General features: G+C 36.1%; 3 protein-coding genes and 1 long non-coding RNA gene across 5 annotated transcripts; 2 read left to right on the plus strand and 2 right to left on the minus strand.

The window, feature by feature from the left end:
- Positions 1 to 6,613: 6,613 nt before the first annotated feature.
- On the minus strand, positions 6,614 to 8,239 carry LOC111887494 (membrin-11). The gene is made up of 4 exons (XM_023883665.2): positions 7,665 to 8,239; positions 7,193 to 7,313; positions 6,969 to 7,118; positions 6,614 to 6,861 (listed from the first exon to the last, which is right to left on the minus strand). The coding sequence occupies exons 1-4, from the start codon at positions 7,910 to 7,912 to the stop codon at positions 6,700 to 6,702; spliced, it is 681 nt and encodes a 226-aa protein (XP_023739433.1). The 5' UTR covers positions 7,913 to 8,239; the 3' UTR covers positions 6,614 to 6,699.
- Positions 8,240 to 22,206: 13,967 nt separating this feature from the next.
- On the minus strand, positions 22,207 to 25,624 carry LOC111887479 (protein RRP6-like 2). The gene is made up of 12 exons (XM_023883653.3): positions 24,938 to 25,624; positions 24,593 to 24,748; positions 24,328 to 24,486; positions 24,153 to 24,236; positions 23,981 to 24,060; positions 23,823 to 23,873; positions 23,631 to 23,739; positions 23,465 to 23,547; positions 23,300 to 23,345; positions 23,116 to 23,203; positions 22,831 to 23,004; positions 22,207 to 22,726 (listed from the first exon to the last, which is right to left on the minus strand). Exons 1-12 carry the CDS (start codon positions 25,622 to 25,624, stop codon positions 22,311 to 22,313), a joined length of 2,133 nt encoding a protein of 710 aa, XP_023739421.1. The 3' UTR covers positions 22,207 to 22,310.
- A 4,521-nt stretch (positions 25,625 to 30,145) lies between these two features.
- Positions 30,146 to 31,868, plus strand: LOC111887457 (uncharacterized). The gene is made up of 3 exons (XR_002848767.3): positions 30,146 to 30,502; positions 31,263 to 31,318; positions 31,393 to 31,868. It is a non-coding gene; the product is annotated as an uncharacterized LOC111887457 (long non-coding RNA).
- Positions 31,869 to 34,223: 2,355 nt separating this feature from the next.
- LOC111887438 (uncharacterized) lies at positions 34,224 to 40,576 on the plus strand. 2 transcript variants are annotated; one of them, XM_023883606.1, is made up of 10 exons: positions 34,224 to 34,399; positions 34,490 to 34,718; positions 35,244 to 35,375; positions 35,509 to 35,678; positions 36,595 to 36,728; positions 36,848 to 37,025; positions 38,135 to 38,693; positions 39,456 to 39,568; positions 39,642 to 39,882; positions 40,153 to 40,576. In XM_023883606.1, the coding sequence occupies exons 1-10, from the start codon at positions 34,323 to 34,325 to the stop codon at positions 40,405 to 40,407; spliced, it is 2,088 nt and encodes a 695-aa protein (XP_023739374.1). In that variant the 5' UTR covers positions 34,224 to 34,322; the 3' UTR covers positions 40,408 to 40,576. The 2 variants fall into 2 exon arrangements, with proteins under 2 accessions (XP_023739374.1, XP_023739375.1); XM_023883607.1 differs by having other exon boundaries at positions 35,259 to 35,375.
- Positions 40,577 to 72,089: the final 31,513 nt, after the last annotated feature.

Below are 72,089 nucleotides of genomic sequence, written 5' to 3' on the forward strand. Positions count from 1 at the left end.
TGGAAACGAATACAAATTTGGATATTACCCTACAGATGGAATACATCATTCGTATTCCATATTCGTGAAGGATCCGACACCCAGTTGAAGAAAGAGATGAATTATTCAAGAAAAAGCAATAAGGAACACGTAAAGATGTGGAACGTGTTTTTGGAGTGCTAAAGGCGAAGTGACACATAGTTGAACATGCGACACGACCATTGAACTTAGAAACTCTATGATATATCATGTATGCATGTATCATAATGCATAACATGGTAGTAGAAGATAAATGACAATATTGCATACTATATCCCAACGGAGCCCAGACACATTCAATTTCAACCAGGAACAACTAGAATATGTACATAGAGTCGTTGACATTCAGGATGCATATAAACACAGACAACTTCGTGAGGACTTAGCGGATTATATCTTCGATGGTAACGATAATGAATAGCGTTGTTTAGGAAAAATAAAATATGTTTTTTGTATTGTAATGTGTTTTATTTTTTTATTTTTTTTTAATTTGGATGTTATGTGTAATTTAAATGCTATGTTATTTTTATTTTTTAAAAAATATATTTTATTTAGATATTATGTGTTATTTAAAATATATTTGTTTTAATAAAAAAATCGGCAAAAAATAAAAAAAATTTATAAAATGGAAAAAAGTTAGTGTTATAATATGCTCTAAAATGGTGATCATTTCACACTTGGTGTTACAACACCATTAGTGATGTGACATATGAGGTGACATCAAAATGATATTATAATTACTTGTCCATATCCAATCCTTTCAGGTTTTCAGGTTTTCAACGATATTCATTTGGTAAGTCATTTAACTTGTAATTATTTTGATTAAAACAATTAACATTTATTTTTCAAAGTTCATGAGTATTTACAATTTTAAACTAAATGAAATCGAACTTCAAATCAAAGAGTTTATGAAAATTCTGTAAAAATGTATTAAGTTTTATAGCCATTAATATTTTCCGGTATGACTTTAAAAGGTGGAACTTGCGGAGCAAATATGAAATATATGAGTGGTAATAATGCAAGTATCCATATAGTTTATTTTCTCAAACGTTAGTCCAACAAAAGAAAGCCACGTGGAGAGCTCAAAATAGCTCCATGAGTTTCTTAAAATCGAGTGAAGAGTTAAATACTTAAACAATGTGCTCTTTTGTTGTTTTATAGGAAAAATCTACTTTGAAAACTGATATTCAGTCAAAATATGATAAAACTTATTTTCGTGTGTTTTCAGCATGGTCATTACAACTTCAATAGTAAAATTTAGATAATTAATTGACTAATATTATAAATAATTCTATAGTTTATGTTTACCTTCAAACATCATTTTTCTTAAAATCCTTAATATATACATGATCAAGAATCATGATGCTCGTATTTGTTTCGGACCGAGTTGGGCCAATCTAAGTGTCAACAATAATTACCATACGAGAGTTTTAGGTTGAAGATTTTTTTCATTAAAAAAAAGTTTTTTTTTGAACCTTTAATCTCCATTAAAAGCAGAGTTTTTTCAATTTGTTTTTACGTGAGACCGTTGAATATATCTGGTTATTGAGATTTTTTTTTCATCCACATTGACCCATGTAACTTGTTAAACTGTACACATTCGGTCATAAAGTCATTATGACCGAGTATTCCAGATAAACCGAAAAAATGACTTAATAGGGAAGTGTATTTCTCATTTTGTACACATTTAATTCTTAATATTTTATTATTATTATTATTATTATTATTATTATTATTATTATTATTATTATTATTATTATTATTATTGCACATTTAGTCTTTAATATTTTTTGTTGCAAAATAAGTATTTGTTGTTTTTTTTACACATTCACTATTTATGACCGGTTTATTTATGTTTTTTCTCACGACATACTATGGGGACAATTATTAATAAGGTGTTCAAATTTCTTGATGCTTATGGTCACTATGGTGTTGGCTACTTGGTTGATTAAGTTTTGTGGTTTGACTTAAGTCTTGTGTTCTAAACGTCGTAAGTTCTTCATATAATCTTGCATTTAAATGATATTTATATTCACACGTTCGTATTTGAGTTTACTACAATTCTCGTTTAGATTACTCCCGTAAAAAAGTAATATATTTTTACTTACGATCTTTATATTCATGTGTTCTTTATGAATATATGTATAAACATTTTTTTTAATCGTAAGAAAGTTATATTACTATTTAACGGGAGTAATATAAATGAACAATGTAGTAAACTTAAATATGAACACGTGGATATAAAGATTGTTGAAATCCGAGATCGTATGAAGAAGTTACGACGTTCAAAACACAATAATCCAAATCATAAGACCTAACCAACCAAACCATTGAGGTTGTAGTGGTCATAAGCATCAACAACCTTAAGCACCTTATTAATGATTGTCATACGTAGGGCGTCGTGAAGAAAACCTAAAGAAACCGGCTATAAGTATTAAATGTGTACAAAAACAAAAATGACTTATTTTGCAACAAAAAAATATTAAGAAGTAAATATACAAAAAAATATTAAGGACTAAATGTGTATTAAATAAAAAATATATTATCATATTAATTCATTTTTCCGGGCTTATCTAGAGTTGTCGATCATAATGACTAAGGTGTACATTTTAACAAGTTGAAGGGGTAAAATAGATGAAGAGAAACTTGATGACCAGATATGTACAAATCAATATATATATATATATATATATATATATATATATATATATATATATATATATATATATATATATATATATATATATATTCCGTTTTTAAGTCATTATTATCCCTATATAATGATGATGATGTTGGTATTTGCTTTGGACCGAGTTGGGCCAATCTAACGTGTCGACAATAATTACCAGAGGAGAGTTTTGGGTTAAAGATTTTTTTTATTGAACAAAAAAACTTATTTTTTAAATTTTTTTAATCTCCATTAAGAGGAGAGTTTTTCGATTTGTTTTGTTGTGAGAACTTTCAATAAGTTTAATATCTATAATTGGTTGAAAACCTATGAAACCTATCAAATCATTGAAAATTTTATAATTAAAACTTATTAATTCTTTTTAACAAGCTTCATAGTAATTTTTCCAATAATAATGAACTTTTTGGTATAAAAAAACTCTCAAAAAACTCTTATTATAACGACCATAGCACATTTTCTATAACAAAAATATTTAGGGACTATTTATTTAGTTTAATCCATTAAGTTGACAAAGTGTCTAAATAAGTATGAATAAGAAGTGATGTATGTCTATAAAAATATAGTATACACAAATTTTGTTTTCGGGTCATGTTACTGTCCTCCCACAAACTATTGGTTTTAACTTTAAAATGTCACTTGTGTTTTTTTTAGAATTGCGTGTCCTTTATGCTTCAAAATACGTGTGTTAAACAGGGGATTATACCCAAACTGAAGGGGTTAGCACGTTGAAAATCATATGTGGCATGTGATTGGGCAGTTTTTATTCCATGTGTGCATTTCCAAGTGTTATTTGTAAATTATAGAGTCCGAAGCAAATATGTGGGCATAAAGATCTTTCAATAAAGTATACCCGGCCCCAATCCAATCCCCGGTTTACCCTAATGGGGATTCCCGACCCTATACCCGGTACCCGTTTCTGCGGGGAATACATATCCCTGATTGGGGAAGTCAACTGGTTCCCTAACGGATGGGGTGAACTTTTCATGCCTAAAGTTGAACAAAAATGTTGATGGAGCAGGGAGCACACATTACAAATTTACGTACATCATCTCTTTTGGAAAAAACTCTGACACGTTTCAAGTATTGTAATGGATGTATGTGGCACGGGACCACTATTAAACTATCTTCCTTTAGACATGTCTTGTTTCTCTAAACACTTTAGAATCAATTTAACATTGAATATTGCAACAACCGTTAAAAAGTAAAATTGAAGACAATCAACTATTGAAGTACTAAAATTAAACACAACTAATAGGGTATAGGATTGACTACCATTCATATTCCCTCAGAATGACTGAATTGCCAAACCTTGCATAACCCCCGAACTATATGAAAACCTCGAGCCACATTCGATACCTGAGCTTAAAGCATCGAACTTAGGCGAAGGGGATGGCAGCATCCACAAGACAATGTCTCTATAGTACACAAAGTATATGGGAGCTCAAAGAAACAAGAATAACTATATAAGAATGATTGATTGAACCTTGTACAATTGTATAACGGTTTTCGAGTATTTCTATTCGTACCTTCAAGTGTACAGCCATAAATGCGACAAGACCTTAGACCAGTTCGGTAGAAAAGAAGGTCGGGATGTTTCCTACTCCAGTTATAAATAGGGTGCATAATGCACCCCTGCGAGCTACGCTAGGAACTATTATCTTACTTCGATTTAAGATATATTCTAATAACCTTATCAAGGTCTCAAACTAACTTAATCATCGGAGCGTTGTTCTGGGATCCCTTCCCGGGCAACCAATTCATGAGTTTGTGATTCTTTATAGGTAATCCATCATTAGAAGAAGTTACATAACGCTGCTAATATAGAGGACGGACTCGGAGACACATCAACAACCAACCAATGCTTTAATAATAGGGAAAGTATGGAATCTTGTTGTTAATAATCGAACCCATGTGATATTAAATAAAAAAGCCCAATCTTTATTACCTTGCCCATCCATGTTCATCTGTCATATGCAACAGATTGTTCAAAAGAACCACTATATAATCTTCGTCTACCCATATTGTATCGCCCATCCAAAGAACCCAAACCCATCGAAAACTATACAAATACAAACCCTCCAAAACTGTACAAACAGACCTCCTTCAAACTATCATAATTTAGACTATTTACTATCATCATGAACCCACGTCCACATACATACTCAAAAAGGATCCCCAGTTTCAGCTTCATACACAATGTCCTCTTGATTCTTCATCATGAAGACATGGTTAACAAACAATTCTCGCTCCTCCATCATACTTATTTGCAACTCCTTTATTTTTAGCTTTATTGTTTGAGAACAACAATGTATATTTAGGTTGTTTTACATTTCAAGAAGCATCGTCTTATAGTGTAATCTTCAAGCTTAGGGTCAATCTATTTAGAGAAGTTACATTTCTTTCTTGTCTATAACAAACAAAAAATAATCTTGGTTATATAATTGAAGAATTAGTTAACATAAAGCTTAGGTACAATGACCGGTCAACGAAAAGGGACACTTGAAAAATCTTCGAGCTGGATTAGTATCCATCCATGACATTCTTTTCTTTGTAGGGTAAGGATAATCACATCGGGAATTATGGGTTGTTGGATGCCTCCAAATAGTAACCATTTCAGGTGAAATAAGGCGAAGATGTAGATCGAAAGAATGAAGCTACCATTTCCACTTTAGGGTTTCTTGAAAAATGTTTGGACGAAATATGGGAACAATGTTGAAGACGTTGATCTTACAAACCTTTGTGTCGAAAGCTTAATAGTGACCATTTCAAAAGAACCACTATATAATCTTCGACTACCCATATTGTATCATCCATCCAAAGAACCCAAACCCATCCAAAACTATACAAATAAAAACCCTCTAAAACTGTACAAACAGACCCCCTTCAAACTATCATAATTCAGGCTATTTATTATCATCATGAACCCACGTCCACATACATACTAAAAAAGGATCCCCACTTTCAGCTTCATGCGCAGTATCCTCTTGATTCTTCATCATGAAGACATGGTTAACAAACAATTCTCGTTTCTCCATCATACTTATTTGCAACTCCTTTATTTTTAGCTTTATTGTTTGATAACAACAATGTATATTTAGTTTGTTTTACATTTCAAGAAGTATCGTCTTGTAGTGTAATCTTCAAGCTTAGGGTCAATTTATTTAGAGAAGTTGCATTTCTTTCTTGTCTATAACAAACAGAAAATAATCTTGGTTATATGGTTGAAGAATTAGTAAACATAAAGCTTAGGTGCAATGACCGGTCAATGAAAAGGGACACTTGAAAAATCTTCGAGCTGGATTAGTATCCATCCACGACATTCTTTTCTTTGTAGGTAAGGATAATCACATCGGGAATTAGGGGTTGTTGGATGCCTCCAAATAATGACCATTTCAGGTGAAATAAGGCGAAGATGTAGATCGAAAGAATGAAGCTACCATTTCCACTTTAGGGTTTCTTGAAAAATGTTTGGAAGAAATATGGGAACAATGTTTAAGATGTTGATCATACAAACCTTTGTGTCGAAAGCTTAATAAGAGAATATGGTATGGGCAACGAGAAATGCTATTATTGCTGATCTGACACCTCATAACCTAGTCATAACAAGAAGACAACCTTTTGATCAATTAACGGGGCTGGAAAATGACTTAATGGCCGGAAAATCGGTTTTGGGACAGAACACCGACACCAAACCGGTTTAGTCTACGACTATCCGATTCACAGTCTTCTTTTCTCATTCGGTCGGTTCCTAGTGTAGTTCGGGGCGGTTTTGGAACCGTGCTAATTCCTAATACATTTAGCCAAATTTTTTAGCTTAACCAATTAAGTCGGTCCAAAGTAAAGTAAAAAAGAAACATCTATGAGTAGATTAAGTGGTAAACCCATTAAGCACATTAAAAGGAAAAATAAAAAACATCAACCCTTCTATTGAAATACTCAACAAAAGTGTTACAAACTAGTGGGACATTTTTATGGAAAATGGAACAAAAAAATCACCTAGTCCATCTCAAGAATGCAATTACTATAATAAAAGTAAGTATCATTCCTGCATACTTGATCCTTTGATCAACTCGATTCCGCCTCTCAATTACCCTCAATACTGTATTCGATAGCCCCAGTGTATTCAGCACATCCAATGCTTTCCGTTGAGCTCTCTGCATAGTGCATACAATGTAATGACTCATTCCATTCCATTACTTTATTGGTGATTCCATTCCATTATAACAAACAGACCCTATTAATGGAAACGAAGTACAAGTACCTTTAATCGATCCCTTTGTTCAGAGTATTTAGCAAGAATGGCTGTTCCAGTTGCAGTTGCTTCTTCCAACATTCGAGATGAGTTACGTGCAGACTGCATTGCTTGTGCTTCCTCATCAAAAATTCTCAAAACATGAGATGATTCACCGTTCTAAACATAAGGTAAAAGCGAGTTGTAATAAAAAATTCATTGAAGATCTTAAAGAAGAAAGGTAATTAACATACAGCTCTTCCAAGCAATTCTGCTCTCTCTTGAGCTTCTTGAATCCTTTTCTGTTGACGTTGAAAATACCTATCTAAACTTTCCTTGAAAGAATCAGCCTCTTCAGCTATTTGCTCCACTTTTCTGCAACATTAGAAGTCGTTGAAACTTTCTGCCTATGATCAAATCCATAATCATGCGAATTCTTCAATATCGGTGTCTGAAATCTCTTCATTCCCGTGTCAAATTTGATTTTGGGGATATTAATATAACCTTAGTTGATTAGCGAGGAATCACGATTTTATACAATCAGTTGTGATTCCTAACCTTTAAAAAGTTCATGATGGTACCGAATTCTAAGCTAATTCTACATTCAATTTAAGAGAATGTAAGATAGACGAACATTCGGATCACGGATTCGTACAGCTGCGGAGGATAAATTTGAAAACTAATTGAGATATGTGTTGCGATAAACCCTAGGGCTAGAATACGAACCTTTTCCAGAGATCACGCTGAGGCTTGGAACCAACGGATCGCCAGAGTCCATCCATATCAGAACAAAGGGTTTGAATTTGAGAGATATCTCTCCGGACGGCAACTGCAAGCTCCGAAGAATCGACGGAACCTGCTGAAGACGAGAATTCGAGACGTTCAAGGCGTTCCAAACCATCTCTAGTTTTCAACAGCAATCGCCTTGAGCTCTGATACAGCTCCGATAGCGTTCCTCCTCCTTCCACGGCCATAGAAGGCGAGAAAAAGAGAACGTGTAGAGAGTGCACAGAGGAGAGATTAGAAAACTAGTTTCAGCAAAATTTGTCACAAGTTAGTATGAAATGCCAATAGCGAATTTGGGATGCATAGGCCAATTTCTAGGATCCCGAATCTGGATAGTAATTGAATCGAATTTGAATCAGAAAAAGAAAGAAATTATAAAAGGTTATTTGCAAAACTTTTTGGATGTATCTAATAAGCATTTCATCGGGTAGAATCGGAGCGGGCCAAGAAAAAACTAGAATAGAACCGAACAAGGTATTCGATCAGGTTTTTTTGTTCTCCATTTCCCATTAAATTGGTTCTAGGCCTAAGCCAGCCGCACACATCCTAAAAATCATAGTTACTTGTAGAACCAAACTAAACCAGAATTAGGGTATTTGGTCTACTTTCGAGTTCTCGGTCCAGGTCCAAATCAATGCTCAACTTTTCATCCCTAATCTAACTATCTACAAATTTTGCATTTCCAAAGTCTGTAAAGGTAATAATAGATTTGTTTAAATTATGTCGTTAGGCACATCTCTCTCTCTCTCTCTCTCTCTCTCTCTCTCTCTCTCTCTCTCTCTCTCTCTCGTCAGTGCTAAAAAGACATGAATGCCGTGAATTTAAAAAAAAGTACCATATTGACCTCTACGCCTGACATCTTAACATTATTGTCTACTAAAGTGGAGCTATTCTCTTTGAGTTTTAAACCAACCTTCCTACCTTCCTCGTCTCTTAACATCTAGAAAATTGAATCTAAAAATCTAAATGAGAAACAAAAACACAAATCCTTCTTTCACATCGGGGACTCATACACTTCCACTATCTCTAACTTCTTATTATATATGACACTAGGTCGCCTAATTCTTACTGGGATTCCATACACGACCTTAGACTCTTATCATGAGTCTACTAACTTCTTACTATTCTATGCAACTTCACAATCCTTCTTTAACTCCCCCTTATTACACATAAGGTTCAATCTACTTCTTTTTCTAACAGTTCCTCACAAATGAACTGTTACATAACATGCACATATCTACATCATCTCACGGGTCATCTTCAACACATCTCTTTATCATGGTAACCATGCATCATTCTCTTTACATACATAACATCTCTTCACTTAGAGAGCAACTTCTTATGTCATTTCATAAAAATGACCATTCATTCTCTATTCTTAACATACTTGAACCAAACCCTCTTGGTTAGTCCATCTACTAACTCAAACTCTTAGGATCTTTATCGACACATAATTGTAACCGTGTAGCTAAATCTCATAACATAGTTTATTAAGAAACCAATTCATACTCTATCTCTTATCAATACACCATAACACTGACAATAAACATACATGACCTAAGTGATTATCACTAATAGTGGTCCTAAACACTCTGACTCTTTTCATCTCCCATAGCTTAAGTCTAGTTGGCATACCAAACCTAATTCGCCCAAACTATAGATTTGATACCAATTGTAACGACCCGACTTTTTCCATCTAAATATATTGTAACATCCTGAATCTTGCAGGTATATCTTGAAAGCCCTTCTTCTTTTTAGTAGTCATCATTGCTGGTCCCTGGAGTTGGTTGTGATGGGTCACGAGAAGTATAAGGATTAAAGTTGCATCTTTGGGACTGGAAGTAGTACGTTGAGCGTACATAAGGGTACGCTAAGCGTACTAGGCATGCCCTAGTACACTCGGCGTACACTCATGTACGCTGGGTGTACTTATGTCCAATGAAAATCCTAATATTTGGGGTTGAGGACTATATAATCACCTTTATGGCTCATTCCTTTGCTCATCCTTAGCCTCCACACCTCAGAAAACATCCCAAACCCTAGAGTGTGTGAAAAAGTGTGAGCTAGTGTGCATTTTGGACCTTGGAAGTGAAGACATTACTTTAAGGAGCTAAAAGAGGAGACCAAGGTTGTAGATCTGAAGTTGTGTTGTGCCATTAAAGCTCCAGAAGGTAAAAAGATTGAAACTTTGTGCTTGCTTGTTTATAGATCTAGACATTTAACTTTATGGAGGTCTTATGGTCCCAAGAGTCCCAAGAAGATGCATGTGATGTTTAGGCGAAATAAGCTGTCATTTCAGACCTTAGGAGAGGTCCTAAATGATAAAAATTAGTTCCCAAAGGCTAGACTTGTCCCATGCATGAAGTAAGAAGGTCTTAATGGGTTAAGACCATGATTTAAGGACTTTTTGGACGTCCAAAGTGATAAAGTCTTGAACTTTATGGTCCCAAGGCATATTTGGTCGATGGATCTCGGATATGGGCTTAAGTGCTTAAGCCATTAAGCACTTATTAGGATTTTGATAAAATACCGCGTACGCCTGGCGTAAGTTCTGTACGCCCAGCATACGGGGTTACCTATCCCGAGGGCAGTCAGCGTAGAACGGCATTACGCCCAGCATAACCAGAGAGGTACGCCTCGCGTACGCTCTCTGATTGGGCTCTTGTCATATGGGCTTAGGATTTGTGGGCTAAATAGATTTACGCCTTGTTGGAATCTGCAAGTAGCATATTTTGGGCCAAGTTATGTTAGTGGATCATGGAGATAGGCCCAATAAGGAGGTTGGGCCCAATTTGGTAAGTTAGGCCAATAATGGACTTTAGTGTATGGACCTTTAAGATAAGGACTTGGTGTTGGGCCTTGGCCCAACAAAAAGGAATAGACTTTATGAATTATATGGATACTTAGTCAAGGGAGTAATGTCGGGTAATAACCTAGTATTTATTATGTGTGTCAGTTCGGGATTTCTCGTGAAGCAGCAGTTAGATGTTCAGCATTTCGGCACTGTTAGTCAGGTGAGTTTTCCTCACTATACTCAAGGGTCTAAGGCACCTAGGCTGGCCCTTCGAATTGTTATTGGTTATGTTATGCTAGTATGACCTGTTAGCTAGATATCCTAGAGGGTAGGATAATATTATATGTTATGTGGTATGATCTGATAGATCAGTTTGTTGTCTATAGACTGTTATGTGACTATCTGTTATATGTGCACATGTTTGTTTATTGGTTGAGGCTTATTTGCTTTGTGCGAAAGCCAATAGACCTGGGCATTCCAACCTGTTGGTTGTGGGCCTGGAGTATTCCATCCCGAGGATGACCGGACTCATAGTATATTGACATTCCAACTGAAAGGTTGAGGGCATGGGGTATTCCATCCCGAGGATGATTGGACCCATAGTATATTGACATTCCAACTGGAAGGTTGAGGGCCTGGGGTATTCCAACCCGATGGTTGATTAGACCCATAGTATGTTGTTTATGGTTATATTTGTATTGTGTAAGTATGGGTATTTTGGGGGAACTCACTAAGCTTTCAGGCTTACAATTTCAGTTTATTGCTTTTGGTACATCAGGGGATCGCGGAAAGGCAAAGGCGTAATCGTACAGCTCCTCACATTTTGTTTAGATTTCTTGGGAACTCTGATAAAGACTATTCTGAAAACAAAGATTTGTAATAACTCTTGGATTTTGAATGTTTTGAAAGTTAAAAATTTGTTTAAATTTTATGGGTGTTACAAGTTGGTATCAGAGCCTTGGTTTGAGTGAATTAGATGAACATTCATGTGAATCCAGTCTCAAATCAAGGAAAGATTTTCAAAATGGTTTTCAAAATAAGTAAAGGAGGAGAAGAGTGTACGATCAGCCGGAGCCAGCAAGTAGACCCCAAAATACTATACATATATTGATTGTGTAATATGTAATAACAGCATGCTAATGTTAGGCTAGGGATCTTCAGGAATTGCATGATAGAATTGTTTGATTACATGATGCCTGCTAGCCTAGGGCTCCCTTTATATGATATTGACATCCTTATTGTAGTTGTTTAGTGTATGCATCACAATTATACATAATTAAGATCTTATAGCCTGAGAATGTTTGATTTGGCCTTATGTTCTGTTCTTGTTTGATTGGGAGCTTAGGGTAGGGTTGGATATTTGAAAGTTTATGGGTTTCAGTGTTATGTATGGCTAGCATACACTAGTGCTGCAAGGTTGGTGGAAGTTTAATGGGTGGGTTTTGTGAGGCCGGTAGGTCAGTTGTGAGATAGTTATCCTTCCTCCGGGAGTGAGGTTGAGCGGTCACCATGTGTATGTATAGTGTTAGGACATTGTGATGATACTTGAGGCAAATATGGGTAGGTGTGGAAGGTAGTATTGGGCCTGTACTACTGAAAGCACAGGACCCATACGCATAGCAAGGAAGTCGCAACCCCTAGGGCTTTGTAGGGAGTTGGTTCCTGGGGTACTTTTGCAGATTGTCTGATATCTTCCTGTTTATATTTCAATATGGTGGTTACGAGGCGTTTCGTGACTGGATCCGGATCGGGATCAGACAGGGTGACCAGGAGGCCCCAGCGGCGCCTGAGATTATCAGCCAGGAGGAGCCAGTGATGACAGAGGATCAGGTTAGGGAGATCATCCGCGAGGAGGTGGTTGAGATTGTCCGGGGTCAAATTTCGGAGTTATTTGGGACTATTAAGTCCGTTATGAGGGAGTACTTTGATGAAAAATATGCACCCCTTGCTGAGACGGCTGCCACTGCAACTACCACGGCTGTAACAGCGGCAGGAGGGGGAGGAGCCAGTCGGGGCTTCCAGTACCAAGACTTTGATAACACGAAGCCCCCGACATTTGATGGTGTTTAGGATCATATCTTAGTTATGAGGTGGCTGTCTGATGTGGAGGGATGTTTCTTCACATGCTCGTGTCCTACTGACCAGAAGGTCAGGTGTGCCCTGAACCTGTTACGGGTCGGGGCAAAGGATTGGTGGACGTTGGTGACTGGGTCATACACGGATGATCATATAGCTGTAATTACTTGGGAGCAGTTCCGGGATATGTTCCGCACTCGCTACATTCCGTGGGTCGAGCGCGAGCGGTTTTCACAGGAGTTCTTAGATCTGAAGCAGGGTACTAAGTCGGTAACGGAGATCACCCACATATTTACGGAGAGGGCGATGTTTTACCCGTAGTTTGCCTCAGAGTAGGCTCAGATGACGCGTTATCTGGGCATGCTCAAGACTGACACTCGTCAGTTTGTCGCCACTCAGAGATGTGATTCACTCCTGGACCTACAAGAGGCCGCTAGGCAACGTGAGTTGGAGATTGAGCTGTAGCTGAGGGAGCAGCAGCGAGCCTCGGTATAGGCGCAGCCGGCGCCGAAGCAGCCTAAGACCGTTGATACCAGGATTAGGGGATAACTAGGCCGAACTTATGGGAAGTGTGGGAAGGCTCATTCAGGGACATGTTGAGCAGGGAATGGGTGCCACCGTTGTGGAAAGCAGGGCCATCTGGCCAGGGATTACAGGCAACAGGCTCTGAATTCTGGGGTCAGACTTTGTTATCATTGTGAGCAAGTGGGCCATATTAAGGCCCAATGTCCTTTGTTAGCTGCCAAATCGGCGCAGGCTCCAGCGCCGGCTACCTTGAGGATCACGGATGGGAGGCCAGTTAGGGCGGAGCCTCCGAAGGCTCAAGGGCGTGCTTTCCAGCTTACAGCCGAGGAGGCCAAGGCAACACCAGATGTGGTTGCTGGTATGTTTCTATCCTTTACCTCATTTATTACATATGTCTTATGCTTATTTGTAGTATCTATGAATAGGTACATTCTTGGTAAACTCCTTGCCTGCGTTGGTTTTATTCGACTCGGGGGCGAGTCGGTCTTTCGTATCTCAAAAATTCAGTAGGGAGTTCAGAGTGCCTATAAGGGAGCTAGAGTGTCCGTTGCGAGTCTCTATCGCTAACGAGCATGGGATTTCTGCTACTTCAGTTTACCGAGGATGTGAGATGGAGATCTTCAGGATATCCTTCCCGATAGACTTGATTCCGATTCCCATGAGGGATGTATGCTTGATTGTGGGGATGGAATGGCTCAGTTGGTTCAGTGCCATGATTGATTGTAAGAGCCAGCAGGTACTGGTTCAAACCCCAAGTAAGGGAGAACTGTTTATTTATGGCAAGGGCACCAGAGTGGGATCAGTATTTTGTTTAGCCGCCAGGGCTCGACAGTACATTCAGCACGAGTGTACGGGTTATCTAGCGTACGTGGTGGATACGCGGGTCAGGGATCAGACTTCAATATCAGAGGTTCCAGTGGTTCGAGAGTTTGCTGATATGTTTCCGGAGGAGTTGCCAGGGATACCTTCGGAGCGGCAGGTCAAGTTCCGGATCGAACTGGTGTCAGTTGCGGCTCCTATTGCCAAGGCGCCATATCATTTAGTGCCACCTGAGATGCAGGAGCCGTCATCTCAGTTGCAAGAACTGATAGACAAGCAGTTCATTCGTCCAAACAGTTCTCCATGGGGAGCATTGATCCTCTTCGTCAAGATGAAGGATGGTACGCACCGTATGTGCATTGATTATAGGGAGTTGAACAAGTTAATGGTGTAGAACCATTATCCACTCCCGGGGATAGACGATCTCTTTGATCAGTTGCAGGGAGCATCTTGGTTTTCCAAGATTGATTTGAGATCAAGGTATCATCAGGCCCGGGTCAGAGAGGAGGACGTGGAGAAGACCGTGTTTCGAAATCGTTATGGTCATCACGAGTTCGTGGTGATTAACCTTAATAATCAGGGTAAAAACCCATAAAAAGGTCCAAATTATTATCTAACATGCTAAAGGTAAAAGACCATTTTACCCTTCTCTCTTTTGATCCATCTAACCATGGCCCAAAATCATGAAGACCTAGGACCCAACAATGGCCTAAACCCATTAAGACTTAAGACCTAAAATTTACCCAAAGGCCTTTTGGTGAGTACGCCCTACGTACCACCATTACGTCCCATGTATAAACCTTAACAACGAGAAAAACAGGGACAAATGCATTATGTTCAGCGTACACATACGTATGCTCAACGTACTCCCCTGATGGCAAAATTTCACGTTAAGAACTTAATAGCTTGAGTCCAAATGTCCAAAACATAGATCTTGCTCAAGGGCAATGTTTTAAATGATAAAGTCATCAACTTAATGCTTTTGCATGGCGCAACAAAGCCCAATACCCATTTCTAACACTCTAACTTCACATAATGACCATCAACTCATGCATGGTTGATCTAAATCCATCAAGATGCCATTTTTATGAACAAAGGACCTTAAAACGTCAAGATCTACTATTTTAAGCTTCTGTAGTAACTTATACTCACATGAATCAACTTGAGGTACCAAAATATGCAAAAAAACCCTAACTAGCCTATATCTAAACAAGGAATCACCAAGGTTGGTTGAGACTTTATACCTTCTAGAAAATGACGAAGGTGAAAATATTCTGTATCCACAAGCTTCAAGTCAAAAAAATGTTTCTTTAAAGGGTTCTTCTTTCTTTAAGATGCACCAAAACACAGAAAATGCTAAAAGCTCTCTAAAAAGGGATTAAAGTTTTGTAGGAACTGCTTTGGGATGAAGGAGGCTGATGATAGAAGATGCCTTGAGGTTATAAAGTGCTTAAATAGGGTCTAAACCCTAAATTTTAGGGTTTACCCCTGGCTCGATTACGCCTAGCGTACCAGGGGGAAAATCTCGTGTCCAAGATTCATCAAGGTACGCCTAACGTAATGGCCACCATTGAAAAATAAATAAACATTTAAAATTTTAAGAAATTTACCTGTAAATCGGGTGTTACATGTGACGTCCGACTCGATCATATACTTGAGGCCAGTACGATCCTTGTGATAACTACTTGTATTCCAGAATGATAATGTACACCAACATTTTTGTAAATTTTTAAATGAGAAAGGAAATATTTAGGTGTACTTGGTATGCAATCCCAAGCGTTACAACCTGAACCCGCAACAAATGAAAGGATCTACAACATCATACCCCAAGTTTAGTGAGTTATATCATACTTTGTTTTCATGCAATCATACTCTATTTATCTTCTTTATTTCTTTCCATACTAACCATTCTTTTCAAAATTCTTCTACTTTATTCTCACCTTTTCTCAACTAATACTTTCTCCCCCTCTATCTTTACCATGCTCATGCTCTCTCTCTATCTTCATCTCATTTCATGCTTCTCTCTCTATTACTTTATCTTCACCTCATCTCACCTTATTATTTTCTCAACCTTTCTTTTTACCCCTCTCATACTCTGCTCAATCTCATTTTTAACCTTTCTCACACTTTACCTCTCTATTCTCATATTCTCACCCTTTTCCATTCTATTCTCATATAGACCCAATGGTCTAGTCACAAATGATAGCTTCACCTATCACATAGGCGGACAACATACATATACCTTACTAAAGTACAATCATTCATACTTAGTCCCCTCACTTTTATCAAGTTTCTCTAAGGAGACTTCTTACCTTGTTCCACTTATGGAACCCTTTCTCACTCTTTCTAACAACATATAATATTATTCCCGCATAAATCATGTATTTACATTCCTGAAGAAATCATCTATCTCCATTCCCGAAGGAATCATCATCTTATTCCCGAAGAAAACACAATCTTATTCCTGTAGGAATCATAGCCTCATTCCCGAAGGAATCATAACGTCATTCTCGAAGGAGTCATATTTCTACATTCTCATAATCTTTCATTTTATTGTTATGGTCTCTATATAATCTTACATATCACATGTCACATAGCATTCTATCTCATCATCTCATTAAGAGATCTTCTACTACCAATCTAGTACTTAATTTATTAAATAATTAATCTAAATCTTCATCTACTAATATATAAGTCTTTAACACAATACCATTAGCTTCTAGCCGTGCATCTATACTCTATCTTCATCTATTGGCTTGTAGGTATTTAACATAATACCATTATTATCTAAAGATAGATACATACTTATTTACTTGATTATAAACATATAATCATAATCTATCTTCATTTAATATCTGTGGGTATTAAACATAATACCATCTACCTCTAATCACACTTTCATACTCCATCTGTCATCTAATATATTACATGTATTTAACTAAATACCACGAACATCTACAATCATCTACATGGTTATAATTCATATAATCAAGCACTATCTTCATCTAATGAGTTATAGGTATTTAACAAAATATCACTAGCATTTCGACATGGATACATAATAACATAAACACATATAAACATGAATACATAATCTAATGAGATAGAGTTATAACTCACCTTGTTAGTTAGTGAAGACTAACTACCATTGGCTTCCATTCTTCAATTGATGCATCTTGATCCATCTTCTTTGCTCAAGGCCCATTCATACAAAATATCAAGCTCCTTAGAACTTTTTTTGGCCTATTAACAACTTAATCACTCTCTATACCAAAACGATCACTTAAATGATCATAATTCTCACATCTAATTGTCTACTTATAATCTATTTTACCCAATGAATTAAGCATCCCATACTACCTAATTCATTACAATCTAACCTCCATTACATCATTTCATCACTCTCATTAGTTAAGGTTTGAAACCCTAACTCTCTATAGATGGATTTTACTATAGGATTGACTTCTAAAACTTGATTAAAGCTTCTAAACACTCTTAATAACATCATAATAAAGACATAGTTTGATTAATTCAACCATTCTAGTTAATCTAACATTTTCACCATTAAATCTTAAAGCTTCATACAAAGGAAAAATCATTACCTTAAGGGGAAGAGGATGTTAATTCTTGCAATCCTTCATCTCTAGCTCATCTTAGCACCTCTTAGCTTCAAAATCATCATTCCTCGGCTTTCTATCAATTTTAGGAAGGAATAGATGGAGAATGAGCCCTTCACATATTTAAATCTATTTCCTCATACATGAACTATGAAACCGTGTCGCAGTAATATTGCTACCGCATCGTGGTAAGCGTATTAGGCTGCAGTCCCCCTCTGACTAAGCATCGATGTTGTAACGCCCGTAGATTCGAGCTAGTCAATTTAGAGACAATAAACGTCAAAAATGACTTTTTGATGGAATATAATTTAGAATAAATAATCTTAACCAAATTATAGTATATCTCACAAGGATTCCGTACATATAAAGAACGCCGAAATCCGAGTTATTATGATGAAGTTATGATACGTCGAAGTTTTACGGTAAAACCGGCACGACACCGCGTAAAGTAAAAAGTGATTTTTTTTGATAAAGTACTTTTTATCGTTAGTGATATAAACTAAGTCGTAGTATACATAAAACCGGGAACGTGCATAAAAAGAACGTCCAAATCTGACTTCGTATGAGGAAGTTATGATTTTTCTAAGATTTAGCATAACAATGCACAACTCGGAATTCGGATTTTAGACCGATTGATTTTTAGCCGACACAACCCAAATGAGAATTGAAGATCTCATTAATAGGAGCTCAACGATAAAAAGACAGTAAAAAACAGAGTCTGTATGTAGAAGTTATGAATTTTACACGATCGTTAACAATGTACTCTTCTCATACTGTTAAATTTAAAATCGGTAGAGAATTAGCTGATGGAGTCAAAATGAGAGTTGTAGATCATGCCAATACCTATGCATGGATATAGAGAACGTCAAAAACGGAGCTCGTATGCGAAAGTTACAAAATTTAGAACGCGGAAGAGTGCTGCTGCGAAAGGGGTGACGTGACTCAATATGGACCATTGCTTTCTCCCCACGCCTTGCCACCAGATGGTAACATGTGGCACCAACTCGACGAGTTGGAGGCTAAAAATCGACGAGTTTGGCCATTTTCCAGCCTATAAATAGGATGCGATAGCACCTAATTTTCCTCACACCTTAACCCTTCTCTCTCTCTCTCTAACTTCTCTCTAAATCTCTCCCAAAGCCATAGTAACTCCAAAGGGCTAGAGGAAATACCTGGAGCGCTAGAAGGATCCGAGAAGAAGAGATTTTTGCTCAGAAGTTCTTCCCTCGCAGAGCCCGGTTCCTCGATAAACCCCCTGTAAGTTGAGTTATACTTACTGTACTTTAAGTATAACTTATGTTTAACTTCATTATCGTTATTATGAACCTATAAACAAGATTTATCAGTGATTCTGAGTCGTTATACTGATTGATCTACTTACGGGTATGATGTCTAGGCAGTGATTTAGTAAGGTGTTTAAAGTAGGATTTCCAAACAGTATACTTCGTATACCAAACAGACTCTACCTCCGATATAATCCTACCTGGTTATTCCTTACTTGATAGATTATGAAAGTAGACTTTGAGTTAATGATGAATCTAGACCAATAATTAGTCGCAATAAAGATTAGACTAAAACTTATCGATAATAATGCTAGGTTTCATCGAAGGAAATAGAATCGTTAGAAGCAAAGCCCTGCCCGAGTTTGGAATCATCACTTTAACAAGTGAGTGCATAGTTACTTTCATCTTACACATAGATATGAAGTATTTAATATAAATTACGTGCTATGTGTGCATATTATCTGTGTTCTTGATATCTATGTTGGATGAACAAAATAAAATGTTTTATTGGATTTAAACTGTATACGTATTTTATACCTATAATTATGATGGGTAAAGATGGGTAGATTAGAGATGAAAGATGAAAGATGAAAGATGATATAGATGATGAGAGCTGAAAGATGATGAGAAGCGATGGCCCAGTCATCTAGCAGACTATAGATGACAACCACAGAGTATTCTAGACAGTCGAGTGGAACACTAGCAGGCTCGCAACCTATAGGTGCTGTGAACGATGTGTTCACCATATGTACTCTAAAAATCCATTGACATGTATTGTGGGTGGACTCCCTAAAATAATACTATCGATAAAAGAAATAAACCCTAGCAGCTATGGATTTAGTGCCCTATAGATGAACATTGGCAGCTACGCCACAACCTATAGATGTTTTTGAACTACATGTTCACCAGATCCTGGCTGCTGCACCTAAAGGATAATGTTGGCAGCTGTGCCTAATAGATAACATTAACAACTATGGAATTAGTGCATGTTAGATAAACCCTGGCAGCGATGGACTTCGTGCCTATTCCTTAGGATAATCCTTAGGAATGAATAAATGAAGAATAGATGATTCTTAGGTTAGATCCTTAAGAATAAAGAAGATAATGGGGATGGGTAATTGGACTAATTGTTTGATGATGAAACATAATAACTTTATTATTGTGGGTTGAAAACCTTATATACTCACCAGGTTTCCCAACCTAACCCACTCAGTTTACTTGTATCACAGGTATCGATACGAAACTACATTACACTGAGAGATTAAAGGAGATGTAAATCACTAGTGTAAATGAATGAAATGTCTGTTTATGCTTATGTTTCTATATTGACGATGACATCCGAAAGTTTTAATATAAACAAAAATACATTTCTTTGAAAATGTTTTGATAATATATTTATCATGTTTTCTATGAACAAATTCCGCAATATTAATCTTTAAAATGAATACTCTGATTTTTAAATAAGAATAAATAAAAAATTTTAAATGACTGTGAATTTGGGGACTTCACAAATGTCTTTCTCATGTAGCATCTTACTTTCGTCACCATGTCGCGGTACTAATATACCATGATGCGGTGCAAAGTACATTGACCTCGAATTACGATGAAACTTTCATCCACTTTACTGTTCTATAAACCATGTCGCATCAAGACACTTACCGCGCCACTGTGGCTGCACATCAACATCTCCTTAACTAATTCCATTCTAGCTTTGAGGACAATTTTCTTCTAATCTTTAAATGCTCATAACTTCTTCGTTTTAAACCCGTTTCTATGATCCTTATATCTATGCGAAGGCGGGTATGAGTTTTATAACTCCATTAAGTCACTTCGTACTAAATACTTACAGGTCTTAATCTGTTAAGTCACAAAATTGACCTAAAAAGCATAAAATTCATATTTTACCCTTTATGGCCTAAATGCACCATCTCTTGCATTTATTCTTTTGAACTCACTTATCTCATCTTATAAATGTTACTTAGACTTATCGCAACTCGTTTCATGAAATTACATCTTCTCAATTCATGAAATTCCTCTAAATAACCAAATTTACTCTTTTGGTCATTTATCCACCCAAAGTTAGTTCTCTCTAATGTATGGGGTTCTTACACAACATATATAGTCACTTATATGACCGTATCGCACCGATATGTATTATATATTTTTGGATTATTTATTTGTTCACATCGACAACAACCACTTATCTTGTTTAGTGATTTCCAATTGATGTCTTTGGTTCGTGTTCCTTTGAATCAGGTTATTCAAATTTTTTTTCATACACTATTAATAAGCTTTGCAGCTTATCGACAACACTCTGTTGATATCTTTCTATTATTTTATTACATAAACAACAAAATAGTCTTTCTATTACTAAGATTTGATGTTAAAGATCAAATAATTTTCTCAATCGCTGTAACATCTTTCTCTTATCTTCATGAATTTGAATTTTGTTGACAACGAACATCTCTCAATGACAATAATTCGAAACATATGCTTTCAATGAAGTCTCTTTTTTTCTTTATAAGGACTTTTTTTGGAGAGTTAATATGAAAATTTATATATATCTTACATGGTATCAGATGATGTCCTGCACTTCTGTGGCTTAAAATATCCACATCTACCTCATGTGCTCATCGAACCTCCATCTCTGTGAGTGTTAGTATATCTTATATCGTTGCGGCATGGTCTTATAAGTGTCTATATATCTTGGAGTCTATGCTCTTTTCATACGAGAGCTCTTTTGAAAAGTTAATATGAGACAACGTATATATCTCATACAAATATCCTTGGAGGTACCTTTGTTGAGAACTGTTTCGAGAAATGATCGATCGATGGCTTGAAAAGGATAATTTTTGGCTTTCAGATCCTTGTAACTCTAATTTCTCTTGTTGAGCCTCAATACGATTGACTACAAGTGGTTTAGCAACACAAAATTCAATAACCAACCACTACTCATTCCACTTCAATGAAATTCTCCAACATACTCCAATGTTTATATTGTCGATAGAAGGAATGAATAGTAGGTTGAGTAAAGTTACTTTCACTCTTTCAAAAGCCACCATTACAGTAGGATGTGTAGACTATTTTATTTTCATGGCAGTTTGTTGTTTCTTCAGTTGGAGAATAAAGCTTCAGTTTAGTCCTCTGTTTCTCTTTATCTATCTTAATTATACCAAATATTGAGGATATTAGGAGTTAGAGGTAATCCACTCATTATACATTAATCAAATAGCCTTTAAATAGGTGTACATCAAACAAAAAGATAAAGTAGGAAAATAGCAATTATCCAAAACAAATTACTAGAAGATCTGAAACTATCTAAACCTTCTCAACTTGGCAAACTTTAAACCGCTGTCCAAATAGTCCTCTCTAACATTTTATTCCAACACTTCTTAAAATAAACCATAGGCTCTCTTTCCTAAACAGGCCTAGATCTGGGCCTTTGCCATGCCCAGATCTTCAAAGCCAAGCTCTAAACCCGGTTAACAATGTCGGTAACAAGCCCAGATCGAGGCCTTGGCCTTCCTCCGCCACTATCCTTGCAACCTCCGGCAGACTTGTTCACTATCCACTTTTCCGGTATCACCTTCTTACCATCATCTTTGTCTTCTTCCTTCTGCTTCATCATTATCCTTCCATTAGAGGTCTGTAAGCACTTCGGGAAGCTCGATGATAGCTTTGAATCAAGATCCAATTTCCTATTTCCGGCTGCATTTCCAACGCAAATATTTTCTACCATGTTCTGCAGCGTTACTTTGGTGTTTATGAACCCTGATCCGTTCATCGGAATATTCCAGTTGACTCCGGCGACAACACTTCCAGCTTTCTTCCCTGATTGATTTCCAGCGATGTTGCTCAAACTATTTGCTCCTATTGCACCACTCGAAGCTGAAACTTCTTCAAACCATTTCTGTGCATTCGAAAAAGTAATTTTCATGCATCGAACCATGCATTTACGTATAAGAAGAATTAAAAATGCAAAAACTGATGACTTACCATTTCCATGTGTTCTTCCTTGAGTCTCCTAGCAACACCTTCAAACTCAGCTGCGTTATACATAGAATTCTGAATAATGCTAACAATGGAAGTGAGGTTACGCTCGATGTGAGGGTGATTAGACGTCAACAAACCACGTAGATCTTCATTTGTTATCGGCATCTTCTTGGCTACACATTAAGTTACCAAATTCGATAAGATTTTTATAGTAAAGGTAAAAGAAAAGAGTTGAGTTCGATCAAAAACATGGGAAAAACTAAAAGTATCTGTTTTTGAGTTACCAATTTCGATAAGAATTTTGTTTGGCAATACATATCCAGTACTCTCATCTTCTGCACGTGCAACAATGTCTCTCCATTCACAAAGCGCCTGTGTGCCATTTACAAACAAAACCTTAAATTATTCAAATATGTACGAGAGAAAGTTTATTTCTTTGCAAAATGCAATGGAAATACGATGTCTTACTGCAACAACGGAAAGTTGTTGACCATTGAGATCAGCTTCATGCAACCTATATCAACAAAAAGCGAGTGTTGTGAATATATAAGTGGATTTTCTAAATAAAATAATGTAAAAAAAACAAAAACAAAAGGTGTTCTTGGTAATTTTGGTATTATAATTAAAACCCACCCGTATATGTTGAGATATGAAGATTCGGTGAGAATGTCTTTCTCATATAATTGCATGCATACATCGTAACTGCGTTGATACACCTGAAATAAAAAATAATGAGAAAAATATTACAAAATACAAAATCTCATACACAAAAAACAGATCGAAAAATATTGGTGCTTACTTCTACAAGAAGTGCATCAGGATTATTCGGATCTGTTGATGATGAAAGCAACCTTTTTTTCATAAGATCGTATACATACAAAAGGTAATGTGTGTCGTCTCTTGCATATCTGTCAAAATAAAAACCAAACATTACATAAAAGAACGAATTAATGGATCAATATGAGTCAAACTTAACATATATGATATATACCTCAGCATTTCATCTGTCAATGGGCGAAGTCGCCAGTCTGCAGTTTGGTATCTGCAAAAATAAGTAACACATTTTAATTATATCTTTTTTATGTTTTCCAGCGAAAAAGGATTGAACTTTGAATTAAAAAAAGGATTTTAACGAGGGAAGATACACACTCTTTATTTGCAGCAACCCCACAAAAGTATATCAACAAATAGTCCAAACGATTTCTCTCCATTTTCAACACCCTTGAAGCCTAAGATTTAAAGATTTAAAATTCATCAAGTCAACATGAAAATAATTTTATAAAATAAATTTGGATTTGAAAGTTATACGAAGAAAGATAACCTGTCCGGTGTCAAACATATTGCAAACATATATGCCAAAGTCTCGTTGCAGCCACAAAATATCTTTATCTGCTCCATGCATAACCTGATGAGGTATATATATTGTTATAACTGGTGGAATTTGATAAATAATATGAGTCACAGATTGTAATCATTGTATACAGAAGATTATATACCTTTCTTTTAGTTGGATCTTTGAAAATCTCTCGCAAATACGGACCAATATGAACACGGAGTTTGAGTGTATCAACAATGAAATCTTCTGTTCGTGTAGATATTTGCATTAAGCAAGTTAAACCTTGGAAAGATCGATATTGGTTGTGTTCCAAATCAACCTAAAGAAAAAACATAGAGTGATACAATTAATGTCTAATTTCAAAAGAAAAGTAGCTTGTTACTCTCAAACTCAAAACATGGTCAATGGAAGAAAGTGCAAATTACCGCAAATTCATTAGTGTCATGCAACTTTGCAACAAGTTCTTTCAAGTCTTTGACATCTTGTACAAACTTTAATGGTGTTGTTTCAACCGGAGGTGGCTTTAATGGCTCGGTATTGGTCATACTTTTATTAACAAAGTCGAAAACCGAATGTTTTTCCTGTGTGTGTAGAAGAGAAGTAAACCACATGTATGAAGAATTTTGCTATTAAATAACACAAAACCATAAGAAGTTAAAGATCGACTAATATAATATTGTCTTGCTTTGAATCTATCATGGAATTGATAATTGAAAAATCAAAGAAAAAGCATCGTCATATTGGATATAAAAGAAAGAAAAGAAACTAACCAATGGGTGTATGAGCCTAGACCCATCCTCACTAGTCTTCAACCAAACATGCTGAAAAGGTTGATTTACATTGTTCACCACTATGTTATACACATCTTGCGGCTTTGGAATCCAATTCATGTGAAAAGACACTTTTGGCCTTTGTGTCCCCATTGCATTAATATCTTCCAAAGAAACTACCTTCACAGATGAAGAATGATTAGCTTCCATGTTAGGGCAATTACTATTAAGTAACAAATCTTTCTCAATGACTTTCTCTTTCTTTAGATTAACTAATTGAAATTTAGTATCGTTAGTTAGATTTATGAGCTTCTGTTCTTTATATCTTGATTTCTTAATCTCATCAACAGACACATCAAACCTCTCAAACATCTCATGATTAATGTTGATTAACCAGTTATAAACTTCATCATATTTAAGATCATTTTTAGGAAAACGCTTCTGAGTTTTGCCCCATAGTTTCTCAGAAGGAATATATTCAAGAATCAACTGGGACGACTTTTTAGAGGTTTCTTGAATTGGGTTTTTGAATTCTTCAAAGTTGACATAGAAATTAATATTTTTATTGCTTGAGATTTCTCCTGAACACCCGGAAATCTTTGACATTGAGGAAAAGGAATTGCGCTTTACAGAAGAAGCAACCAATGATTTCTGGGTTCGGGATTCTTGAGTGAATGATGGATCCATTGGGAGATTTTAAGTATGAAATTGGAAGAGAAAGAGGGGTTTTGGTGGAAGAAACGTTTGGGGTTTATGGGTTTTATAGTTTAAAAAAAAAAAAACGAAGAATGTGTGTTTCCCAGCAAGATTCACGTTTACTGGTGTTCTTCCATAGAAACTGTGTGTGATTGTGAGTAAAAGATTGTACAATGAACATGATAATTTTGTTTTTTTAATACGTACAAGAAAGCTTACAACAATTTCCAAATAACTTACAATATTCTCCAATTTTCTAGTTTCAGATTATTGTGTTTGAAAGAAGTTAATCCCTTGCCTTATTATTTTTCGTATGCGATGCTTATAGCATTATATACACACGGAGTCCTATCTATATGGCAAGTCTTGAGCCACAAGGAAACTACAAGATATAACTATTACTGATTACAAAGATAAGTACACTGTACGCTAATAGTTTTATATTTTTATTGATAACTGAATATAATTCCATAATTCTTTACATATTCTAATTAGGGGTGTGAACAAATATCCTAATTCGAAGATCCGATCAAAATCCAAATATCTAATACAAAATTATCCGAACTTTTGGATATGTGATTTTTGGATTTGGATTCGGATAGCTATTTTCAAGAACTTCGGATATTTCGGATATCCAAAATCTAAAATATTATAATTTTAATGTATATTTTTTAATTCAAAATGAAATACATGGCGATAGTTTGAGACGGAGGGCTTAGTTCGCTAACTTTATACTTTATACGTAAGGCATTTCACTTTCACTGTCAAATGTTTTTTTTTTTGTAGTTTTTGTGTTGTTTGTCTTTGCATACCAAGCTTTTATCCATGCCATGTTTTAAACATAATGAAAATTAAATTGTAATATTAAATGATACTTAAAAAGATATTGTTTAACTATTATATATTCAGTGTGTTGTAAATTCTAGTTTTTAAGTCATTATGCGTTCTGTCTTTGGGTAATTACGTAGTTTAATCTTAACTGATGACCTTAATCTTCAACTAAATTTGCAAACATACATGGGCACGTGGCTAATTTTGGATAATAATTGAGATAGAGAAATTAAATATCCTCATATATTTTTTCTACATGAAATTATGACAAGTATTTTATTTAATAAAATTAATTATATTTTAAAACACTTGTTATCATTTCAAATGAATAAAAAAATAATTAGAAGGACATTTAATCCAATAAACAGAAAAATCGATGGGCAGCTCAAGAAGTATGGTTTCTGGTCACTTTAAAGCATTATGTTAATGCATTTTATTTTATTTGTTAACTAGGTGTGAGACCTATGTATTACATGAATTTATTAAAAATTAAAAATGAAATTTTAACAATTTGAAAAGTTTGAATTTATAAAAAAATGAGAAAAAATTTAAATTATTAAAATTAATAAGGCTTTAATACATTGAATCATTACATATATAAATCATTTCTAATAAATACCTTACATATTAAATGTAGAATTTTAATTTAATAAAATAAAAAATACAATAAAATAAAAAGTAGAAAATAAGAAATTCAAAAATTCTAGAAAATGTAATGTATTCAAATGAAAGAGAAAATGACATATGACAAAAAAAACCCTTTATTTATTAAGGGGATTTGTTAATTAGTTAAATGTAAAGAGTTTATGGTCGGTAACGCATTAAGTTAATGCATTTCATTTGATTTTGTAATTAGTTAAATGTAAAGAAAATTTATACTCGTATAGGACAAATATTTTTTTGTAAAAGATACTATAATCTTTATCAAAGATACAACATTTTGGGATATCCGAATTTGTATTTGAAATTTCGGATATCCGAAATTTCAGATACGGATACGGATATTAATATCCACCATACGAAATTTTCAAAAATTCAGTTTTGAACACCCCTAATTCTAATTTCTAACATACATTAATAGACCGACACCTTATATATTGTAAAATTAAAAAAATATCAAAATAACAATAACAACAACAACAACAATAAAACAAAATGATTATCTTTTCAAAATTTAAACATTATGTAGTAGACTCGTTATATAAAAAAGGAACTATAAAAAGTTGTCACCATCTATTTAAGATATTTTTTTCTAAATATTTTCTTATTTTCACATAAAAATATATCTCCACTACAAGAATAATAAGCTTTAGTGGCACCATTAATAGTGGTGACGAGTGTATTAGGGTTTAGCGGTGACACTGAGCAAACACGCTTAGTACCGCTGTTAATACTCTCGTCCCCGTTAACAGTAGCATCATTAAAACTATAACTAGGGATCCATTTGCTTCGTCCCCCATAAATCCAAGCCGTTAATAGTATATAGTGATCCAGAGTCTAGGGTGTACCGACATTTACCGTCACTGCTAAAGGTCGAAAAGAGGATGGCGAGATTTTTTGCCTTAAGTAAAATGTGGTGTCGTTGCTAATGTTTTAAAGTAAAAACACCTTTTGCACTGTCCCTTTTCATTCATCGGCGAAACTTATCCTTCCAATAGAGACCAAAGTCACAGGCGACGAAGGCCATCGAATTTCGGCAATGGTTTGCGTGCTTCCCTCATTTCTCTTTCTCTTTGTCTTCTCCCCGAGGACCAACTTTCATACTTTGGTCATTTCAGGCACCACCGCCGCACCTTTTCCACTGTTGTCAAAGTTCCACCACCACAACACCGCCTTTATGTAGAAATTAAACGCCCTAACTAGCCCCTTCTTCTCGAACCTCCTATCCATTTCTTCTCCATTTTTTATTTTTTTTGTCAGGTTAGCTCCACCGTGACAAATAACCGACGATCCTCTAGTCCGCGACCACCATTCTACATACTTGTCGATGTTGGTGTTAGTGACCACCAAATAATACAATTTTTTTCTTGGTATTTATAAAGAAATATATTAATTTGTGGATGGATATAGCTATGCTTTGGTATAGAAATTTATGGATGTAAATTCATTCTTGTTTTTGTTTCTAAAACAGGATTGATTTTTGTTTCCTAGCTTTGTCGATGGTATTGTGCCAGTCTCGTGTAGGGCTATAAATGAACCGAACGAGAGTTGTTCATATTCGTTCGTTTAAGTTTGTAGCATCCATAAAATTCATGAAAAATTTAATCTTTTAGCTCAAAATACAATCTTATGGGGTTAGGGTTTGCCAAAAATGAGTCAAGGGCTTGGAGGCTGGAAAGGTGGGGGTAAAATGAGCCATAATGATGCTTATATACCACCCAAACCCTAAAAATTAGGGTTTTCTCCTGACAAGAGTATGTCTCGCGTACATAAGTGTACGCCTAGCGTATTAGGGCGTGCCCTAGTACACTCAGCATACCCTCATGTATGCTTAGCATACTCATCTTGCTCAAATTACCAAAATGTCAGAAGGCTTCAAGGCTCATTCTCATTAGGGACGGAGCTAGGATTTAAGAATAAAGGGGGCTGAAAGCCTCATATTGCAATCCTTCTTAATAAATGAAAGTTTTTTTTTTTTTTTGCCACATATCAATCTCTCATGAGTTTTGACACTTGTCATTTTGTGGTATTTTTGAAATAAATATTATCCACTTGTCAATTTTTGGTTTATTTTAATTTTAAAATTAAAGTCATATAATTATATATGTAAAGTATTAAATATCATATATATGATATTAAATTGCAATAAATATGTTTATTATTTTCTTATTTTAAAGTTGTACATTAAAAAATATTTTCTTTTTACACTTTAATATTTAATCTTTTTTATAAACTCATATAATACACTTGTCTCACACTTAGTAATATATTAAAATATATGTTATACCCAAATAAAGTAATAAGTCTAAAACTTTCACTACAAGAAAAGTCCTTATTAGTGACCAATTTTTTAGTGACAACCAAAAATTTGGTCACTAAAAACATCATTTAGTCACCAAATATTAAGTCGTCACTGAATTTTGATATTCCTACAAATTTAATGACAAATTCTATGTGGTGGTCACAAATTCGGTCACTAAACTGTGAATAAAATTAAAATTCTTTTTCTTTCGTATCATAACAATTATTAGTGACTAAAAGTAGTGGTCACTGTGTTAGAGGTCTAGTGACCACTCAATAGTCGTCACTGACTACTATTTGTTATGTAAAACTACTTAAACGCTATACGGATAAACTGTGACCACTCAATAGTGGTCACTGAATTACAAAATGAAAGACAATTAGTGACCATAAAATAGTGGTCACTAACTATAGTTGTATAATTTTCAATAAGTATAAAATAAAATATTTTTAATTAATATTATTATTTTTAAAAATGACAAGAGCTTTGTTTTCTTTCGGAGTCTCTATGCACTCATCCACAACTAAACAAAACCCTTGTATCAAACATATTTACTGTTGTGCCACTTTCAAATCAAACATATTTACTGTTCTGCCATTTTCAAATATGGGTGGCGTAAAATAAATGTTTGGACTCTTTTGTCTTTTTATATATGTTGTATCTCATAAATAAGAAATCAATCTTGCTTTTTCTATTTTATATTATTATTATACAAAGGAAAAAGCAGAGACAATTGTTTCATCGAAATGTTCAAAGTATCCGGCCTCTCATCAACACATTTCTCTCATAGTTTGCCCTAAATCAACACACCAACCATCGACACTTCAGCACTAGCATAGCTCCACCCACCGACAGTTTAGCACCTCCTCTTGCCGGCTCATTGACGTCGCTCCATCCCCCTCCGTCGACGCACCTCCTTACGTCGGCATGGGAGTTTAGACCTAATCGCATCGCATCGCCATTTGGACCTAATCGAATATGTACAATTCACACCGATGCATAGATCGTAGTCATATCTCTATTCGTCTCTCCTTCTCCGTTCATCGCGTCTACCATTTCTTGTCATTGCGTTTCTGGTATCTCTCTCTCTCTCTCTCTCTCCGAATTTTATGTATTTCTATGATTTCGATTTTATTAGGTTTAATTGCGATTTTTTTCTTTCTAAGTGGCTATGATTTTATATGATTTGTCTTTAACAATGAGTTTATTTGTTATGTGTTAGCTCCTCTTGTAGTTTATTCTTCAATCAGATAAGAAAATCCACTACAAACGCTTCCTAGTTCATTCTCTTAATAACCTATTGGATATGTCGATAATCATTTTTCTCAAGTAATAACTATCACATGATCACATCTTCACAGCTCCACTTACAATCTAGACAATGGTCCTTTTGGTGTCGCTTCACAAGACTTCTTCAAGGTAAAAATTGCAATCTGTACTCTTATTTGTTTAAATCTTTTTCCTAGGTGTGAATTACATCTCTGTTTATCATGTATTTTGAATTCATCATTTTAATTTTTGAGTGTTTAGGGTCTGTTTTCGTATTAGTTAGGGATATAGTGCATGCATTTCAAGCTTTTGAGGGTATAATAGTGAATGCTGATTTGCATTCTGATTGTCATTAATCCATATTCCCTACCACATTTTAATCACTGAAGTGGTCAAGTGGCTATATTGGTAAGGACATGACTCTATGATTAGCTACAAGACTATAATCTTTATTATTTTTCCATAATTTACACAATTTGTCCTTTGACTTCGTTAAAAGCCACAAAACCTACAAATCGTTTTCCTTGGTATTAAGTATTAACCATCCACCAATTCATGACTAAGTAGGGATGGTGAAAGCCTTTGCAGTAAAGAATGGATATGATTTGGATTCAAGTCAACAGGTAGTTTTATAAATTTATTTTTAAATAACCGAACAAATCATTAATCTTTTCTACTTATTCAATTATTTTAACAGTTGTTTGGCCTTGGAGTAGCAACTTTTCTTGGGTCCTTTTTCTTAGTATACCCTGCAACATGTGAGATTTCTTGTTATTCTTCGCATTAAATCATGTATGGGTAAAGTGGCTGAATCGGCAATGATGTCTAAATAAAGTGTTGTTATACATAAGGTTTGTCTTTTTTCTAGACCGAATAAATCATTTTGAATGAGACTAAATGACCATTTTACCTTGCATTAAAAAACAAATTTCACGATAAATCAATTATATCATGAGAGGAAAAAAGAAGGGAAAATAGTTAACTAGTTAGTGGCTTAATGCAAGAAGCCAATTTTTTTCCGACTTAACTCATCAAGTCATTCTTTCGCGATTAGGTAAAAAAGAAAGTCTTGTATAGCTTCTTGTGCTTAACAATTAAGGAGATTAAGCCAAAACAAAACAAGTGATATAACTTAATAATACATGGAAAATTTTAGTAGATGCTTAAATCATAATAGGGAAAACTATATATATATATATATATATATATATATATATATATATATATATATATATATATATATATATATATATATATATATATATATGTCAATTTCTGTTTGATTCTTTTTTATAGCAACTTACTTTTTATGCCAACATTATTCTTATTTATTAATGAAATAAATAAATAAAATTAATTGTATAATGTGTATGTTTTTGTTCATTTTTTCTCCAGGAGAATCAACAGATTTCGAAGTACACAGATACAAAAACCGCAAGGGTTGCATGGTTAACACATCATCTTTTTTATTGTATAAAAGTTAATTGCTATCATTAATTTTATTTATGAATGAAATATTATTTTGTTTTTTCAGCCATTGAAACCACAAGAAGCAGCACCATTTCTTACTCAATCTCTTGGACAGGGATTAGTCAACAAATCATCTTTGACTCACCAACCTGTTTTTGTTTCTTCAGGGGCTATTCTTTTTGTTGCTGCTAACACCGCAGGTAACATTAATTTGTCTTGATAATACCTTTTTGATATAATGTGCAAGATTGAAAGTCAAAGGTTGAATTATAAATGAAAATGAAAATTATATTAATTCAATTAAATTGCAGTTTCTGAGTGTATCTTGAAGAGAGAGAAAAATGCCTTTTGCGATATCAGAGGAGGTAGATATTTTTTTCCCAATTCCTATTAATTTATAAATTCTTGCAATTTGTTTTCTAATGAGACCCACATGGAAACCTCACTAGTATGTCCTACCTATTTGCTACAGGGGTTAGGACATATCATTACTTGGAGGCAGCAGAACAAGATTTGTGGATTGCAGTGAAACTTAACATCTACTTATATCACTCTTATTTGTTCTCTTGTTGGCCTTGAGATACTCTTTTTATATTAAACTTGTATAATCATACTTTGTCCAAAAGTGAATATATGATGTTTTTAGCCATTTCAATACCGAATATTGTAAGTTTCTTTAAATTTATGAACAATTTATGTATATGTTTTGATTAGATTTATTTTGATAAATGGATCATAGTATATCTTACCATTGATTAACATGATAGTTACTTAAATAGTTTAAATACAAAAAATAGTAACCAGATCAGTGACTACCATTTATGATCACTAGCTGAATAAATCAGTGACGACTCTTTATGGTCATTAATTGGGTAAATCAGTGACGACCTTTTATGGTCACTAATTTGATAAAACAGTGACGACTTTTTATAGTCTCTAATTAGGTAAAATAATGACAACTTACATTGATTAGTGACTACTTTTAGTGACAAAATGAATCGTCACAGATTTAGTGACAAATATATTTTAGTCACTATTTAGTGACCATTTATATATTTGGTCACTAAATCAGTTTAGTGACGGACCTATAGTGACGAAAAGTGACGACCAAATATTTGGTCACTAATTCATTAGTGACCACTCTTTCTATTGTTAGTGACCATTTTGCCTTCGTTACTAATAGACATTTTTTTTTGTAGTGTTTAAAGAAAAATTCACAAGTAACATCTATTTATTTGAAAAAGAAATCGGTGTTTTTTTTTTCTTATAATTTACCATATAATTATAATAAACCAACTATCATGCTATAATAAAATTATTAGTTACAAGTAACATTAAAAACTGTATGCAATAAGAAATAAAATTTACTAGAGAATTGAAATCATGTCAATGTAGTATTGTTGCAAATAGAAAAGTGTTTGAGGGGACCAAGCATCCGGAAATGGGGGTAATTTTTGTTTCAAGTAACTTTGAAGTTCTTAATAATGTTATAGCGGTTAATTATTATAGTTTTTATGTAACTTAGGTGACGTTTGGATTATTTATTTAATTTAATAAATATTTATTTTTATATTTTATAAAAATGTTTATTAGTTTATATGATAATAAAAATAATTAAAAATATTTAAATTATGGTATCAATTAATTATAACTTGTAAACCTTTTTAAAAAATATTAAATTACTTATAGTTATTTTATACGTATTTTAATGAATAAGTTATATTTATTTTTGAAATAATCACAATTTCTAACTTATTCAAAATGAGTATTTGAAAGATAAAAAAACACTTTTAAAAAAGGACTATTAACTTAACAAGTATTTTTTTTAGATTTATTAGCTTTTTAAAAAACTATTAAGTCAATTAAAACTCAATCTAACACACCCTCTTAATTTTGATTAATTGTATCAATAACCTATAGCTTCTATAAAACATATCCGCTATGAAAATATTTTGTTTTATAATTTTGTTGTAAAAATATATGGCACCCTTGAAATCATGCATGTCCACCGCGTGTCACTAATTTTGATATCACCGAGCACTCCTTCATTCCCAGCAAACTCCTGCTTCTACAAACACAAAACGCATCCGTTGCGCATCACAGAACACGATCCATATGTATGTATGTATTTAAATCTGTATATTCAAAATCGAATAAATGATTCAAAATCAGCAAAAAGAGAGGACGAAGAATCTGTCTTCAATTGCCGACGACGTTCTTCAACGATGTTCCCTGTACGTAACTAATCTCCATTTTTATTTTTGGATCGATACAGAAACTGGCGACTATTTTAAATTTAACGTTGATTTTGATTGAATTCCCAGGAAACTAAAGACATCCGTGAGCGTATTGGTCAAAGATTTTGATAGCAAATGGAAAGGGGAGAAGAAACAATACTCGAGGAAATTAGTTGAATATTGCTCCTCGAAAGCGCTGTATGAAATATGCAAAGACATGGAACAAACGATTAGGGAAGGAACCTTTAGTCGGTTGAGCTTTGATATGATGCTTGCTTGGGAGAAGCCTGCCTGCGCTGATGAACAAGCTCAAATGGTACACAAAATTTGTCTCTGTGTCTTTCTTCTTTTTAAGCTATTGGTTTTATCTGTGATATGTAATAGAGAGGTACAAAATAGGAATCTCTAAGCGACTCACAATTGATTACAGTTTGTCATAATGCAAACTACATTTACACAGATGAAATATTGTAGGCAACTAGACATTGATGTCTAATTGATTCATTCGACCTAAGAAACTTCTAATCTAACACTTGAGCAAAAGAGAGTAAATTTGAGAGTGTATACATTATTGTGTTGATGATTGAATGATTATAGTGACAATATTAGTATGTATAGGATTCTATATAATAAGCTCTAAATCAATCTTTTGAACTACAAACTCGATAAAACCCCCCGACTTCATATAGAACTTGGTAGTTAGGAAAGGAAAATATGCTTTGACTCCTTTAGCTTTGTAGTTCTTTGTTGCATATGGATTATGGCCTTCAAGATCGGTTGGTATCTTTGTTCCTAAAAAATGGCTTTTCGATACTGTGTTCGCTTCTAACGATGGTATTAGGAATGTATGGCAAAGGAGAAAGAAGAAGTGAAGAAACCCGCAAAAGAGAAAGAAGATAAAAAGAAACCTGCAAATTCATCTAACAAGCAAGATGACATTCCTCTCTTCTATTCAGACATCATGCCACTCCTTGTAAGCCACCATCTACCATTCATATAGTGTTTAAATTTTCATCTTTTTTCTAATAACATGTAAATATATAGTGTTTAAATATTTATAATAGACTCTATGGTAGCTTTTGTAATCCCATATCATGTGTTAGTAGGTTAATAATAAACCAAATGTTGGAGAAGATGCGTTTGTGTGGTTGGGATCATTAGTTCCTTTAGTGGCTGATTTCATTAATGGGAAGTTTACTTTCGAGACGCTAACATCAAGTACACAAAATCGTCTTCATTATCCTGCTTACGAAAAATTTCTTCAAGAAATTGCCAAGTAACTTTTTTGACTTTCACCTTCTACATGAAACTTAATCTATTTCCAAATAAAATCATTAGAGGGTGTGTGGTTCGTTGAATGTTTTTTTGGAAGGAATGAAACCTGTCAAAGGGATTGGAATTTGAATGACTCATAATTAGTCACACGTTTGGGTGGCAGTAAATGGAATGAACTTAGTAGTAAACATTAAATAATTGCTAAATTCTAATTTATAATCAAATATATTGTATATATGAGGGCAATCCGCAGTAAATAATATCGTATGTTGCTCTCACTTCCAATATGAGAGATGTATTTTATTTGTTATCCATTTTAGCAACGCACTTACATTTATTTACCGATAATAACAACATACTTAATTTTTTTTGCCCATAATAATAGTAATGTACTTTATTCACTACAAGTTGTAAATACTGGTAAAAAAGTGCACATACGTTGCTAAATGATAAGGAAATATACATACATTGTTTTCATGTGTAAACAAATGCATGTACGTTGCTATTATTAGTTAAAAATGTAAGTACATTGTTATTATAGATAAAAAGTGCATGCTCATATTCGTAAAAAGAGTAAAATATATTGCAATTTTCGACATATATAATTGAATAACTATTTTTTTATTTATTTCAATATATACATAATGAGGATCTTTCTGTCTCCCTAATAAAAAGGAAGATTGGAAATGAATTCCTTCACACCCTCCTCACGAAATAGAAAAACCCGTCAAAGATGCAAAATTTGAGCGATTACGACATAATTGAATTCCATCCACTTGGCAACCAAACATGCCAGGATTGGAATCTCGAATTCCAATTCCATCAAGAACCAAACCCTTAGTGATTGAAGAGTAAATATTGAATTATGCTAAAAATTAACATGATACTTTATGAAAATGCTAATTTATTGATGTTAGATGTGTACAACATTTACAAAAGCAAGCAACACCAAGGAACGTGGAAATGGCAGATGATGAGTTCATTCTACACGTTGAAGGAACCGCCACTTCACAAAGAGTAATACGCCATATCGGGAAACAAAGTTGGCCTGGTTTGTGTTAATTCTCTATTTTCTATTTCTTTATTTTTTTAAGTAATTTTACATAATTTATTTTAAGAATGTGATCTGATACATCCTTCGTGCTATTCTCATATAGCTGAATTTTTTAGGTAGGCTTACATTAACCAATTATGCACTCTACTTTGAGGCCTCGGGGTCAATGACATATGAAGATGCATTCAAGCTTGACTTGTCAAAGGACATTAACCACTCGATAAAACCAGCAGCCACAGGACCTTTTGGTGCTCCTCTTTTTGACAAAGCCATTGTTTATGAGTCTGCTGAGCTGTGAGATTAATTACTATTTCATGTACTGAATAAGTTCTACAAAATTATAGGAAAACTCATTTTTACACCAAATTTGGTGTTAAGTATCTCTAACCCAACACCATTTTGGTGATGCTGAATAGTGAAACACCAAGTTTGGTGCTTTACAATTCATTTGCACCATCTTTGGTATTGAAAATTTTCTTTGACTTATCTCTAAATTTAGCTTGTTTAAGGGATAATCAAAAAAATGACCAAAATGGATGGAGGAAATTAACCAAATAACCAACTTTTTGGGACTCTGGAACAAAATGACCACCAATTTCGCAATACGCCCTATTGCGAATTGTGAAATTGCTTTTTAATGGTCCTTACCACAAAATACTTAAAAAGAATACAAAAAAAAAATTGGAAAATAATATGATATTGCAAAATACATTCATATATTGTGAATTATATGATTGTCCTTCGAAATATATTTTTGAAGGTTTTTTGTGGTAAAAAACTATTTCGCAATTCGCAATGGCCCTATTGTGAAATTAGTGGTTATATTATGTTAGGTACTAAAAGGTGATCATTTTGTGAAACTACTCCACCGATTTTGGCCATTTATGTGATTATAATGTTATTGTAATACAATACTTGAGGGGTGTTTGGATTAGATTTTTAGCTTATTGCTTATAGCTTATTTGTGGTGGGAATAAGCAATAAGCAATAAGCATAGGGATTAATGCTTATTAAAATTAACTTATTTAGCCTAATAAACTGGATTTTATCCAAACACTTAAATTAGCTTATTGTGGGAATAAGCAATAAGCAGCTCTTTTTTTCCTATCCAAACACCCCCTTGGTATATGTAATATTGTATTATAAGTTAAACTAATAATACTGTATGATATATTAAATATAGTATTTATGTTTCAAACCTATCTAAAATTTGATAGTTCTTAATAATTTAAAAGTTAAAAAATACTAACATGACAATTAATTCAAAACTAATTGTATACAAATACCTTATTTGGTTATATATAATCCTCTAATAATATAACTTATAATTATTGTAATAAAAAAAGACAAATCTTTATTTACACCAAAATTTACATATTTGAATGTTTTTGGTTCAAATTCAGGGAAGACGGTTTTCAAATCGAGTTCCCGGAACTAACAAGTTGCACACGACGTGACCATTGGCTAGCTCTGGTGAATGAAATCATGCTCTTACACAAATTTCTATCAAAATTCAAAGTGGAATCCCCCTTAGAAGCATGGGAGATGCACGCAAGAACAATATTAGGCATAATCCGACTCCACGCAGCAAGAGAAATGCTCAGAATCTCTCCCCCAAATCCCAAAAATTTCCTAATCTTTGCATTATTTGACGAATTACCTACAGGAAGCAATGTGCTACACGAGCTCGCTGAAAGCTTAAAATCTGTAAAAAGTGGACACCCGTGTAGTGCGAGTTCAATATTACGGAATTTAAACGTCTCCACTTGTATTCCGTGTGCAGAAGAGGATATATCGGTTGAACAATCTGATAAAAATGTAAATAATCAACCTGACAATTTATTGTCGTTGGAGACTGCTGTTGATCAAGTTAGAGAAGAGGCGAAAGAGATTAATTCGGCTAAAGCTACTGCCGACGAGCTGAAAGAAGATGGAATTGGCGACAGTGCTCTTGTATTGATGGTAAAAATTTAAATTATTTAATCACAACCAAAAATCGAAAGATCATATCACAAATGACTGAATGAGTGCATTACCATTTTTTTCACAAAAAAAAAAAAAGTTAGGTGATTCTATTTATACACCCGTGTTACTTATTGTACACTACCTGATTGGACAAAAACATCAAATCAAGGGGTATATTTAGTAAAATAAATATTAATTTGTTTAGAAAGGAGTGTCCATCTAATCTAGTAATAGGGTTGTACGTATAGTAGCATTCAAAAAGTTCGGTAATCTTTATCGTATTTTGTGAATTTTAATCTTTTTCACGGAGATGACATGAACTTTTGTGATAATGATCCCATTTTCTTGAATTAAAATAGCTAGAATGTGAAATTGTGTAACATAATTATTTCTTTGAAATGTAAAGTTACTTCTTTGAAGGTAATTGCATATTTCTTTGTAATAATATAAAAGAAAATTTATGAGATTTTGCATGACCTAATTTTGTTAACATTTGAAAAAAAAAAAGTTATGTTAGCCAATACCATGAAAATAACATTTTTTGTAAAAGAAAGTTACTGAAAAAATAAATTTTGCGAAAAAAATAGTATTTTGTGATGTTCTATTTTTTCTTGGCAACTGTAATAAAGGTGGTCATTTATTGATATAACCCTCCCATTTTTGGTCATATTTGTTATTAACTTATTTTAAAATCTTATAATCCGAATAATATTTAGTGATTATCATGCTTAATTTATGAGTTCATATATTGTCATATAGGAGCTTATGAAGCCATTAAAAAATGCATTACCATGGTTTCAAGAAGTCATCGAGTGGAAAAATCCTACAACCACCGCTACGGTGATGAGCACTTCGCTACTTGTTGTATACAAGTAAGTGATTTTACATTTTTCTAATTTTATTGAAAATGTTATGGTTTAACTTTAATGGTGGTTATATTTTCAGAGAGTGGGTTGGGAAGGCAATAGCAGCATTCTTATTGTGGCTAGTTTCAAAGATGATTTGGGCAAGAAAATACGAAGTGGGAAAGCAAACAAAGTTTGTTGTTTGCAATAATAACGACCAAACAGCGGTGGATAGCATAGTAGCAGCACAACATGGAATTAACACTATTTACAATATTTTGCAGTCTGTAAATGTTTCACTGCTGAAAATAAGATCAATATGGCTCGCGAATGCCCCCAAGGTATGAAACTGTGAGCCTTCACTTTAGTCCAGGCTGTTTGGTAATTCGTTCTGAATGTAGAACTAAATGGTTTCAACCTTTTTTAGACTATTCTCATTCACAACCAAAACCTGGCAAAAAAAAGTTACCAAACACCCCGAATATTGACTGATTCAGAGGTTACTAAACAACCCATAGTTTCCCTATTTGGGGATTATAAATTATATATGAAATCAAATTTAAACACAAAGTACATAGCAATCAAACAATTTTCTATCGGTTTCTTTGCAGCACACAAACACGATGATTGTTGTCATGATTGGATGTGCGGTCATATTACTGGTTATCCCTCTCAAATATATCATCATGTCGGCCCTACTATCGACATTTGCAGTGAAATTGAACCCGGGTGATCGTAGGGATAAGAAAAATATAATGGGAAACCAACGGTTGAAAGGATGGTGGGATTCTATTCCTGTTAGTCCAGTTGAAGTTGTTCAAAAAGCAGGAGAAAGTCCTAAAGAATCAGGGCTAAAGAAGGAGTAACTTTCTTTCTGATCTTGTTTAATCCCACATTTTTGTTTAGATATATTGTTTAAATAAGTTGAATGGAATTTTGTGGAGTGTAGACATAGAAGCTTATTGAAAAATATAGAGAAATATGTAGATCATGACATGTATACAAGAGTTAATAAGTTGAATCAAATTTTATGGTTGTTTTTAGAGTTGCTTGGTATATGATTAAATCAAATTTATTTAAGTTTTTTTTATTAACAATCATTATATATATATATATATATATATATATATATATATATATATATATATATATATATATATATATATATATATATATATATATATATATATATATATATATATATTTCCACGACAACTTTTGATTGATCTTTGAGCTAAAATAGAAATAAAATAAAAGTTAAGTTATGTTATGGTTATTTGAGCTGGTTGTCTAATTTTGATAATAGTGACCGTGCAATTTTTCGCTGCAAAATAAAATTCAACCAGATTTGCTTAAGCTCTTATTAACAATCCCTATGGAGTGTTCGCAACATCAATTTCTGTCCATGAATACTTCTAGATTAACCCATTTGAGCTAAGAATTGTCTTATTGTGTTGTAATTCATAATTTAATCTTCAAAAGTTTCTAGAAAAGAAGCCACCTTCCACGCCTCTCAACAATAATAATATAAGAATATATACAAGAGTTAAGACCATGGTGGTCGGCATTTCTTCTTGCCCGTGCGGTGTACCGAGATCCCCCATAACCGATATAAGCCCTTCCAAGTTATGCATGTCAACTGGTTTCATCCTGCTATGGGCTCAGGTATGGGCTTATTAGGGAAGCGAAACTAGCCCCCGACCAGTTGTATCTCTAGAACGTTGTGGCCCCCTTCCTCTTTTGCGACTCGGCCAGACTGCAATGGCTAGCATAACAACGCCCTTGGGCTAGGACGACCCCTTTTGAACCCAATCTAAGCTAATTCAATGGCGTGGTTGTCATCTTCTCGGTCAACACGGTCACGGGATATATATATATATATATATATATATATATATATATATATATATATATATATATATATATATATATATATATATAAACTTATCATCTACAAACTGATGGTCAAAGCGAAAGGACCATTAAAACGTTGGAAGACATGTTCAGAGCATGTGTGATAGATTTTGGGAATGCATGGGATACTCACCTACCACTGGTTGAGTTTACATACAACAATAACTATAACACGAGCATCAAAGCAGCGTCGTTCGAAGCACTATGGTTGGAAATGTCATTCTCCCATGTGTTGGACACAAGTTGGCGACACCCAACTAGCCAAGAAGTTCGCAGGGAATACCTTACGAACAAACCCATAGATCATCCAAGAGATGACAGGGAAGATAGTGTTGATAAGAGAACGCATGAAGGCAACACGTGATCGACAAAAGTGCTACGTCGATGTGAGGCGTAAACCCCTAGAATTCCAAGTGGGAGACAGGTTGATGCTCAAAGTATCTCCTTAGAACTGAGTTATAAGGTTCGGAAGGCGAGGTAAACTAAACTCAAGATACATAGGATCATTCGAGATCCTTGAAAGGATAGGTACAGTTGCGTATCGACTCGGATTACCTCTAGAACTTAATAACGTGCACGACGTCTTTCATGTGTTAAATCTTAAGAAATGCCTTTCTAACGATACGCTCGTCATTCTACTTGATAAAATTCAAGTTAACCCTAAGTTGAACTTCATCGAAGAACATGTCGAAATAATGGATAGAGAGAGGTCACACGACTCAAGCAGAGTCGGATTCCCATAGTTAAGGTATGATGAAACTCTAAGCGAGGACCAGAGTATACATGGGAAAGAGAAGACCAAATGAAGAACAAGTACCCTTACTTGTTCTAAAAGAAATCCATCGACAAGGAAAAATTTCGGGACAAAATTTCCTAAACAGGGGGAGACTATGACAACCCTGAGAAATTCTGTCACTAGTCACCGTTAGAAAATAATAGGAAAATAAATCTAATAGAAAGCATTGTAATATTCGAGTTTTAAGATAATAAAAATCAAATATGTTGTTACATTTATTTGCTAAAAATCATCCATTAGGCTCTAAAAATTAGCAATCAAAAAGTTGTGAAGTTTTCCTATTTGGTTAACATACTTGGATAGTACTCGTTAACGTGATTTCAAGGATATATGATTCGTAAAAATATAACTCCGGAGGAGAGAGTTATGGATTTTATAAAAATAGAAATCAATCGCGTAGTTAAAATTAATTACGTCGAAGCGGTACTTAGAGATTGGTTGATTTTTGACTAAAAGCGCAAACAGGAATTTCGTAGTACTCCTTGAGATATAAACTTTAGGAAAATTTTTGTCGAGAACGGGATCCATATGAGTATGTTATGATTTTTATAAAATCATTAATTCTTACCCCTGCTGGGCTTGAAAATGAAAGTCAAAACCGGTCAAAACAACTAAAAGGAAAGTTTTAGTACTCGTTAAGATCGTCACATAGATATAGAGAGGGTCTAGATTAGAGCACACACGAGGAAGTAATGATTCTTGAAAAATCTTTACTTACGAGTCAAGTACACGCCACCGCGCGCCACACATCTGACACTGGATTCGAGCAGATTGCGAGTAACGTGGCTAAGTAGGGTGGGGACACGTGACAACTTCCTGTGTATCCACAGTGTTTAAATGCACACTGCACATAGGAAAGGCACGACGCGCACCCCCAAAACTCGACTATAAATAGAGGGTTGTGTCATTCAATCTAGCACACCTTCATAACACTCCTCTTTTTCTCTCTAGTTCGTGTGTTACCTTGTGGAGCAGTCCCCAGAGTTCCAAGCTCGTCTTTATTGGATTAGGTGTCTAAGCCCATAACTATAATTGGTATGTACTTGACCCGATAGTAGCATGGTCCTTTTGGGTTGCCTTCACCAAAGCAGCTTAACTGGATGAATAATGGAGAAAGAGGATAAATGTGATTTGTTAATATATTATGAGAATAATATATTAAAAGATAAATCATATTGTTTAATTAATATTGGTCAAGAATTAATTTAGAATTAATTTTGTGATCAAAATAGGTTAATTGAATTAAGGGGACTGATATTGTAATTATAAGATAATTGCAATATGGGCTGAGGAACCCTTAGAAAAGGGGTGGAAGAAATCTTATGGAAGCCCATAAGGATTTCATCCAAGGCTAGGTGTTCTAGAAGATTCCTATGGGCTGCTTAGGGCTTAAGCAACCAGATTAGGTATTTGACTTAAACCCTAATTCTTCAGCTATATAAGGGACCCCGTAGCATCCCAAAACCGGCCACTTGAAACCCTAGAAGGATCACTAGCCGATTTTGAGCCTCCTCCTTTCTCTTTAACATTCTCCAATTGCTTTTCGTGTTTGTGATCGATTAGAGGTATTACATTTGTGATACTAAGCTCTCAAAAGCAAGGATCTTCAAGCTACAATTGAAAGGTAACATTCTTACTTGTTTAATTTATGTTGATTTCGATTTCTATATGATAGATTAGGGTTTACAAGCATTGGATGATTATTGCATGTACAATTAGAAAAACCTAGATCCAAAGCTTTAAGGTTTGCATGTGCACCATAGGATTGATGTTTTGCTCAAAACCCATTAGTCTTTACCCTACATCAGCGGTTTCAAACCCTAGAGTGAGTTCACAACGCCTATTTTACTGTTTTAAAATGTTTTCAGCGGAGGGGGGAGGGGGGAGGAATACATGCTTAACAATTGATTTTATACAAATATTTATTTTATAAATAGTAAGTCATTTTATAATAAGCTAGATGCCTTAGGATAGTATAACTATAGATACTATGCCTAGATTTAAGTTATGATCTGTGTCTAAAGGATATGATGCCCGATAATCTTGGAGTAGATATTCCCTAGATGTTATTGATGGGTTTTGAGCAAAACATACATTCCTATGTGTACATGCAACCCTAAATTGATTGGATCTGCGTTTTCACTATTGAACATGAAAACAATGAACACAAAGAAGAAACCCAAGGATCTATGTATTAAAATCGAAATTCACATCAAAGAGATCAAAATACATACCTTGATTGTTATATTGTAATAACAATCTAAAACCTTGTAGATCTTGAACTTTGAGAACTTAGTGTCACAAGCGTCACACCTTTAATGGCTCATAAACACACTTAGCAAGAGAATGATTATGAGAGGAGGAGAGATGAGACAATTTTCTTACTTCTTCTCTAAGAATTGAGTGGCCGAAATATGCAAGGTGATGCACTTTAAATAGTTAGGTTGCTTAGCCCCAAAGTTAGGGTTTCTAAATGGAAACCCTAATTTCCAACTTAGGCCCCAAGCAGCCCATGGATCCACCATCTTAAGGCCTTGGATGTAACATTCACAAAATTCTTGAAAATTTAAACTTTTTAAAACAAACCAAAAACCATCATTGTTTACAAATTATTTTCAAAATAAATTCCATATCATAAAAATCCCAAAATCATAAAACAAAACATGAGGAGGTGCACGATCATACCTTCGCCTTTTGGCGATCCTCTGAAGTACCTGAAATATATTCCAAAACTGTAAGCCAAAAGTTTAGTGAGTTTCCCCTAAAATACGAATACATAACAAGTAGCACATATATAATAACAAAATACTATGGGCTCAATCAACCATCGGGTTGGAATGCCAATATACTATGGGTCCAATCAACCATCGGGTTGGAATACCTCAGGCCCTCAACCATCGGGTTGGAATGCCAACATATTATGGGTCAAATCATCCTTGGGATGCAATACCCCCGGGCCCTCAACCATCGGGTTGGAATGCCCTGGCCTGTTGGCTTACGCACAAAGCAGTGAAGCCTCAGCCACCAACCAATCATGTGCGCATAATACGTATAACCATACTATTAACAAGCTAGCAAACAAATAACCAGATCTTATAGTTCACAAAGCATAACATCATCCTAACTATCAGGATACTGATCAACTAGACCACTATAGCATAACATGCAAAACATGATTTCAATCTGAGGGCCGGCATTGGTGCCTTCGACCCGCAAGTACAGTGAGAAAACTCACCTCACAAGCAGCTGAACTGATAATGCTCTAACTCCGAAACCCCGCTTCCGAACCGAATGCCTACAACCACCATGTGACAAATTCCATCAGAATCCTGAAATACCCAAAATGCCCTCAAAAGTCAAGCTTGGTCAACCATGGTCAAAGTCAAAGGTCAAGGTCAACAGTCTATGCTGACCCAACTCGTCGAGTGCACCCACCAACTCGTTGAGTTCCTTCAGTACTTGAAAAGTTGGGAAAAACCCCAGCCAACTCTTCGAGTTGGTCCAAAAAGATGCACGGCCAAAAAATTTCCAACATGTCGAGTTGAGGCCATCAACTCGACAAGTTCCAAGGGGAAACTTGCCTCTTATGGAACAAATTTCATACCTAGAAATCGGGATGTTACAAATCTCCCCTACTTGAACTAGGCTTCGTCCTCAAAGCCTGCTGCGATGAACAGATCCAGATAATGCTCCCGCATCTCAGCCTCCGGCTCGCAGGTCCACTCGGATGCTGCCACTGTACCTATACCAAGGGTACTTGCTTGGTATGCAGAACCTTTACCTTCCTTTCCAAAATAGATACCTGCCTCTTGACATATTTCAGGCGCTCATCCACCCGAATGTCATCCAGTCCTACCACTGCATCCTCGTCTAATACGCACTTCCGCAACTGCGAAACGTGGAAAGTGCTATGAATCTGTCTGAGCTCCTCCGGAAGATCCAATCTATAGGCAACCATGCCAACCCTGGCAATAATCTTGAATGGTATGATATATTGGGGGCCAAACTTCCCCCTCTTCTTGAAGCGAATCAGATCTTTCCAAGGGGAGACCTTCAGCAACACCATGTCACCAACCTGAAACTTCAACTCAGATCGGCGCCGGTCGACATAGCTATTCTATTGACTCTGAGCAGTCTGCAACCTCTGCATGATCTGCTGAATCATCTCCATAGTCTACAGAACCATCTCGGTCCTACCTATGACCCTGTGACCAACCTCGCCCCAACAGACTGGGGTACGAGACCTCTATCCATACAACAGCTCAAAAGGCGGAGCACCAATACTGGAGTGAAAACGGTTGTTGTAGGAGAACTCTGCAAGAGGTAGGTAGGAGTCCCAACTCCTATAAAAATCAATAACTCATACTCGTAACATATCCTCGAGAGTCTAAATGGTCCTCTCACTCTGGCCATCGGTCTGCAGATGATAAATTGAGCTAAAATACAACCTCGTGCCCAGTTCCTCATGGAACTTCTGCCATAAATGGGAGGTGAACTGAACATTAGGTTCTGAAACAATAGAGACCGGAACTCCATAGCGAGTAATGATCTCGTGAATATACACATCAGCCAACTTCTCGGCCGACGAGCTCTACCGAATTGCCAGAAAATGGGCACCTTGGTCAATCGATTCACGATAACCCAAATAGCATCAAAACCCTTCACCGTCTTCGGCATCTTGGTGATGAAATCCATCGAAATTTGCTACCTTTTCTACATGGGAACCTCCAAAGGCTGCAGCTTGCCATGCGGCCTCTGATGCCCGGCCTTGACCATCCTGCATGCCAAGCACCTCTCGACGTACTAGGCAATCTCCCTCTTCATGAACGACCACCAATAACTCAACCTCAGATCCCGATACATCTTGGTGGCCCCCGGATGGATAAAACAACGAGACTTATGAGTCTCCTCCAGCATAATCTGTCTGACCCTACCAGACATAGGGAACCAAACCCGACCACAATAGGTCAACAAACCACGACTGTCCGGAACAAATCTGGCAATCTCACCCTTGAGCCTCTCAATCTTCCAATTCTACTCTCGAACACCCTCAGCCTAAGCCTCCCTAATCAAACCCATAAGTAGAGAATCCATAGATATCCTCATACATGTCACTGGAAAAGAAGATCCAACCAATTTACGGCTCAAGGCATCCGCCACTACATTCACTTTACCTGGATGGTAAAGGATCTCGCAGTCATAATCCTTAACTACGTCGAGCCACCTGTGTTGCCTTATGTTCAGGTTTGACTGATCCATAATATGCCTCAAACTCTTGTCATCCGTGTAGATGGTACAACGAACCCCATAAAGGTAATGCCTCCAAATCTTGAGGAAAAAAACCACCACCCAACTTCAGATCATGCGTGGGATACCTCGTCTCATGTGGCTTCAGCTGTCGCAAAGCATAAGCTATCACTTGTCCTCTCTGCATGAGGACTTCCCCTAACCTGGTGATAGATGCATCACAAAACACCACAAAATCCTCGACTCCCTTAAGGAGGGTCAAAATTGGGGCCTCGCAAAGTCTCTACCAAAGGGTCTCAAATGTTGTTGCTCAAAGCCCCACCGTAAATCCACCCCTACCTCTTCAGACGAGTGAGAGTTACTGCAATCTTGGAGAAATCCTAAATAAATCTCCAATTGTACCCTGCCAAACCCAGAAAACTCCTGATATCCGAGGGAGATTTCATAACCTCCCACTGCATAACTGCTTCAATCTTGTCCGGATCGACCAAAATCTCATCCTGGTTAACGAGGTGTCCAAGGAACTGGACATCTCGTAACCAAAACTCGCACTTCAAGAACTTGGCATAAAGTCGTTATCGGCTCAAAACCCCCAGAAGCTCTCGAAGATGCTATTCGTACTGCTCTCCAATCCTGGAATACACCAAGTTATCATCAATGAATACAATAACTGAGCGGTCGAGCATCGGCCTGCATACCTGATTCATCAAATCCATAAATATCGCACGCGCATTGGTGAGCCCGAATGGCATCACCACGAACTTGTAATGCCCATAACGAGTCTGGAATGCGGTCTTCTCCATGTCCTCCTCCTTCACCCTGACCTGATGGTATCGCGACCTCATATTAATCTTGGAGATCCACGATGCTCCCTGCTACTGATCAATGAGATCCTCAATTTGCGGAAGGGGATAATGGTTCTTCACCGTTAACTTATTCAGCTTGCTATAATCGATGCACATCCGGTGCGAACTATCCTTCTTCCTGAAAAATAGAATCGATGCTCCCCACGAAGAACTACTCAGACGGATGAACTGCTTACCTAGCAGCTCCTACAGCTGAGATGACAACTCCTGCATCTTAGGCGGTGCCACTCGGTACGGCACCTTGGCAATAGGGGTCACCCCTAGCACAAGTTTGATCCTGAACTCGACCTGCCTCTTAGGAGGCACACCGGGTAACTCCTCCGGGAACACATCAACGAACTCCCTATCAATCGGAACATCAGCAACCGACCCGTGCTGAATATATTGTCGAGCCCTGGCTACCAAACAAAATCCTAAACCCAACCTAGGGCCCTCTCCATAAATAACTAGCTCTCCCCTACATGGGTTTCGAACTACCACATGCTAATCCTCGCAGTCGATCATGGCACCGAAACGGCTCAGCCAATCCATCATCCCCTATGGGGATAGGAATCAAGTCGATCGGAAAGGATACCCCGAAAATCTCCAGAATGCAACCCTGATAAACCGGAGAAGTAGAAATCCCGTGTCTGTTGGCTATAGAAACTCGTAATGGACACTCCAACTCCCCTAAAGGCATAGCAAACTCCCTATAGAAAGATCGAGAAACAAAGGACCGACTCGCACCCGAGTCGAACAACACAAGAGCAGGCAAGGAATTCACCAAGAACATACCTAACAGAGGTACAAACATATAAGAATAAAACAAATGCAATAAATAAGATAAGGGATAGAAACATACCAGTCACATCTGGTACTGTCTTGGCCTCCTTGGCAGTGAGCTGGAAAGCACGACCTCGAGCCTCGGGGGGATCCACCCTATCCTGACTCCCGTCAATGATCCTCAAAGTAGTTGGCGTTGGAGCCTGCGCTAGCTTGGCGGCTAATAAGGGATATTGGGCCTTCAAATGGCCCACCTGATCACCATGGTAACACATTCTGATGCCTGAAGCTGGAGTCTGCTGCCGATAATCCCTCGCAATGTGGACCTACTTGCCACATTTGTGGCAACCCGAAGAAGACCGAAAAACACCATCATGTACCCTGCCACACTTCCCACAAGTGAGACCCCTCTGACTCCCCGACCTGGAGTCAGTGACCTGGAACCACTTCGGCAGGTTGTGATTGCGCCAGGCCAGTCTCGACTCCGGATTCTGCAACTCAATCTCAATATCATGCCGCCTGGCAGCCTCCTGCATCTCCAATAATGAACTGTAGCGTTGAGTAGAAACAAACTATGTAATCTTTGTCTTGAGCATGCTCAAGTAACACGTCATTTGAGCCTGCTCAGATGCAGCAAACTCAGGGCAGAACATAGCTCTATCCGTGAACATTTTGGTGATCTCCGTCACCATCTCAGAACCCTTTCTCAAGTCCAAATACTCATGTGATAACCTCTCACGCTCCACCAGCAGAACATACCGAGAGCAAAACATCTCAAAAACTGCTCCCATGACACAAGAGCTCTATGCTCAACAGAATAAGAACTAGTAGCGCGCCTCAACCAATCCTTCGCTCCGAACCTCAGAAGGTTCAGAGCACACCTAACCTTCTGGTCAGCAGGGCATGAACAAGTGAAGAAACATCCCTCCACATCAGAAAGCCACCTCATGGCTATGATCAGGTCCTGAACTCTGTCGAAAGTTGGGGGCTTCGTATTATCGAAGTCTCGCTATTGAAAGACCAGCCTTGGTCCAACACCTGCAGTGGCTACGACTGCGGAGGCTGTAGCAGCAGTAGTCTTAACAATGGCTGTGTAGCGATCATCAAAGAACTCCATCATAGCGGTCTTGATAGACCCAAACATCTTCGGAATCTGACCCCGGACGATGGTCACAACCTCCTCATGGAGGATCCTCCTGATCCTGGCATCCAACTTCTCTGACCTTATCTGACTGTCAATCCCTGATCGCGACCTGGATCCAATCTCAACCCGCCTCGTAGTCACCATACTGAAAATAAACCAGGAAGATATCAGATAATCCACATAAATAACGGGGAACCAACTCCCGAAGAATCCCTAGGGTTGTGACTTCTTTGCAACGCACACGAGTCATGTGCTTTCAGTAGTACGGGCCCATACTACCTTCCACACCTACCCGTGTTTGTCTCAAGGATCATCACAACACCCTAACAATAATCATAAGCATAAATGATCGCAAAGTCCTCACTCCTAGAGGAAAAGCTAAACATTCACTACTGGTCGACTGACCCCTCACGACTCATCCATGAAACTTCGACCAACCCTGCAGCACTCGTGTATGCTAGCCATACATAACACTGGACCCTATAGACATTCGAATATCTGATCCTACCCTAAGCCCTTCATCAAACAAGAACAGGATAAGGTGAAACCAAACATTCTCAGGCTATAAGATCTTAGTTACATATAACCATGATGCATACACTAAGCAACTATAGTAATGATGTCAATTTCATAAAGGAAAAGGCCATAGGCTATCAGGCATCATATAATCAGGCAATTCTATCATGCAATTCCTGAAGATCCCTATCCTATCACTAGCATGTTGTTCTCACATATCACAATATCAAATAATAGTATTGTATTTTGGGGTCTACTCGTTGGGTTTCATGTACTATAACACTCCTATGATGCATATACAACCCTAATGCTTTGGATCTAAGTTTTCTCTAGTTATACATGCAACAAAAAATTATCTAAAGCATGAAACCTATAACTATCATACAACCTGGATACTTGAAACATTAAAAAAAAAAAAAAAAAAAAAAAAAAAAAAAAAAAAAAAACTAGTTAGAAGAATACCTCTTAGTTGTAGCATGTAGAATTTGGCCTTTCAAGAGTTTAGCACCTCGAGTGTGATGCCTCAAATGGTTCACAAAACACCATGAACAAATGGAGGATTTTGATAGAGAGGTTAGGAGCACACAAAATCGGCTTGGGTTTTCCCATGGAATCATTAGCCATTTTGGTGGTGCTAGGGGTTACAATTATAGTGTGGAATTCCTAGAGTTTCAACTTGTAAACCCTAATCCATTTCCTTGGGCCTTTAATCATCCATATGATAAGTCATTTGGACTAAATCTTCATGGACTCCACAAAGATTTAGTCGACATAATCAACATGGATCATTAGCCCAAACTATAAGTGTCACTGATTTACTTAATCAGTCCCCGGTAATTTAATTAGTATCTTTTAATCACTAAATTAATTACAAATTAATTCTTGATCAATACTAATTAAATAATATGATTTCAAAATTAATATATTATACTTATAATATATTAATAAATCACAAATAACCTCTTTCTCAAATATTTGTCCTATCAAATTACTCCAGTGAATGCAACCCAAAATGGACCATGCTACTATCGGGTCATGTACATACCAATTATAGTTATGGGCTTAGACACCTAATCCTATAGTATCCCACTTGGATAAGTCTAATAACTATTATTGCAAGTACGACTCTAAAATTCGATTAGCAATCGTAGCTCTCAAAAGCCGCTGTCAACTCTGACCAATAATGCGTCCATTACATAAGGGATCATATATTCCTCCATTCTAGATATCATATGGACATGAGACATGGATTATAATCATTCTTTCTGTCCATGTGCTGTTTCCTGATTTCCGATTTATGACGACCAACTAATTGAACAAATCAAAAGGGTTGTCATCACTAAATCATCGAGGGGCCCATAGATATCGCGTTTATCCCTCTTAGGGTAAAAGGAACGGATAAACTTCAACTTATATTCTTGTTCTATTTACTCATCAGATCACACACAACAATATGTTTTATAACACCAAGTTACTGGTGCGTTTACATATCATCAATGTGAAACCGACTTGTAAGCTGCAACTATATGTCTCTGTTTCAAGAATACAAGATATTATCATCTCACAATCACTCATGATAAAATCCATGGAGTGATTCAAATGAGTGTGGGTTTAATCAAATACTCAAATCCTATTATAGGAGTACTCATGAACATTGCATCAAACTTTGTTATGTCTAAATACTTTAGACAATCTACAGACGAATTCATGACAGTCTTACCTCATTACGTACTTCCAAAGTATGATTGATTGTGGATGATTGAATAATCATATTATTCGAGAAGTCAAAACATGTGAAGTGAAACACAAGAATAATCTAATCCAATATGGTCTCAAAACTTTTGAGTATAAATAAAACACTTTATTATTTAATCACCATACTGATTATACATCATTCATTGTATAATGTTTCGATTGATCAACTTAATACTTGAATTAAAACAATAGTTATCCCATGCTCCAAGCATGGACACTATGTTTACCTATGGTCCTTACTTTGTGAAATAGATCAATTGAAAACATTTCAATGATGCTCATTTCACAATTCCAAATTCTTAGTGTAAGAATACCTAATTCTTACCACTATAAGAGTGTGTTAGATTCTAAACTATCATGCAATGATTCCTTTTGTAATGTCATGGTATCAAAGTCACAGAGACTTTGCCAATGATATTACAAAACTTTCCACTGGAGATTGATAGCAAAACAATTCCAAGGAAGCGAAGTCTCAAATTCAAAGTACACTCCTTCAAACGTCCTTCTTGCACAAAAGTTTCTAACCTACACATGGATTCTTAATATCCAACTCCCATTATAGAAACATTTCCATATTTTCCATATGACAACCCACTATTAATAGAATCTTGTATATCCATAATAATGTCAATATGGTCCATCCATTACTATACTTCCAACTGTCCTTAAGAAACCAATCCTTAGCGAACCTTAGATCGTCCTTGACAGTTGTTTAATTACCTTAGTCATGTCTGATTCTAATCCTTTTTCCTGCTTAATGCCCTTGGCATTTGGAAAAACAGAATACGTGAATATTATAGCATATGCAATCGAACCTATATTCGAAGCATATGGGATACGATTCATAATGTCTTACATAAAGACATGATACTTGACCAGTCTTTTGTTATAATATTTCCATATATAGAATTTTCAATGTTGAAATATTTCAATCTGATATTCATATATGCTCATGACTAAGTTTGATTAAAACTTCAATCTAAACTTTTAGATTCGAAATGAATTATAAGTATCCACTCCTTTACTTATACCAAAACAACTTTTCAAATTCTGCAACTTTGCAAAATTCTTAACCTTTGTTTCCTATAACCAATATTGCTAACTTGCAACACTTCACATAATAATCATGCTCCCATTATCATGATAATTATATTCCTACTAGCAAAGTTTAGATTTCTGATACGAGATGCTTCGATAAGCCTTTATCTATGCTCATACACCTTTTATTATAAAGCTCATATGTGTGTCTAAACTATTTCAAAACTTACAACAATAAGTCCCGAATGTTCAAACTATTTGTCATTTCTCACAATTTGAACTATGAAGAAGGATGTTGTAATCATAATCGAATTTGAGAACGCAATTGACACAACTGCTATCTCCTCAAAACCTTCTAAGTGAAAGTGTTTCCTCACAATCATTTTCATGAATTGGAGAGAAACATTTGTCACTTAGATTTTATGGTGTATGTGTTCCTATCCATGTGAATTTGTCAATTCCAACCATTATCATAAGATAAGGTCTACTTATATGGACTAAATTTGTTCAATCTTCATTTCTTGCCTCTTGGCAGCACAAGGACCTACAATGTCTTCCAAGTTGTTGAGCAGATCACCCTTACTGATCAATGAAGTTTCACTGATCAAGGTGCCTTTCCTTATGCAAACAATTAAGAACTCATAGAACTCACATGCGTAGTCAACTTTAACTAGAACGGGCATAGAAACAAGAATATGTCAACACGATAGGTTACAAACCTCAAGTCGTGTGCTAGTGATAAACGATAGGTTTACTCTTGATTAGTTCTTGAAAATTTTCAAGATCTTTAAGACTCCCACTGACCTCTTGACATATAAGATTCTCTTCTCAAAAAAACATTTTTGACAAACAAATATTCAAGAGTTAGTGCGGATTCTTATCAAGAATGACACTTCATATAATTGGTCTCAGTTGGCCTTTGTTTTATCCAAGACATCTCAACTACCAATTACAAATGTGCATGAGTAAAAAAACTTTTCTACTCCATATTTCATGATGTGTTATACACCTACTTAGGATATGTCACTCAAGACACAATCTTGGAGTATAACTCTAAGACTTGATTTTTGGAACGAAGTATGACTCACCTTCTTAATTTAACCATTTCAACAATTTTCGATACCTCTACTTAGTCATGTAAATGCACTAAGGTGTACTTTGAGGGTAAATTGTCATATGGTTCCATAATCATTAAGGTGGTCATAAAACACGACACTAAAGTACTCTCCTTTCCTTTCAGATTGGAGAAACTTTTATCTTTCTGTCAAATTGATTCTTCTTATTCATTCTACTATACATTGAAATTTTTCAATAATTCAGAGTTATACTTAATCTTGTAAGCATAATCATATTCACTAAGATTTTATTAAATCATGACGAATAGTCTTATCGTTCTTTGTGGTGGACCCGACCAGTGCACAACAATGTGTACTTGATCCCCTAGTCCTTCACTTGACTCACATCTATATGTGAACAAGGAATTAGTCTTAATTTCCTAAAGATGACAGTTCTCATTCATCATACAATACAAGTCGCATGATTCCAAGTTTCCGTCCAATTGAAACTTTCCTTATTTGGTAAATTTAGACACTGCCACAAACGAAAGAATCAAATCCATATTGCTAAAAATAGAAACATACAAACATCAATTTTCATAAATGTCATTGTAAGGAAATATAAAATAAGATAAAATCAAAATTTTTCTTTATTTATAAAATGCGAAAAACTTGTCCTTACAATGCAAATACATATGAAAACTATGTTGCTACATATTTCTAAGCAATCTATCATAACTCTTAAGTAGCATTTCACAATTCTGATTATCGAATCATGCGATCGAAATCTATCTCTCCGTGATCAGACTCAGCTTGCTCTTTCTTTAAGCTTCCATTCTCTTCTTCGATCTGTCTAAACATCAAAATGTAATCGTATCACATCATGTATTAAGAATCTAGAAATAGGAACTTAACAGAGTTAGATAGTGGACTTACCTGAAGCAGAGTCATGCATTTTGACTTTACCATCCTTGCGCTCTTTCAGGTAAATATGACAGCTTTGTAACCAATGCCCCTTCTCTTGGCAGTAGAAACAAACAGACTTTCTTGGAATGGTACGCGGGACAATCTCAGACCATTCTCTTTACCATTTGGTCGAATGTTTCGACCATGGCCGATCCATTTCCATTAGTAAGAGAAGACTTTTCTGGACTTCCAAAGTTTCCATTGTCAATGTCCATGGAAGTTTGGGAAACAAATCTTCCAATCAAATTTGCTTTACCGGTGCGCCAAATCGTTGTTGCTTAAGCAACAATTACCAAATATGTAAGATCAATAAGGTTCACGTCGTGATCTGTCCTATAGTAGTCTTTAACAAACTGACCATACGACTCGGGGAGTGACTAAATAACCAGGTCAACAACCAACTTCCTCGAGACAACGACTCCTAACATTCTTAGTCTATCAATGTGTGACTCATCTCCAAGACATGTGCACACACATACCTTTCATCTTTGTGTTTGCTTGCCATTAGGGTTTGAGTGACCTAGAACTTTTCAAGTTGACGAACATGTGGGTCAGGGAGAACTATTGGAGAAGGTGGATAAAGTGAAGTCTGATTTCTGGGAACATCATCTTCGTGAGGAAAGCTTTTTCCAAAAGATTCGGGAAGACCATAGTTGTGAGAACTAGACATTTACAAGGGAGAAATTCAAGTTAAGTTGATTTAAGTCCTTAATATAACACCCAAATGAAATATTAAGGCTAGGACCCAACACAATAATTTACAATTTGAAAGAGGGATGTCGTAATCCAAGTGCAAACTATTTGTCGGTAGGTAAATGACGATTTACCAATTCCACCATGAAAACGAAATTTTAAACAAATTAGGTTTTAAATGAAACTCCTAGATCTTTTGAGATTCATCAAAATTTTCCATGGCATGTTTAATCTCGATTATGCCCTTCAAGTTTGTGACTGGGATACCGAGGATCACAAACAAGGTGTGAATAACCATGTAAATTAGCTTAGTACTGTCGAAGTCATTTATCATATAATCGATGTGCTGGTTAACCACACATGCACCATCAATCTATGAAAAGCTACGAGCTACCCATTACCATCCTTCATTAGTCCATATCAATGTGCCAGTTGACCACACACTCTCCATTAACTGACCAATAAAGTGCAATGTGCAATTTCATGGGTTAGCATTAAATTCACATTTTCCTAAAGTAACTAAGATTGGTAATTTATAAAAAGTTTTAGTTACTTTATTATTCATTATACTTTTAATGAGGATTTAGTGTCCTATCCTACCCGTTCGGCTAACGACCCTCCACTAGTCAAGAGTGTGGTGGTAAGAGTGGATACCCAATGGCGGTTATTTTACAGGTCGCTTCCTTAAACAACCCCTTATAGACCAGCTTCGTGAATGAGGTCTACTAACAGTAAGACTGACATTTTACTTAGACATATATAATATATTAAACTTTTAATTTTATATAGTATAAGGGTATATTTTCACATTTGAAATACTAGATGGTTTAAACTATTAATAAATTAGACCTTTAATTTAATTAAACTTAAACCATATCATTATGAATTTATTAACTTTCTTTTAATTAAACACTTTAATTAATTTAATAAAGTCCATAAGGTGTTATTTGAACTATTCAAAACATCTAGGTTCAAAATATAAAAATTCAAAATTAAAACTATTTAATTAATTTTTTAAGTTATGAAACCAAGAGTTTCACTTTTTGAAAAAACCAAGAGTTGCACCTTTTCAAATTACTAGATGTTTTAGAATTCAATGTTTCATAAAAGAGACTTTTCAAATTCAAAACTTGAGGGAAAGTTTTGTAACATTTCAAACTTTTTGACTCCAAAACTTGATGACAAGTTTTGTAACTCCTTTTAAAAAAAAAAAAACTTTTGAATTCCGAAACTTGAAGACAAGTTTTGTAACTCTTCAAAACATTTAAATCAATTTTAAACCAATAAAGATAATCATATTTTTTATATCTTTTACCAATTTGACCTAATGCAACTCCTATAGCAATATAATTTCAAATTTTTTTTTTTACAAATAATTAGCTTTATCATATAAACTAATAGTCATATTAAAATTTTGACAATTATCTTTTAATTGGATGAAGATAGTCATTACCATATCAAAAAAATCAGAATTTATGATACAAATCAATTTGTGGTAATGATCCTAACATAATTATGGCCAAAAAACCTGAAAATCTGCCAACAAACTGTCCAACTCGTCAAGCCAGGCAATGGACTCGTCGAGTTCATGCTGGCAGAAGGCAAATTTCCATTTTCTTCAGCTTTGAACAGTTAACCAATGCATTTATATTACAGAAAACACTCATTGCTCTGATATCACTGTTGGGTTTTCTGTACTATAACACTTATATGGTGCACATACAACCCTAATGCTTTGGATCTAAGTTTTCTCTAGTTATACTTGAAACAAAAAATTATATAAAGCATGAAACCTATAACTAGCATACAACTTGGATACTTGAAACATAGAAAAAAAAAAAAAAAAAAAAAAAAAAAAAAAAAAAAAAAAAAAAAAACTAGTTAGAAGAATACCTCTTAGTTGTAGCAAGTAGAATTTGGCCTTTCAAGAGCTTAGCACCTCAAGTGTGATGCCTCAAATGGTTCACAAAACACCATGAACAAATGGAGGACTTTGAGAGAGATGTTAGGAGCACACAAAAAATTGGCTAGGGTTTTCCCATGGAATCATTGGCCATTTTGGTGGTGCTAGGGGTTACATTTATAGTGTGGAATTCCTAGAGTTTCAATTAGTAAACCCTAATCCATTTCCTTGGGCCTTTAATCCAATAATCCTTATGATAAGTCCTTTAGACTAAATTTTCATGGACTCCACAAAGATTTAGTCCACATAATCAACATGGATCATCTAACGATCCGAAAATCCTACCGTAAACAACGTTAGCTTCCGTTACTCGAATAATGATTATTGTAAATGATTTTTAGTTTTAATGATAATAAGTTAAAATAAAGTGAGTAAAAATGATGTTAATTAATATCTAAGAGAATTAGTTAATATTTAAAAGAATCAAGCAATTATTAAGAGGTATATAATATAATTAAATTAATCATAGTTGGAGGGTTTAAGTTGATAATATGGCAAACTATATAATTTTAATTATAAGTAAGGGTTAGAAATAATTCAAACAAAAATAGAAGGTTGATTATGAAAAAAGAAGCATACATAGAGGGCTAAAGTTGTAACTTGTTCTTTAAAAGCCAAATACAAACGATGGAATCAATTAAAGACTCGTAACCCCATGTCGTTTGTTTCCTTCGTCCGTTTCTTTACTAGTCTTTATGGGTATTAAAAAAAAAAAAAAAAAAACACACGATCGGCAACTACTACTTCATGGTGTACTTCGATCGATCTCAATCCAAGAACAAAAAAAAAGGGACACACTAGCGGGGCAAAGGGTAGAAACCTAGACCTAATCCGGATACTATGATGCCTAGTGGGTTGAAAGATACCTATAGGAAAAAGAGCTTAAGCCAACTGTGACGCCGACTGGTTTTTCTAGACAACCACTTCGGACATGGTCTTGGTACACCTTGGTATACCGGGACTGGAGTGATGTTGGTCAAGCGGTGGGACCAACGCAAACATCACGTGGGATTTGAGAGGTGTATCTGTTGGAATTGGCACCGCTTGTATCAATCCTAAACGACAATGTATGTATACATATGTGCACAGTCGGAGTAGCGAACGCAGAGCACCGGGAGCAATGATTACGGGTGAGAGTCACGCCTCACTTAGTGCATTGGGTCGTGCAGGTCACGTTAGTAGCAAACGAGGTCTAGCTTTGAGGAGGTTTTTGCGGTGAATAAACAGACCCTAACTAGGAGGTAATACTTTAATAATTACAATGATGAGCGGTAAGTGATTATTAATGTAAAGCGGAGAAACAAAATATTATATATTAATATTTAAGCGGTGAGATTAAATTAGTTACATCGGCGTTGAGGAGAGTAACTTATAAAACAAGCTCTAACTGAAGAATTAAAATAAATTGAGCTAAACATGTGTTTGTTATGTGGTGTGATGTTGTATGTCTTGCTAGTGAGTCCTTGACTATGTGTGGTTGTTTTGTGTGAATCCATCTATGATATGAGTGTTCTCTTAAGACTGTACTATATTGACTCATTTAGATTATGCTAACACTTGTTCTTTGTTTGTTGGTTTTCTTTGTGCATTGGAATAGGTAGCTTGACATGATGCCTTGGTGAGGATGGGAACCATTGGTTAGTTTTTTAGTATCTTTAGGTATGATACCATTTGGACATGTTGGGTTTTCATCATTGTGTTTTGTGAACATTAACTTTTGATGGATCTGTTTTGTCATGAAAGTAACATTGGTGATGTTTTTGAAATAAACATAATAAGTCTTCAGCAACGTATTCTGTTAAATAAATGTTTTAAAAATTAAAAAAATGGGTGAAAAATGACAATGTTACAAGTTGGTATCAAAGTCATGTTGTGTGTGAACTAAATACAGAGGCCCGTGTTCAGACTCACAGTGTAGACTGGCTCAATTAGGTGATCTAGGATTCTTAAGGGGGGAAGGGTGTGTGCTGAGAGTTATAGGATAGTTATATGTAACTTTCTGAATTTTCCTTTCATGTGATTGTTTTGTGTGCTTAAAGTTCTTTATTATTTAGGAACATGTCGCACGTCGAAGGGAATGTCAATGTTGGAGGAGCTGGTGTGGGGAGGGATAATCGTACACCCGAGACGCCACCGTTTGTATTTCAGACCCCACCGGCTGGTCGTCAGCCACGGGCTCAGCCAACTCGTGGCGAGCGCAGCACTGCGAGTGTTGCTATCATTGCTGACCTTCAGCAGCAGGTTGAGGCACGAGATGCGGAATTGCAGAGACGCAATCGAGACATGGAGCAGATGCAGCCGACTATGTGAGATGCGAGGCTTTTACCACCCGAGGACGAAGAAGAGGAGAATGACGAGCCATGAGAGGTGGTAGCTGAGAGTCGCTCAATCACTCGAGGACGGAGCAGGGAGCTCACTAGAGAACGTGTTGAGGGGCGGGGTAGTTCCTACAAAGAATTCACCGACCGCAAACCCCCTGTCTTTAAAGGAGGAGAAGACCCAGCATTGTGTGTGTAATGGTTGCGCAAGATGAGACAGATTTTTCGTTCAGGCGACTTCACGGAGCTATAGAAAGTTAGTTATGCAGCACTGAAATTGGATGGTGATGCACTACAGTGGTGGGAGGCGTTGGAATCTGTTGTACCTGAGGCTACACTTCATGCCATGACTTGGGAGGCTTTCAGCCAAAAGATTCAGGAACATTTCTGTCCTCCAGGGTAGATAAGGAAAGCCGAGTGGGAGTTCCTTGCATTGGAGAAAGGCACAATGTTGATAGCGAAATACAATTCAGTGTTTTCTGAGAAACTACAGTTCGGTAAAAGTTACTGCCCCACCGATGCAAAACAGGTGGAACATTATGCCGAGGGGTTACGACTAGAGTATCGAGCTATTATGAGGTAGCACAACACTTTGGCGGCTGCCGTGGATGAGGCTATTCGAATCGAGGTTGATTTGGCCACACCCGGGCGCACTGTGATCAAGGGTGGGGAGAAGAGAAAATGGGAGGGTTCGTCTGAATCCTCGAGGTAGAAAAAGAATGGTCACCAGGATACGAGGGGTGACAAGTTGGATTACTGTACAAAGTGTTGCTCCTCACATAAGGGGTCATGCAGTAACGACACCATGAGATGCAGACGATGTGGAAAATTAGGCCACAAGCAAGAAGATTGCAAGAATGAGCCGATTTGCTATAATTTTAGGCAGACGGGTCATATGAGTGGTCAGTGTCCAAATCCAAAGGTTCAGGCTGGTGGCAGTGGTAAGAAGAATGATGCACCAAAAGTGCAAGCGCGAGCATTTCAGATGACTGCTGAGGAGGTCAGACGCGATAATGAGGTATTCTTATAATTTTTTTTATCTAAGTGTTTTGTTGCTATTTATAATTGTGCTGATGTTAGTGTGGGTAGACAATTCGTATTTGTTGAATTACGTGTTTGTTGTATGTTAGTATAGAATATTTCTGAATTTTTGTGTGTTAGATATGGTAAAAGCGGTAGGGAATCCTGTTTTCATTTTTTGCAAAATGTACGAGGGGTGTTCTAATATGATGGTTGGACACATTTTTCCCTTTTAACTTGGATTCCAATCGGGATCAGGTCGTGTGATGTTGTCATGGATAGGTTTTGACTGTCTTCCAGTCAGACTAAGATTCTCTACGCTAGAAGCATGAGTGAGTTTCACGTTTCGTTTGAGTGTATGTCTGTTTTGTGAGGAGAGAACTCTAGGGTTCATTTCCATCCTTTGTGCTTTGTGAGTAGCAAGTGTTAGGTTCCTTGGCTCATGCGGTGGAGGGTTCAAGGAAGTCGGTGGATACATTCTTGTTGAGGTGGTCAAGAAGTTTAGCGATGATAATTATTCTTCATGGCAAGCTATGAGGTGAGTCTCTTTTAGCTAGACAAGTTACAATTCGATGAGTTGATGCACGAGAAATGAAAGTTGGTAGATATCTTGGTGAGAAAAAGATTAAGTAACCATGAATGAAACGATGCAAGCTCATTAAACTCCAATGGGAGGACGGGTACACGTCTGGAGTGACCTAAGGGGTTGTAGAATATGCGAAGGTTCACTATCTTAGGTTGTTTGTATCGGTAGCTGATTCCGAGGACGGAATCATTTTAAGGAGGGGAGAATTGTAACGACCCGAAAATCCTACCTTAAACGACGTTAGCTTCCGTTACTCGAATAATGATTACTGTAAATGATTTTTAGTTTTTACGATAATAAGTTAAAATAAAGTGAGTAAAAATGATGTTAATTAATATCTAAGAGAATTAGTTAATATTTAAAAGAATCAAGCAATTATTAAGAGGTGTATAATATAATTAAATTAATCATAGTTGGAGGGTTTAAGTTGATAATGTGGCAAACTATATAATTTTAATTATAAGTAAGGGTTAGAAATAATTCAAACAAAAATAGAAGGTTGATTATGAAAAAAGGGGCATACATAGAGGGCTAAAGTTGTAACTTGTTCTTTAAAAGTCAAATACAAACGATGGAATCAATTAAAGCCTCGTAACCCCATCTCGTTTGTTTCCTTCGTCCGTTTCTTTACGAGTCTTTATGGGTATTAAAAAAAACAACGATCGGCAACTACTACTTCATGGTGTACTTCAATCGATCTCAATCCAAGAACAAAAAAAAAAAAAAGAACACACTAGCGGGGCGAAGGGTAAAAACCTAGACATAGGTATATACCTAATCCGGAAATTATGATGGCATAGTGGGCTGAAAGATACCTATAGGAAAAAGAGCTTAAGCCAACTGTGACGCCGACTGGATTTTCTAGACAACCACTCGGGACATGGTCTTGGTACACCTTGGTATACCGGGACTGGAGTGATGTTGGTCAAGCGGTGGGACCAGCGCAAACATCACGTGAGATTTGGGAGGTGTATCTATTGGAATTGGCACCGCTTGTACCAATCCTGAATGACAACGCATGTATACATATGTGCACAGTCGGAGTAGCGATCGCAGTGCACTGAGGGCAATGATTACGGGTGAGAGTCGCGCCTCACTTAGTGCATTGGGTCGTGCGAATCACGTTAGTAGCGAACGGGGTCCAGCTTTGAGGAGGTTTTTGCGGTGAATAAACAGACCCTAACTAGGAGGTAATACTTTAATAATTACAATGATGAGCGGTGAGTGATTATTAATATAAAGCGGAGAAACAAAATATTATATATTAATATTTAAGCGGTGAGATTAAATTAGTTACAGTGGCGTTGAGGAGAGTAACTAATAAAACAAGCTCTAACTGAAGAATTAAAATAAATTGAGCTAAACATGTGTTTGTTATGTGGTGTGATGTTGTATGTCTTGCTAGTGAATCATTGACTATGTGTGGTTGTTTTGTGTGAATCCATCTATAATATGAGTATTCTCTTAAAACTGTACTATATTGACTCAATTAGCTTATGCTAACACTTGTTCTTTGTTTGTTGGTTTTCTTTGTGCATTGGAACAGGTAGCTTGACATGAAGCCTTGGTGAGGATGGGAACCATTGGGTAGTTTTTTAGTATCTTTAGGTATGATACCATTCGGACATGTTGGGTTTTCATCATTGTGTTTTGTGAACGTTAACTTTTGATGGATCTGTTTTGTCATGAAAGTAACATTGATTATGTTTTTGAAATAATCATAATAAGTCTTCCGCAACGTATTCTGTTAAATAAATGTTTTAAAAATAAAAAAAAAATTGGGTGAAAAATCACGATATTACAGATCATTAGCCCAAACTATAAGCATCATTGATTTACTCAATCAGTCCCTATTAATTTAATTAGTCTCTTTTGATTAGTAATTAATTTCAAATTAATTCTTGATCAATACTAATTAAATAATATGATTTCTCAGTTAATATATTATATTTATAATATATTAATAAATCACAAATAACCTATTTCTCAAATATCCGTCCTATCAAATTGTTCCAGTGAATGCAACCCAAAATGGACCATGCTACTATCGGATCAAGTACATACCGATTATAGTTATGGGCTTAGACACCTAATCCAACATTACTTACTGGCTCCGGCTGATCGTACACATCACATCCTCCTTTAGTATTTTGAAAACTGTTTGAAAATCATTTTAAAAGTCTTTTCCTTAGTTTGAGACTGGATTCACACAAGTGTTCCCCCAATTCACTCAAACCAAGGCTCTAATAACATCTTGTAACATTCATTTAAACTTTTAAATACAAACCACAAGCCATCATTGTTTTCAAAATAAGTTCCATATCAGAAAAATCCCAAAATCGTAAAACAAAACATGAGAAGGTGCACGATCACACCTTCGCCTTCTCATGATCCACTAAAGTACATGGAACATAATCCAAAACTGTAAGCCCAAAGCTTAGTGAGTTTCCCCAAAAATACCAATACATAACAAGTAGCACATATATAATGACAGCATACTATGGGCCCAATCAACCATCGGGTTGGATTGCTAATATACTATGGGTCCAATCAACATTCGTGTTGGAATACCCATCGAGTTGGAGTACCAACATACTATGGGTCCAATCATCCTCGGGTTAGAAGACCCTGGGCCCTTAACCATCGGGTTGCAATGCCCCGGCCTGTTGGCTTACGTACAAAGCAGTGAAGCCTCATCCACCAACCAATCATGTGCACATAATACATATAACCATACTATTAGCCAGTTAGCAAACAAATAAATAGGTGTTATAAATCACAAACCATAGCATCATCCTAACTATCAGGATACTGATCTAGCATACCACTATAGCATAACATGCACAACATGATTTCAATCCAAGGGTCGACATTAGTGTCTTCGACTCGCAAGTACAGTGAGAAAACTCACCTCACAAGCAGCTGAACTGATAATGATTTAACTTTGGAACTGCGCTTCCAACCCGAATTCCTACAACCACCATGTGACCAATTCCATCAAAATCCCGAAATACCCAAAATGCCCTCAAAAGTCAAGCTTGGTCAACCATGGTCAAGGTCAAAGGTTAAAGGTCAAGGTCAACCGTCCATGTTAACCCAACTCGTCGAGTTCCTTCATTACTCGAAAAGTCGGGAAAAACCCCAACCAACTTGCCGAGTTGGCTGGACAACTCGCCGAGTTTTTTCCCCTGTTTAACACATTTGTATGATTCTTCGATTCCAGGAATTCTAAGGCTCAGATCTGAACTCCAAATGTGTCGAAAAGGATAAAGTTTCCAACTTTATCTTTTGGAATCACCCCAAATGCTCAAAGGCTCTTATCCAATGCTTGAAAACTCAAAGGCTTAACCATTAATCCTAAAACCCTAGAGAACTGGAACCCAACCTTTCCAGAAGATATTCTAACCTCAAAAACGTCCCAAAGGTTGATGCTTTATATACATGCAGGTCCTAAGCATGTCTTGAAGCCAAAATGAGCTAAAAAGAGGAAATATGCCCAAAAATCCATGCATGGCATCAAAGCTTGACAAAAAGCCAGATCTAACCCACTATGAGGCCATCTTGCCTTGGCGATTCATAAAGTTGCAAACTTTATGAAGTCTATCCATGCAACAACCAAGAATAAGGAGGATAAAGGCGCAAAAATTATGATCTAACTACATACATAGATAAAAAATCGGATCTTGAATACTTACAACAGTCCACAAGAATGCCAAATTGAAGACTAAAGGCTTTGCTTGCTAGTCCTTGCCTTCTTCTCACAATCTTCTCCTTCTTTTGCTCCAAAATGCCACACTAACTCACAATATAAGAGGAAATGAAGATTAGGGCTCACAAGGTCGATATGAGGGTTTGGAGGCTGATAAAAGATCAGCCTCAAAGACTTCAGAGGTTATATAGGGTGCAAACCCTAAATTTTAAGGTTTCTCATCCAGCCGCCAACTCGTCGAGTCTTTCCTTACCAACTCGTCGATTTAGTCCAAAAAGATGCGCAGCCAAAAACTTTCCAGCACGTCAAGTTAAGGCCATCAACTCGACGAGTTCCAAGGGGAAACTTGCCTCTTAAGGAATAAATTTCATACCTGGAAATCAGGATGTTACATTGAATGAAATCCTAAGGGCCTCCCTTAGAAATTTCGGCCAACCCTACTTAAGGTTATCCAAGAGCCCTAACCAAAACTATAAATTAATTGCAAAATAGCCCCTACACTTTTAATTAATTCCTTTAATCCCAAAATTAATTCCAAATTAATTTCTAATTAAATATTAATTAATAATATGATTTCTAATTAATATATTATTTTCATAACATATTAATAAATCATTTATATCAATTTATTATTCCAAATAATAAATTCTTCCTCTTCCTCAATTAATCATCCTATCAAGTTGCTAGTGTGAAGGCAACCCAAAAGGACCATATCACTATCAATTCAAGTACATACCAACTATAGTTATGGGCTTAGACACCAAATACAACAGTCTCCCACTTGGATAAGTCTAATAACTATAGTTGTAAGTATGACTTCAAAAATTGACATGCAATCGTAGCTCTCAAAGCCACCGTCGAACTCTGACCTAGTCAGATATGTGTCCTTAGATAAGTGATCAAATATTCCTCTGTTCTACAAGATATTGTATGGACATGAGACATGGATTATAATCATTCTCTCTGTCCAAGATTTGTTTCCTGATTTCCGATTTATGATGACTGATACCAGACTACTAATTGAACACATCAATTCCGTCCAGGCTTGGCCAAGCGCTTTACATGTCATCATCAAATAATCGAGGGGCCCACATATATCGCTTTTTCCCGTTTAGGGCAAAAGAAACGGATAAACTTCGACTCATATGCTTTCAATATTTACTCATCAAATCACGCACAACAATACCTTTTATAACATCAAGTTACTGATGCGTTTACACATTATCAGTGCCCAACTAACTTGTAAACAACAATGCATATGTCTCCTTTTCAAGAATATAAGATATTATCGTCTCAAAATTACTCATGATAAAATCCATGAAGTAATTCTCTCAGCGTAGGTTAATCCAATACTCAAATCCCCATTTCAAAAGTACTCATGAACATTGCAACAAAACCATTGTTATGTCTAATCTCCATAGATAATCTACAGTTCAATTCACGACAATCTAAATTCGCTACTTACTTCCAAAAGTACAATCAAGTGTGGATGTTTGAATAATCCAATTATTCGGGAAGTAAAACATGTGAAGTGAAACATAATAGTAACCTAATTAACTATGGTCTCAAAACTATTGAATATAAATAAAACTCATTTTATTTAATCACCATATTAGTTAGACTTTATTAATTGTAAAATGTTTCAATTAATCAACTAAACACTTGAGTTTAAACATCAGTCATGTCATGTTATAAACATGCATACTATGTCTCTCTACGGTCCTTCCTTTGTGAAAAGATCAGTTGGACATTATCCTAATGATGCTCATTTCATAACTAGTAAGAATTCCAAATTCCTTTCATCACTAAATTTGTTAGAGTCTAACCTTGCATGCAATATCCTTTTTGTGATGATGTGACGTCAAAGTCACCGAGACTTATCCAACGATGTCACAAAATGCTCCATTGAAAATTTTTTATGGTGATGAAGTATCAAATTCAAGGTAACGCCTTGTACACCTTCCTTGCGTTAAGGTTTCTAACTCATATTTAAATTCTAATCATCAAACCCCATTATGGAAACATTTCCATATTCTCATATGACTATCAATTCTGATAAAGAATTATCCCAATCTGAAACATGTCACTATGGTCCGTCCAAATACTATACTTCTAACTGTCCATGAGCAACCAATTTTTAGCGAACCTCAGACTATTCTTAATAATTGATTAACAACTTTAGTCATATCTTGTTATAGTCCTTTTTCCCTCTCAATGCCCTAGGCATTTGAAAAAATCAGAACAATTGAATATTATAGCATATGTAATCAATCTTATATTTGAAGCATATGAGATTTGATCCATAATGTCTTACATAAAGACCTGATACTTGATCAGTCTCTAGCTGTAATATTTCCATATATCGAATTTCCTATGTTGAATCACTTCACACGATATTCATATATGTTCATAACTAAGTTCCATTAAAACTTCAATCTAAACTTTTAGATTTGATATGAAGTATGAGTGCCCTCTCCCTAAGCTTATTATAGTGAAACAATTTCTCAAACATTGCAACTTGCAAATTGAAAACATTGTTTCCTACTAATAGTATTACCAACCTTCAACACTTAGCATAACAACTATGCTCTCACTAGCATTGACATGTACCTAGAAATCAACTGTACTTCTAGAAATCAGTATTATTGACTTCCTTTCTAAAGTTCAGATTTTTGATATGTGATGCTTTGATAACTCTTCATCTAGACTTCTCAAGCTCATACACCTGTCATTAGATAGCACATGTGTGTGTGTGTTTAAACACTTTCAGAACTTACAATATGTCTTGAATGTTCAAACATTCCTTTGCCATTTCTCACAATTCGAACTATGAAAAGAGATGTCGTAATCATATGCGAATTTGAGAACGCAATTATCACAACTGCTAACCATAATGATATCAATCAGATTTAAAATCTACTAGCGAAAGTGTTTCCTCATAATCATTTTCATGAGTTAGAGAGAAACCTTTTTCCACCTAGATTTTATGGTGTATGAGTTCCTATCCATATGAATCTTATCATTTTCCAGCCTATAGTCTTAAGATAAGATTTAGGACAAAACCAAAATACAATTTAGCTTTCATGGACTGAACTTTGCTTATTCTTAATTTATTGCCCTCTAGCAGTACAAGGGCCTACCAATGCTTCCATGTTATTTAAGCAGATCACTTCCATTGACCAATGTGATGGGTTTTGAGCATTCTAACACTCCTATGGTGTACATGAAACCCTAGAAACCTTGGATCTATGTTTGACTAAGATACATGCAAATATTTATTTTTCCAAGGTTCTTATCCTATCTAGCATGGCATGGGGAACTGGAATCAAATAAAGCTAGTAGAATTACTTACCTTATAGTTGTAGTTGATTGTTTGGAGTTTTAGAGCCTGGCACCAATAGTGTGGATGCCTCAAATGGAAATCACAAATCACCACAAACTTTGGAACCTTGAGAGAATAGTCACAACTATCTTGAAATCGGCCCTCTTACTTTACTCACCAAAACTAGTGTGATTTCAAGAACCAAAGCCTCCTTTATATAGTGTGGTGGATTAGGGTTACATCCATGTAAACCCTAATACCCATGTCTCTTCATTTCCATGAGATCCATGGGTTAAAGCTCGATGGAGTATCCATGGACTTTCCATGCAAGCCTAGCCCATTCCAAATAAGCATTAGCCCACACTATATAAATATAAGAGCCCATATTTAATTAGTAATACTTTTGATCTCTAAATTAATGTAACACCCCGAGATTCAGATGCATTTCTTTCACCCTTATTCTTTGTCAATTGGTCATGATTAGTCCTTGAGTGGAGGGAACCTACCAAGTGACTACGTTGGGCGTACCAGAGGGGTACGCTGCGCGTACTCATGCGCTTAGTTTGGACGCGGAGTCGCCAAGGTACGCTGGGCGTACCCAGAGTTACGCCGGGCGTACTCGGCCCAGGTGCAAAAACCCTAATCCGTCTTGTGCACTATTTAAAGGGTACTAAGGCTCATTTCTCAACCTCCATATCAATGAGTGAAACCCTAAGAGAGAGCCTCCTATCGTCCTTAGTGTGTGTGAGTGTTGTTGGAGCTAATTGTGCTTTGGTGACTTAGTGAAGAAGAAGGAAAGGAGCTCTTGGAAGCTAAAGCTTGAGGTGCCATTTTGGATCTGAGATCTACAGAGAAAGGGGCTACACTTAGAGGTATAAAGTTCAAAACTTTTCTCTTCTTTTGGTTGTTGTTGCATGTGCCATTTCTAGGGCTAAACACCCCAAAGGTGGAGTCTTTATGAGTGTAAGGTGCTCCATGGTCCGAGATCTGTCCCCTTTCAGTGGTATTAGTGATTTAGAACCATAAAGTTTCCATCTTGGTTGTTAGTTTGAGGTCATGCTTGAGTAATAAGCCTTCAAGAGTTAGAGGATGGAATATTATGGGAGTTGGTGGCTTGTTCAGCCATGTAAAGGTTTAAAGTCATCAACTTTATAGGTTAAGAGGCTTAGATGTGGTCAGATCTAGAAATTAGACTTGGGTCTTAACTATTTACGACCTCAAGTGCTAAGGGGATGAAGCTGGGGAGTATACCGGGCGTAATCCCAGTACGCGCCGCGTACTGGGTGGCGTTCCCCGATGCTGAGATGTAGCCGGGTACGCTCAGCGTACACATCTGGTACGTGCAGCGTAACCCGGAAAGTTGACTTTTGGTTGACTTTTAGGGTATGGTCTATTGTGCGGCCTTTTGAGTTATGAGAGGGGTAAAATGGTCTTTTACCCTTCTGAGAGTGTCATAAGAGGACATAGTCTAGCCTTTGAGAGTTATATTAAATAGGGTATTTATTTCATATGATTAGGCGGAGGCTAGGCCAGCGTTTACTGAGTCAGAGATTTACCGAGATACCAGAGGTGAGTCTTTTCACTATACTTTACCTAGAGTGGTAACAGGGTTATGTGTCAGTATTTTAGAGCTATGTGCCAGTGTCTTTGCATGCTATTTATGTATAATAATTGTTGTGATATGTGATATGCATGATTCAGAGTTTAAAGAGCTAGGACCAGTGGGTCCATAAAGTTAGGACCTTTTGGTCCACAGAGTTGGGCCAGAGGGCCCACAGAGAGTTGGGACTAGAGTGTCCCACTGAGACACATTAACCAGAGGGTCAAACATAGTTATAGCCTCGAGTGGCTAAAATGTGTTAGAGTGGTATTTTGGGGAACTCACTAAGCTTTATGCTTACCGTGTTACGTGTTATGTGTTTCAGGTACCAGTGATGACCGTGGGAAGGCGCCGACATGACTCGTACACACACATGGGATTTTATGTATTTTGATCTTGGGGGATGTTTTGTGAAACAAGGATATGATACAATGACATTTTATTAATAAATGTGTTTGAAAATGCGAATAATTGTTTTACATTTTACGGTGTTACAAGTTGGTATCAGAGCCTTGGTTTGAGGGATTCGGGTGCACCTTTGAGCGTATCTGAACTCAAACTGAGGATTTAAGGAAATTTCGATAATAAAATAGTTTTCAAAAGAGTAAAAAGCGCTTTCGAGACAAAACAGAGTAGAGTCGTGTGTACGAACAGCCAGCGCCCGAACGGTGATTTCCCAAAATACCATTACAATAAGTGTTATGAGATATGGTATGATATGTTATATGATGAGTTATATTATGCATGCTAGAGTAGACTAGGTATTCTTATTAGGACTAGAGTGGCCTGATATGTGATGCCTTAGTCTAGGAGTCTTGCTGCTAGGGATGCTTCAGAGTGTTTAGATAGCAACAAGGAGGTTATGAGAGATCTGCTAACGAGTATCGTATGATTAGAGAGAGTAGAGTACTTGGGATTTGGGACTCTGGGAGGAGGACTTGGGGTGAATGCTGATGCGGTGTGGACGGTAGTATTGGGCCCGTACTACTGAAGACACCGATTCAGTGCACAGTCCAAGTAAGAATCCTTAGAGTACCAAGGAACAAGTAGGGTGGAGTATTCGAGTGTGAGTATACTCGAGCGAGTCCCTGAAATTTTTTTTATGTTGTATTTCAGAGAGAGAGGGAGATCATGGTTGGGACACACCACACACCAGAGAGCAGTGGTACGAGTGACGAGGAGATCCATAGGATCATCCATGAGGAGGTGGCTGCGGCCATCAGGGCAGAGATACCAGAGATGTTTGGGTCTATCAACAACACACTGATAGAGACATTT

This window comes from Lactuca sativa, chromosome 6, assembly GCF_002870075.4.
Source record: "Lactuca sativa cultivar Salinas chromosome 6, Lsat_Salinas_v11, whole genome shotgun sequence".
NCBI classification, from domain to species: domain Eukaryota; kingdom Viridiplantae; phylum Streptophyta; class Magnoliopsida; order Asterales; family Asteraceae; genus Lactuca; species Lactuca sativa.

Excerpts from the sequence above, each read along its gene's own strand:
- LOC111887494 (XM_023883665.2), bottom strand. The coding sequence starts at position 7,912 with ATGGCCGTGGAAGGAGGAGGAACGCTATCGGAGCTGTATCAGAGCTCA. Across the intron at positions 7,314-7,664 it reads CAGCGTGATCTCTGGAAAAG|AAAAGTGGAGCAAATAGCTG; the intron begins GTTCGTATTCTA and ends CTAATGTTGCAG. Across the intron at positions 7,119-7,192 it reads CAGAATTGCTTGGAAGAGCT|AACGGTGAATCATCTCATGT; the intron begins GTATGTTAATTA and ends CCTTATGTTTAG.
- LOC111887479 (XM_023883653.3), bottom strand. The coding sequence starts at position 25,624 with ATGGATCCATCATTCACTCAAGAATCCCGAACCCAGAAATCATTGGTT. Across the intron at positions 24,061-24,152 it reads ATATGTTTGACACCGGACAG|GCTTCAAGGGTGTTGAAAAT; the intron begins GTTATCTTTCTT and ends TTTAAATCTTAG. Across the intron at positions 23,204-23,299 it reads AACAACTTTCCGTTGTTGCA|GCGCTTTGTGAATGGAGAGA; the intron begins GTAAGACATCGT and ends AATGGCACACAG.
- LOC111887438 (XM_023883606.1), top strand. The coding sequence starts at position 34,323 with ATGATTCAAAATCAGCAAAAAGAGAGGACGAAGAATCTGTCTTCAATT. Across the intron at positions 34,719-35,243 it reads CTGATGAACAAGCTCAAATG|GAATGTATGGCAAAGGAGAA; the intron begins GTACACAAAATT and ends CGATGGTATTAG. Across the intron at positions 35,376-35,508 it reads CAGACATCATGCCACTCCTT|GTTAATAATAAACCAAATGT; the intron begins GTAAGCCACCAT and ends ATGTGTTAGTAG.